At 32.5% G+C, this 70,457-nt stretch overlaps 1 protein-coding gene across 1 annotated transcript; it reads right to left on the bottom strand.

The window, feature by feature from the left end:
* Positions 1 to 30,642: 30,642 nt before the first annotated feature.
* LOC134716794 (uncharacterized) lies at positions 30,643 to 56,559 on the bottom strand. The gene is made up of 8 exons (XM_063579801.1): positions 56,522 to 56,559; positions 53,557 to 53,628; positions 52,908 to 52,979; positions 49,082 to 49,236; positions 33,352 to 33,435; positions 32,690 to 32,773; positions 31,357 to 31,461; positions 30,643 to 30,731 (listed from the first exon to the last, which is right to left on the bottom strand). The coding sequence occupies exons 1-8, from the start codon at positions 56,557 to 56,559 to the stop codon at positions 30,643 to 30,645; spliced, it is 699 nt and encodes a 232-aa protein (XP_063435871.1).
* Between the last annotated feature and the right edge of the window lie 13,898 nt (positions 56,560 to 70,457).

Genomic DNA, 70,457 nt, shown 5'->3' with positions numbered 1-70,457 from the left:
AATTATAGGTATATTGATCCAATATCCACCCGTTTATAGTATGGATCACATTTCCGACCTTACATTGATTACGTGCTACGTGTACAATGTTTCGAGTTCTTTCGGAATTATATTCCAGGTAACTCTCTTCAGAGGTCGTCCGTTTTATTTTTATTTTTTATTTTTATTATTATTATTATTTTTATTTTTTATTTTTTATTTTTATTTTTATTTTTATTTTTAAATGTTTGTTTGTTTATTATTTTGTACATTTTATTTATTATTGTACCTTTTATTTATTATTGTTCGTTTTATCAACGTATGGATAACTGGTTTTGGTTATTGTTTAAGATACGTTTCAATATGCATTTTTCATTGTCAACGCACCTTCCTTTGGTTTTAGTATAACTGTCTAATTAATTTCTATTGGGAGACATTGATTTATTTCAAGTGTTTCTTAACGATTTCCCCAATGTTCCTGTTTCTTTTGAATGCTATTGTGGGTTTTTTATCAAAGAGATTTTTGAACTGTGGGTTGTCTTGAATTAAATGCCAATGTTTTCTTATAATGGTTTGTAAATTTTCCGCATTAGCGTGGTATTGTGTTATGAAAGATATATTATAGTTATCTGTGTTTTTGTTTATTCTTGTTTCTTTGTTTGTTAATTTGTTTAATCTTTCTGTATGGGAAATATTTCTTAATATTTTATTTACAAAAGCGATTTTGTAACCTCTTTGTATTAATTTTTCTGTAAATAAGTTTATTCTTTCATTAAAATTGTCAGGATCAGAGGTATTTCTAAGAATTCGTATTCCTTCACCTTTAATAAAGGATTTAAAACAACTTTTAGCGTGGTTAGAATTTTGGTGTAGATATTGGAATTTTTCAGTTGGTTTTGTGAAACATCTAATATCTAAGATATTTTCTTTTTGAAATCTCTGTCCTTTATACGTTTCTAAGTCTAGAAATTTCAAACTTTGTCTGTCAATTTCATAAGTAAATTGCAGTAGGTTGTGGTTTGTGTTTGCTATTTCGAAAAGAAGTTTAACTTCTTCCGTAGTACCTTGAAATAAAATATATCCATCATCCTTCATACGTTTATGAAATAATATTTTGTTTTTGTGTGGAAAGATGTTTAGAATTTTATTTATATGTTGGTATATAGCTATATAAAATAAAAATAAAACGGACGACCACTGAAGAGAGTTACCTGGAATATAATTCCGAAAGAACTCGAAACATTGTACACGTAGCACGTAATCAATGTAAGGTCGGAAATGTGATCCATACTATTAACGGGTGGATATTGGATCAATATACCTATAATTTAAAATTTAAGGCGAAAAGGCGAAAACGCGAAATCGCGAAAACGCGAAAAGGCGAAATCGCGAAATCGCGAAAACGCGAAAAGGCGAAATCGCGAAAACGCGAAAAGGCGAAATCGCGAAAAGGCGAAAACGCGAAATCGCGAAAACGCGAAAACGCGAAAACGCGAAATCGCGAAAACGCGAAAAGGCGAAAACGCGAAAAGGCGAAAACGCGAAATCGCGAAGTCGAAAACTCGAAAACGCGAAAACGCGAAGTCGGAAAGAAAAAATATTTCGCGTTTTCGCGTTTTCGACTTCGCGTTTTCGCGTTTTCGACTTCGCGTGTTCGCATTTTCGACTTCGCGTTTTCGCGTTTTCGACTTCGCGATTTCGCGTTTTCGCGTTTTCGCCTTATATAATATGATGGGCGAAAACGCGAAAACGCGAAAACGCGAAATGGCCTTAACCGGCCACCATAGGTACCCAACACCTTGACTAAAATTTATTTGGCTCGTTTAATTTTCATAACATTTTGACAAAATATTAACTTTGACCCTTTAACAAAAATATAAAAATTTCTAAAAAATTGAACCAACCAATTTATCAGAAAAATTACACTGGTTATATAGCAGTTTGACAAACACTTATTTTGATCAACGAGACGCTTAATTCTCCCTTAACAACACAACGTAATTAAAAGGTTTAGCTGATATTTCACGTGCTCTATGATTATATTTCGAAATGTAAATGAAAACAAAACGTGCATAGAGGACTTTGTTTAATGCATGCATGGGTTTTAATAATTTCCTTAAGGTTCATGTGGACCCTTTGAATAAAATGAATGCATTTTCACATCAAAATTTACTCCGAGTACAGATAAACCTGTGCATCTGGGAAAGTGTTTAGGCATAGCATGCCCTAGATGAATATAATCCAAATGCATTGTATGATTTAGAAAATTTATAACTTAACTAGATTATGCAGTGCACTTTTTCGTCCCTGTAGAAGATGATAAAATTAACCAACAGTTAAGGTTTGCTCGATATCGTCCACTCAGGTACACAATTTACATCACCAATTATTGGTAGGTATCAATTGTCCATCTATTGTTCATGTCAAACAAAACAGCTCACTTCAATAATTACCTGTAGGGAAGATCGCAAACCTCTTTCCCAACTTAGTTTATTTGGTACCTTCTGGAGAAATGAAAAAAAGTGCACAACAAAATACTGTAAAGTTTTTATTTTTCTAAAACATAAAACGTATTAAAACTTCATTTATCTAGCGCCTTAAAACTTTTCCAGATGCACAGGTTTGTCTGTACTCAGAGTTAATTTAAAAGTGAACATATGGCCATTTTAACCAAAGGGTCCACATGAACTTACAAAAAAATGTATGTTGATCCAATGCTAAACATATGGAAATATTTTAGAAAATCTACAGCCTTTCACCTTGTACTTTCATATTTGGCGGTTCGATGCTTGATAGAATGTGGATTATTGCCACATGCAGTGCTAGCAATGATTTCCTTAAAACAAATGTATAAAGTTAGATATTGGTTAAAACAAATTTAAATATGGACCAATTCATGTACAACTTTTAGCGTGCGCTCGACTTTGGTGACTCGGCAAAAGATGTTTTGGAATTTAAAGGAAGTGTAGGACTTTTTGTTAACAATAAACGCTAGCTGATCAACAAGACAAATGAGAGACAAAACTAAAAAGTAAAACAACAAAAAGACCGAACGCCAAGGAAAATTCAAAATGGGAAGTCTCTTGACAAATGACAAAATCAAAAACCTTAAACATATCAAAGGAATTGAAAACAACTGTCATATTCTTGACTTGGTACAGACATTTTTTTGTGAGTAGAAAATATGGCGGATTTAACCTGTTTTTGGAGCTAGCTAAACCCCTCAATTGTATGACAGTCTGATACAATTCTATTATATTGACATCAATATGTGAAGAAAAGAAGCAAACAAAATTGGTAAAAATGTCATTAATAGGGGACCAGCAAACAACAAATTGTAAAACAAAAACAAATATGTCAACAAATGAAACAAACGGCATATTTCAATTAACAGAAATTTCCCTTTCTTCGTACTAAGAAAAACCAAATTATTCATTTTGTAAAACAATTTTCTATTCGCCATTTAAACTTTATACAAAATTATTTTCATTAATCTGTGTATATTATTGAATATGGCAGAATTGTGTTCTAGAGTATTGTTTTTTAATTGTTTATTATCTCACAGCGGTAAACTAGTGTTGCCTTTATTTATTCACCCCTTATCGAAATGAGTTTGTATCTACATTGTATCATATATGAAATTTTGTAGTTCAGTGTATGTTCACTAGTGTCAATATGTCTTTTTATTGAGTTAAGCTATTGCAATAGATACTTATTAGTGTGTCTTTCGATGTTGTAATGTTACACTATTGTTTCAGATAAAGGTGAAGTGTAGTACCTATTAAAACGTTTAAACAAGCTGTAGTTATTGTAACTGTCAGGAATCTGGTATTCAGTAGTTTTTGTTTGTTAATGTGGTTCATAAGTGTTTCTCGTTTTTATATAAATTAGATAGTTGGTTTTCCTATTTGAATGGTTAACACATATCATTTTTAGGGACCTTTATAGTTTGCGATTCGGTATGAGCAAGCGCTCCGTTTTTAAGACCGTACTTTGACCTATCATGATTTACTTTTACAAATCGGGACTTGGATGGAGAGATGTCTCACTGGCACTCATACCACATCTCCTTATATCTATATAGACAAAGCACATACAAGACATTGATATTGAAACATAAGAATACAAAAAATGACAATAGCTCATAAATAGCACAACAACACAATGTATGAATGCACAAACAGTAAACGTTAATAATTTTCAAAGACAAAAAGAAATACACTTTAACACGTTATCAGGACGATAAATAATGTCAGTAGCTTTAATATAAATACAAAGACCATCATGTATCATTTATGAAATTAGTAAGGTTATGGTATATTTCCGATTACATTTTTTAAAGAAAAAGTATACCACTTTTCGAAAGTCATAAATCGTTTGAGAGAAAACAAATCCGGATTACGAAATGAAACTAGAGAAACAGACAGTTAAGAGGAAAACAACGTAACAACAGAAACACTAAAGCGCAACAAAAAAAAACCCAAAGACAATGGAACAAACAGAGAAACGAACTATAAAATAACAATTGCCATGTTCCTGACTTGGTACAGGACATTTTAAGAAAAAAGAAGTGTGGAACCTGGTTTTGTGGGTAGATAAACCTCCCGCATGTATGGGAATGTTAAATATAACACTGAAATGACATTACATGCCAGGACTACAACACAAATACATGGAAGAACATTCACAACAGAGATATACACAAATTAACACTACAATAGAACATTACGACATGCTAAATCTAATAGTTATAAAATTAACCGCCTTATAATTAATACGCCGGACGCGTTTTTCGTCCACACAAGACACACCAGTGACGTCACGCTCAGGTCAAAATAGAGAAAACAAAACAAAGCAGAATAGCAAAACCAAACCATTGTGCCAAATATGGCTAAGGTAGTCTGTCTTGGATAAGGAAATCCTTGGTTTTTAGAATAAATCATACTTTTGCATTACAGTAAATTTATAAAAATGACCATATAATAGATATACACATTCCACACGAAGGTATAGTTGTTATATTGTTACTTATAAGGTGGCGGAAATTGATAATTTCGAAATTAAAATCGTCTCGTTTGTCAAAGGATTTAGTACCTTCTAAGAAAAAAAGCCAAAAGAAATTAGAATCTTCCTTTTCAATGAAAAAACGAGGAAAAACATTACTTCACACAACTTAACACGAAAAAATCAAGATCAAGCAACACAAACTCCACCAAAAACATATGCTAAGCGCAGGTGCAAAATAACAGTTAGCAGGTGAAGCTTCAATAATAGTTATGTGATGTTACTTATGGTAACATCCGGAGATAATTTGCATTTGGCGATAAATCGTATTTGAAAATTTGACATCAAAGAAAAGACGACGGGAATGTGGCTACAAATTATGGAACATATCTGCGGTCCTTCACGTACGCTAAAAATTGCTTCGGGATCATGTTTTGTTGTGTTTAAAATTGTGCGTTCTCTGTTTAAATCCCGGTATTTGTGTAATATGCCGGTATTTCAATATGTCAAAGATAGGAATTAACTCTTTGATTACTTACAATTTCTGCAAATTTCTAGAATAACGAAAGGCGTTGTCAGATATAACAAATATACCAATTTCGGTCATTCTCCTATCAAAATATATGAAACATAAACATTTATAAAAAGTATATAAACTGTATTATAGATAAACGAAGTTGTTATTACATTCATCTTATAGTAGTGGTTGAATGCCGGGTCATTTGAATATTTATAATGTTCTGTCCTTCTATGAGTTTGCTTTGCAAATCCAAATTGAAATCAATATATTATTGATAAATGGGCAGGTTGGTGGTTTGCGGACACTTCAATGTAATAATAAAAAAAAACATCGTGAAAATGTTCTATTTTTGTTTTATTAATATTAAATCCGCATTAGACATAAACTAGTAACTGTCTAAACGAGAATATTGTTCATAGCAAGACTTACTGCTTATGTAATTTCATACGATATAAATGAGTTATTGAATGATAATATAAATTGATCAGCATTTAAAAATTGTATTTGCTCAATTAGTGACCATTGTATTGTTTTCGTTTACATGTGTTTAATTAAACCTTCAGGTTTTATTATACTCTGTCAATTTCCTGTATGCTGGATCTAGTACCCTTTCTATCGTTTTGTCGTATAGGCATCATTTAAAAAAAAACACCATGTAAATAAGGATTGTAAACACATGAAGTGGTAGTTTGTAGCATGTACATTAAACATTGTCACTATTGATAGTTATAGAACGTTGATGAGTATGACAGCATCTGAGCTGAACAATATATATATACCATGTAAATATGAAACGTAATGATCAAACACTACTAAATAAACAATTTGTGTTTCAAATGTCTTGATAGGGTTAATGAAATACAATGATCCATATTAAACCATGTCAATGCATTTAAATAATCCATGTTTTGTTCGTTCAAAATAGTATTCAAGGCAGCAGATAGAAAGAAAACTGAGAAATGATATAATTTGGGTAAATGTTAGCACTGTTGATGGATATATTCGTTAAAAAGATATACGTCATCAAGTTTTTGTTTTGATAATATGGATAAAAAATAAGGTAATAAACAGCTGCGCCATGAGCGCATGATACGCCCGACGTCTTGCGTGGAATTTTCATGCAATAATCAGAAATAGTTTCTAAGAAAGTTTTAAGCAATAACCATATATTGTTTTTGAGACACGGAGGGACATGTGAAACCCCCCACTTTTTTTTTTTTTTTTTTTACAAAATACTAAATATCACTAAGATAAAATTTTGAATTATCACCAAAAAGTATACACTACAGATCTTTACATTAATACAACATAGAAGTGTGTACAGTTTTAAGCAATAATAAAATTGTTTTTGAGATACGACACAACATGTAAAAAAAACCTCCCCCTTTTTTACAAAATACTCCATTACTCAAAAATGAAATTTTTAATCATCACCAAAAAGTATACAGATCTTTAGATTAATATAACAAAGACATGTGTAAAGTTTTAAGCAATAATCATAAATCGTTTTTGAGATATGGCGCGACATGTAAAAAAAAACTCCCCCTTTTTTACAAAATGCTCAATAACTCAAAAACGAAATTTTGAATCATCACCAAAAAGTATACAGATATAAAGATTAATATAACTAAGAAGTGTGTAAAGTTTTAAGCCATTATGAAGAATCGTTTTTGAGATACGATGCGACATGTGAAAAAAACACACCCCTGTTTTAGTTACAAAGTGCCGTAACTCAAAAAGTTTAAATCTTATTTTCACCAAAAAGTATGCAGATCATTTGACCATCATAAGAAACAACTATAATAAGTTTCATGAAATTTGGATAAGTCGTTCTCAAGTTACGGTGCGACATGTTTACGCCGGACAGACAGACGGACGGACAGACAGACGGACAGACAGACGGACGGACAGACGGACGGACACCGGACATTTGTATACCATAATACGTCCCGTCAAAATTTCGACGGGCGTATAAAAAGTAAACAGTGCTGAATGACAAGTGATGGGGTCATGGTAGGAATGACTGCGAAACGCTAAAGAATGCTGCATTATCCTATTTTTTATGGTTGCAAAAGTTGGGGCTACATTTGTACTTTAATGAATGATATATGAAAATTTCTAATTTCTATGAATTTTAAAATAGGTACGAGATTAATTAAAGGCGAAGGTTTAAATTGTAGTTGTTTGGAGATTTTTTTACTGAATTTACTCCTTGAATCCACCACTGGCGTTCCAGGAGCAGTGCTTATACCTCTTATATTGAAGGGAAGTAACTCTTGCTTATTTCAAATTCAACAAACCGGCCACCCCTGAAAACCGGCCGAATCCCGTGGTCCGACGGGCGGCCGGTTTTGAGAAGTTTCACTGTATTAACCTTATGACACACTATGGCAAACTACACACCAGTGTAGAAATATGAAATGAAAACCATTTGTACATACCTTATCACAAACAACTTTATTGTGAAATCTTTGTAAAAGTGTAATGTCTATAGACTATGATTCAAGCTGCGGAGCAATACAACTTTCTATAAAAATGAGATAAACCAATGCTTGAACGACTGCCATCCAGCGATCATTGATGGAAAATTAGTCATTCCGTCAGAGCCGTAATCATAATTCCAAAAATTGATTACCAGGTAACAGTACGACTTATAATCATTCGCTTCTTAGTCGTACGTGTAACAAATTTAAAAAAATGTAACTCACAATACAGTCAGATTTCCTAAGTTTGAAAAATATGTATCTTCAATCTTCGTTAGACTTCTGTAGCCTGTACTGTACACGTTTCTATAATAAACGGGTAACCAAAATTGAAAAAATATCTTTATGATAAATAATTAAAACTGATAAACTATTTCATACATTAGCAATAAATGACATTTACCTTTTGTATAGCTGTCTATTACTTAAGAATATGTGGAGCTCTAGTGTTCTTTTAGTCATTTGTTATGTTGAGGCGTTATTGTTTGAAGTAAAACATCACATCTTATATATTTCGTAGTTTTGTTTTATCAATAACATCGACCCTATTGTAGTTCAATTGGTCAGTTCTAAGACTAGAACTATTTTAGACATTGTTGCTGACAGTTCTACGGTTAGAACTGATTTAGTCAGTTCTGTTGACAGATCTATGGTTAGAACTGATTTGGTCAGTTATGCTGAGAGTTCTACGACTAAAACAGATTTGTACAGTTCTATATTAGAACTGATCCTGACAGTTAAAACTATAACTGATTCTGACAGTTCTACTTAGAACAGTTCTAATGTAGAAATTTTCTAGGTAGAACTGTTTAAGGACAGTTTAGAATAGTTCTATGACAGATTATTCTGACAGTTCTTATGAGAGGTTAGAAGTGATCAAAACTGTAAGGCAACTCAACAGTATTTCCTTTTTTAAGAGTGAAATGGATTGAACATACGAGTGCCAGCGAGTACACGCTTGAATCTGTCGAACTATTGTTAATATTGAAAGACCTATAAAATATCCCTTCGGTTTGAAACTTATAATTTTGATTAAAATGGGAATATATTGTATGACTAAGTTATAACAGTAAATTGAGAGATTTAGAGAGTTTACCATTAACACGAGGAAACATAGTAAATATAAACTTCGCCTCGGTTGACATGTTTTAGTTCGAGATTACAATCTTGTCTACTGTCCGCTCAGCTATGTACTATTTTTACATTTTGCACATTGGTGTCAATATAATGCGTTAAGCCAATTACGGAATTGATATTAAGTTGTGTTGAACGATAACATTTTTTTACATGTGCATCCGTGCCATATTCTTTAACTATTCTTCGTCTTTTTATTGATCTGTTAATCATTTTATTATAAATCATGCCGGTATTTTTCTCGTTGAATATGTACGCATTTTGTCATTTTGGGGCCTTTTATAGCTGACTTAACGTAAAGGGTTACATTCTTAGTTCGTTAAATTGAGACCATGCAGTGTCTTTCTATATCATATCACAAACAAATGTAACAATGAAGCAAAAAAGGCAAACATCAAATTTAACAACCCCAATCATTGCTTATTATTCGAGTGTACTTATCTTTGAAAAATCCACCCATAAAAGATTGAAAGATTTTAAGTACTGAAACTGAATCCTTACCCTAAAAAGTAAAATAAAAAAAAATTACTCCGAGGAAAATAAAATTCAAAATTGAAAATCCCTGATCAAATTACAAAATCAAAAGCTCAAACATATCAAACGAATGGATAACAACCGTCGTATACACATTTATAATGTCTAAAACATTTAATCTCAGATTAAATCTGAACATAAAAAGGGTACATCTATTAGAAAAATACAAAAAATGTGAAAAGAAAATATTTTCAAATGTTTGCTTCAGACATTATCTGTTTATAATTACAAAGCGTTTGCCAAAGTTTCATAAAGCTCTACGAAGGATTGCAACAAACTTTAACCCAATACTGTACTCACTAATCAACTGTACAAAAAAATAGTTTAGTTTTCGCTAAACGGAAATTCCAAATAAATATATAAAAAAATGCTTTGGACACAGCCATTTAGGTCATAAACAAGCTTTTATCTAAATTTCTGAAAATTCAATGTTTTAACAAAATTATGTAGTTGGCGTTGATTTTTCATTGCCATTCAGTGTCTCTGTTGTTCCGATTTTTCCCTCTTTTTTTTTTTTTTTTTACCAAGAATTGTTTTCTCTGGATCGATTCATGAGTTTTGAACAGCGGTAAACTTCTGTTTCCTTTATTTATTGATGTATGTGGTATGAGTGCCAATAAAACAACTCTACATCGATGCAATAAGTCAATTAATCAGTAAAATATGGAATAATCATTTGAAAAAAAATCTGCTCTAGATACTGCATTTTAGTCAAAAACAAGTGTCTGTCAATATTTCATAAATTCAATGTAGGTTTGCCATTGTTTGATTTCTAAATACAACAACATATTTAACAGAAATGTTGACGCCACCGATACCGTAATTGAATTAAATTAATTTTGTTTTACATTTGCGAATGGACAGATGAAGCGATTAAATGTTATATTATTTGTATTTTCCATTCCAATAATTATATGATCTTCTAAAGAAAAGAGTCTTATCTACAGTTTTTGAATTGAATTTAGGACAAATCGTAAAATTTTCAGCACCCAGTAACGATATAACACAGAAGGTAAACTTTCCTGCTGGATCGTTTTATTTTAGTGTGATTTTATCAGGTATATATAAAAAATGTGAACAGACAGACATCTATTCTGGTTGGCTATTTAAGGTGCTAGAACCGACTACTAGTATACAAAATCACACAGTATAAGTAAGTTAAAAAATATCTGACAAGCCTTACATTATTTTGTTTTAAAAAGTTTAATTAAACCTAAAAATGGTTTATTCCAAAATATAGAATGCTTAAAGACACATTTTAATACACATACCAATGCATATTTCAAAAATATACATACATGAAATTTATGTATAAAAATCATTGTTATTTTGCATTGATAATAAGATTTAGAAGAGTAAATTCTTTCTTATATGTCCGTGTTTGTTTTTAGAGCAGTCCGCGATTTTTCGAGTGCGTCCATTTTTCATCGAGTGAGAAACAAAATTTCCAAGACAAACATGTAACCTGTCAATAGAATATTTTTTTATGCGAGAACACCCATATCGTATCGATCTGAATGGTAAGGTAATTTTCAACCGATTTTGATTTCTTTTTATGTTGTTACACCACTGTCCCAGGTAAGGGGAGAGTTGAGCGCACACAAATCTGATTTATTGTGGCCAGTCACATTATTCATGTGCCTGTCCCAAATCACAATTTTGTAGTCAGGTGGTTGTCTTTGGATAATGTCTGTTACATGTTTTCGTAAATTGTTTTGTAATAAATACATTCTGTTAGTTTTCTCAATTGAATTGTTTCATTTTTTTATGCCGGGGCATATACACATATGGCTTATACGATATGGATTTATTTCATTGTCGGTCGCCGATAATTGCGAAATTCCACTTTGTTTGAACTTTGTCGGATAATTGTTTCATTGTTAGTCCTAATACATTACCGTATTCTTATATTGAGTACCCTTGTGAAGTATTGGTAAAACCCGAACTCATTTATTTATTGGCGACAAAGATATATATGATGAAAAAAAATATAAAAATCTGAGAGTTTTTTAATTAGACTCACAGGAAATAGGTATCATTTGGTAGCCCTAGGTTTAGCGGAATACTATGTAAATCTGGAAACTCGCAAAACACCTCATTACCATTGGTAGTCGATTGACACGAACATTGCACTGGACAGCCATTCGAAATGTCTGTGGTAATGACAACCACCCATAAGATCAAAATCAATTTACGTACATACAACTGCAATAAAAAAATTACATAAAAATACAATTTCCTTCTAAATGATGGGAGGTATCATGGACATAACTGTGCAAATCGTGATACAAGCATGAAATTTGCTATATGGGTGGACTAAATATAAATAAAAAAAAAATCAGCTGTTCGCTATAAAAAAAAATTCCTTTTTTCGAGAAGGCCTACATGTACGCTCATTTTGCAAATGGCGTCATATCCAATCGGTTACATTTCATAAATCTTTTGAAAGCTGTGTTTTAAGTATAATCCAATTTAAGATTTGGTAAAACTTAAATAAAAGTTTCTAAAGTACAAGAAAACATACAGAAAAAGTGACTTCTAGTCCCAAAATGGCGGAAAAACGTAGAAAATGTCATTTTTTTCATTTCTATGATCTTAACAAGAGATAACACTGATTTTGTTACGCTAAAATGCATAATATAGTTTGTTTAGAAAGACAGGTTACTTATCTTTTAATTATCTGACAGCTATCAATACACAAACATGTACACAGAAAGCTAGAACAGAAGCATTTACAGTAACCAACCCAGCTGAATTTCTTACATCTGCATTTCAAAAACTCAGACAAAAGGATAAGCGGCCACCAAAGAAGTTCATTTTTGTTTCTAAATGTCATTGTTTTTTTTCTTTAACCCAACTCCTGTGTTCATGACTCGGTACATGAACCTGTCGAATGCATAATTTCGGACGAGCTCATACATGTTCACCTTGATATGCTTCTATTTTGATGTGCTCTAGACGTTTAAAATCGTTTGCAAGGAAGCAGCGGCCTTATGATGATATTCCGCCTACCACAGGTACTGATAATTATTTTGTGGTGGGCGGAATAACATCAGAAGGCCGCTGCTTCCTTGCACTGACACGATCTTAATCATGTCTCCTTAACAACCTTAACAGGTGATGTTTTCGTCCATGTTTTAAACAAATACTTCAATGATGTCCATGTCTGTGTCTTCATACAAAATCGGGCAAAAACATCCGTTGCATCTGAGAATACTGCCAATGGCTGCCCAGCTGACATCCTTACTTTCTAATGAAATACCGACACAGTGTCACACCCATTAATTGCATGCAAGATAGGAAAAGCTGCTACACGAGGACCAAACGCATTTGATATGACATGTACAGAAAGCCATCGGAAGCCTTTATTCCTTCAAAAAGCTATCCACAATTTGTCCACACCTAATATTGGAGTAATGCAATTCCTCATACTACTACATCTATATCAAAACTACTTAAAATTACTTTTTACAACTATTTTCAGCAGCATGCTTATCATGGACAATCATTCGTGAATCTGCTTTTTTTTATGGTTACACGGGGATAGCTTGGAAGTATTAGTATTGAAACTGCGAAAAATATTTTTACCTTGAGTAGCTTAAGCATTTTCTTTAGTCTCTAAAGAAGCAATTCTGTCGGCATGAAACTTGAACAATTTCGGGTTTTATTTGTCATCTTCATAGAGAAAACTACTACAAACCAATGGCGTTCTACCAGAACCGACAACTTTCTGTCTAGCACCAGTACTTTGAGTTTTGTTTTCGTCCCAGCCTTTAAATAATTAATTAAGTAAACATCAAATAGATGTCTACTCTTGGATACTTATCGGAGGAAGATTTTATGGTAGGCAGTATGATATCATTTGCATAATCAATAATATGTCTGTTCCAAGTGGTGGCAATAAATTAACCATTGCTGCCCCACCAACGATAAGTACGTCATAATTTGGATCAGTTGATGGCTAATAGCAGCATGTTTCAAGTATACCCATGTGCTGCGATTCAATACCACATCCGGACACAAAGACTGATGAGCAGTTTGGTTTATGACTAAAGAAGAAATGAAATGTATAGAAAAGAGATCGCAATCAGTGGTTATGTTCTCTAGCTTCGTTTTTTTTCACAATGAAGTTTCCATTTTCAGTTTACGGCTTTTATATGGTAACGTTCTTTTTCATCTGGTTAAGAACAATACATTCTCTTTCGTTTCGTATTTGATTCAAAAGATCGTACTGTTTGGAACTAATATCTTGGAGTTGATATATATCTTACCTACTTCTGAATCAACAATTTCCCTAAAAGAGTACAATTTCTATAAATCTGACGACTCTTCTAGAAATGGATTTCGAAACTCGTTCATCCCTTTAAAAAACCTTTAAAGTTTTTCGAAGAAATCCTATATGTATTCGGAGAGTCTTCATGACGTCGTTCATCTGGTGTAGAATTGGTCAACCACTAAATCTTTCAAATTTATCTACCAGTCTACTGACCTCTGTTTCAGCTATCATCTATTATCTTAAACGCATGGTACCAACATCGCCGTTCACGACTTATTATTCTGTGTGTGTGCCTGATCAATTGTAATATAAGAAATCAACTTGCTGGTCTAACGTACAGTAAAATATTACCATTTGCAAATTTCATTGCCACATGTGGGTGATGTTCATGAAGGGAAGCCATATCTTGGAGATGGATCGGTAACCATCGAGCATAGTTCACACGATCAAGATCAAAATTGGTATCATGCTTGATATGGACTGTTTCTAAAGTACGATACCATGACTGACTCGTGGAAAGAGCGTACCAACGAAGGCATATGAACTTCTAAATTCATAATTGAACGCCAAAAAAAAAAAGAAACTGTGGTCGATATGACTCTTTGTCCTTATACCCTTTGATCACATACTTGAACGTCACAGAGTCATGAACTTTATTTTTTTGTGTATACGCTTTCATAACGGCTGGCTTTATCAATTCAAGCAAAACATAGGCAGTTATCTGATACGCGTGTCTATTCCTAATTTGAACATACATGAAAAGCATATGTCACTGGTGTTGCAATATCGGCTTCAGTGAGGGCACATGTCCATCCACTATCACGCAATATATCACTCAGAAAATTAAAACAAGCCATTTTAATTTAAATTCAACCAAACATGACGATAAACTTATGGTCTTCGTACAAATCTTGCCATTCTAACTGAAATTGATAAGCCAATACCAAAGGGTGTATCTGTAGCTATAATTGATGTTTGCCCAATATTATGAAAGTTAACCACTTTTATCACCTTATCCATCGAATGCTTGATCATTGCAACTGAGAGGGTATGTTTTCAAACAGTGGCATCAAAGAAGAAACACTTTATATTCGAACAGAAGAGCCTAGATGAGTAGAGGAATGAATGACGATCAAGATATGTTTCAGAAATTCAAATCCGCATCTGTTAATTGAACTACGATTTCCATGATTGAGCTCTTTTAGTGCGTGTAATTTGTTCCTTATTTATAAATAGATTGCGCATGTGCGAAATTGTTAAACTCAAGTGTTTCATAACTTTAAAAAATGTCATCAAACAAATTCATAACATCATTAAAAATTCAAAAGCGCTAAGCATGTAATAGATAGTTCAAATGTTTTTTGTTGAATTTGGTAACATTTACACGCATGCGCAAACCCAGAACATGTCAAATATTCATTTCTTGTATATACGTCACATATAAAGAAGGTATCCACCAAACCTAATAACATTATTTACTCGAAGAAGGTTAGAGAAAACGTTTATCAGAAAAAGAAGTATTTCAATCTGGAACTGACAACAGTCATTTTAGAAAAGGTGGTGGCCATCTTGAAAAAATGAAAAAAAATCCCTTGATTTTGCTTGCTACTATTTTCCACTAAAAGTATGTGTGTTGCATTAGATACTTCAAATTAAAAATAATTGTAAATTATTGAATGGTTAAGTTTTACTTTGAGACAAGAGTACTCTAACTTTCTTGTCATAGAAAATTCAAAATTTTGTATGAATGTTTTACTTATTAATAAATTTCTTCACATACCTCTATATTCGCCGATATTGTTCCGTATTATGCGTACGCAGTGACGTTAACCCCGTGATAAAAGAATGTCAACAAACGAGCAAATATAGAAAATATATCTAATAATAGTACGGGAGCACATGTTTTTGTTTTGTTAAAACACGTGTGTTTGCCTATTGTTTACATCAAAACGTTTTTTTTAGAATACCTGTTAAGTTTACAATGTATTCCATTAGACAATATTTTGTCGCATGGCGACTTAAAAACAGGTATTCAAGGTATCGTATGAGTTTGGCTCGTGATTATCGTGCTTGTTGTTTGATATAAATTAAATGGAATTTATATTGTTATTTTTCGAAATTCTGCCTTACACTGGTTAGCATACACCGTACTACTGTCTTACCTGTATTAAACCCAACCCACCCAACCCCACTATCGCCATGTATATGTTTGTATTGATGGCTGACAGTGATCGATTCATATTAAATGAAAAAAAAACACGTGCATAGGAATTATTTTAATGTATATGCATGCTTTGGTTACATAACTCTCTCCATAGCTGTAAATTGTGTCGAATGTTTGATAACCTTAGCTATATTTGGCAAAACTTTAAAAAAAAATGTCCTCAAAGCTCTCCAACTTCGTACTTTATTTGGCCTTTTTAACTTTTCTATTTTCAAGCAACATTTATAAGTCGTTTGAAGACGAAACGTGCGTCTGACGTAAATTCAAAATTTAATCCTGGTATCTATGATGAGTTTATTTGGGTTATGGTTGACAGTCTCCTGAATGACACAAATATCTAAAAAACCGCACAGTTCCATCACTGTTATATGTGGTCTTATATCTATAATACTAAAATTACGAAGTCAAATTTTTCAGCCGTCATCACGTAAAAACGACGAATCAAAGAATTCAACTTTAAATATCACTAATATAGTACAAAAGTGTAGATTGAAAATTACACCACTCCAGGCCCTTTTGTTTTCCACGTAATTAATATTGCCAATAATTAAGAAGTTCCGGGTCGAGTCCGATACCGATACCAATAGTATATTCACCTGTTACCTATTACCTAATCTGTACGTTCCGCATCTGACAGGCGCACCATTCAGGGTTAATATGCTATATACACGGGTCATAATCACAGGGTTGACACTACTAAATTGTCAAATAGCTACCTATTGTAGTATTTTAATCAGTAAGACTTTCTAAGATAACAAGACTAAAAATGAGGAACAGTTTTCAATTTGTTAGTGGACATACATGACATAAAACAGCGAAACAAAGGATTCATCTTTATTTATAACTAATATAGGACAATGTTGTTGATTAAAAAATACTCCATTCCAGGACCTTTTGTTTTCCAAATAATTAATATTACCAATAATTGATAAGTTCCAGTTCGACGGGTTCAAACAGAAAGATTTGAAATCAGTGAAAAACTGTGTATCTTATAATCGGCATGACTTTATCAGATGAAAATACTAATACTAAAATAAGGCTTGCGCATAAATATATACCTTAATTCAGTCACGGACCTGCGATATCACGGGTGTGTTCTAGTGACTTGTAAATTTTCCAAAACAAAATTTCAACAAAATGCGAAAATGTTAACATTAGGGATAAACTTTCACAATTGATTGCTTGCAACTAAGACGAATTATATCAATACCATAAACCAATTTTGAATAACAAAATACTTCGAAAATATAAATGGAATAGGATCGCTTGCTCAATTATCCTGCCTGGTTGTAACATTCTTCTGACTCATCAAAGCAATAGAAATCATGGTAGATTATTGAACAAAATATACGGGTTTAATTATTTTGTATGCATTGCCATTTTGCTCTACAAACAGATAATGTCATCCTGCAAGAAGATATTGAAACTTTAATTCAGCAGTTAATTGGTGTATACTATTCGTTAGCTTTTCTCATATTCCACTTTCGGAACCTATTGAAGCCTTGGTTTAAAGGTAGCTGGGGACATGGAAAGAAGATACTAATCGATCTAAATCTTTAAAGAAATGTGTAAATTTCGAGATTAATATTTAGGTATGTATATCAAACTTCTCATATTAATATAAAACAATTTGTTTTATAATATTTATTGCTTGGTTTTTTTTGTAGATTTTTTTTGGGGGGGGGGGGGGGGGTTGGAATAATTTTGTTTGATTATTCCTTTTATCAACTTTTGCCACACGAGGGAATGTTACTCATATATTAAAAAGGAAAAAAACTCAGATAACGTAATTTTTATAATAGAATGTGTTTCGAATTCATTTTAAATATTAAAAAGCAATAAAACGAATGATGTGACCTCTTTTTTTCTTGAAATGTTTTATTAGAATTATCCCGTAATATTTTATCGTTAAACTCTACAGTTTAACGGAAAAAAGATAATACGAACAGCGCTATTAGTTGTTTTCTTCATCTCAAAGCCACAGCGGGTCATTCAACACGGAGCAATACAAAAACTCTCGCCTCAATGACAGATTGAGAACGCTCTATATTACCTGCTCAAATCCACAGTGAGGCAAAAAACTCACACCTCACTTTAAGTTTTAGACGGCCCTAGTACTGATTATTCTATACAAAATCTGGCAATTTTGCATGACATATAGTGTAAAACAAATCCCGCTGAACCATTCTATTTTTATATGTTTGTAAAAGCAGTATACAAACTACATTTTGACAAATTATTCAAAATTCTTTAGTTTTAAATTTAGACACCCTTATACCCAAGTGCATATCATTGTCTGAAACGATACTAATTCCGTCAAATGTTAAGACTTCACTGTGTCTAAACCACACCGGCAAAATTTGTTCGGACTCGATGGTATCTAACATCCGGCACAATGACGGAACATTAATAGACAGAAGAAAGCTAGGTTTCTCATTATTTTCTTATTTTTTTTATGATGTCGAAGAACATATAAACAGATAAAACTATTTTCTATTGTGATATGCAATATTTCCTACAACCGTTCTATATTGACGAAGGAATAAGTAAAAATGCATGTCAAAATGACGAATTGAGTGAACCTTGACTCCAAATTGTTTAATTTCTCGTTAAATTGTTCACATTGTACGGAATGACATGTACGGGAAGATAGATACTGACACAGAGATTGCAAAACTAGTCATTATGAGCATCTCAATACTTGTATTTCTGTGTATGGAACGAAAGAAATGGGTCATGTCAAATCAAAATACACCGGTTTCGTCATTGTTGTTTATTTCCAATCACCCGGTCTCGTCTATCAACCCGGTTTTTAAAAAAACAAATTTGAAACCAACAATTTATGAAAAGCAACGTTAACACGGATCTGAACATTGTCTTTCGAAAGAATTTAAATCTATGTTTATTATAAAGTAAACTTGGCCCGTGTTTACATTTATTTACATACTAGGTAATTATAGTACTACACATTTTCCTAATGAAAGGCGTATCCGTTATTTCACTGACCTCCAAACTAATTTTAAATGGTATATAAATACTCAATAGCAAACACTGATATCTAATTGCTTTTTTAACATTAACATTATGATATTTTTTATATAGGTTTTGAGACACATCGCAATATGTGACCCCCCTTATTTTTACCCCAAAAAACCCACTAAATAACGCTTAATAAACAAAATTTAAAACATCACCAAAAAATATGCAGAAGATTTATATTACTAAGAAGTGTGTAAAGTTTGATGCAATAATGATAAATCGTTTTGAGATATGGCGCAACATGTTAACAAAAAACACACTCCTGTTTTACTTACAAAGTCCTGTAACTCCAAAAAATTTGATTTTCACTGAAAAGGATTACAGATCGTTTGACCATTTCAAGAAATAACTTTGGTAAGTTTCATGAAAACTAGATAAGCTGTTCTCAAGTTACGGTGCGACATGTTTACGCTGGACAGAAGGATTGACGAATAGATAGACGGACGGATGGAAGGAAGGACAGACGGACGGACGGACGGATGTATACATTAATACGTCCTGCCAAAATTGTGACGGGCGTGTAAAAACGCAATGGAATGAAAAAAAACCCTCTAAATTAAAGGTCAATAAGTTTTATTAGGATATCGGCCAAGTCGATTTATTTGTATATCTTCTATTTTTGCTATATGACTTTCATATATATGTTTGAAAAAAAATAGATAGAAATTGATAAAAAGAGTCTATGTCTACGGATGTTTTTAATTAATTGACATCATGCACTTGCATGCCCTCCCCTTTGTTTATTTCTTGGTTGACAAGCGGGGTCACAGTAAACTTTTTAAAACTTGATACCCTAATTATAATTAAAAAAGACATTATGATTTTAAATAAAATTTGTCAAATGCTGCCTAGTAATTTTAGATGTGAACATTTATGTAACAAATTGTATTGAAAGATAATGAACGACGGTCGACAGGTGCCAAGTGATGAAAAAAACAAACTTTTCCTGTTGGGTCAAATGAGCTAAAAACAATCAAGAATTCCAAACAAAATAACACCGTTCTTGAATTAAAAAAAAAGTGTAATAACTGAAAATTTCAAATCGGACAACATCACTGGCGTTATTTTTCCAATAAAAAAAAATAAGACATATTATTTATATTTAAGTGTACGCACTGACTGCCAATGATTGCCAATGAGACAACTATCCACAAAAGACCAAAATGACACAAACATTAACAACTATAGGTCACCGTACGGCCTTCAACAATGAGCAAACTGTCACTACCGCATAGTCAACTATAAAAGGCCCCGATAAGACAATGTAAAACAATTCAAACGAGATTACTAACGGCCTTATTTATTTAAAAAAATGAACAAAAAACAAATATGTAACACATAAACAAACGACAACCACTAAATTACAGGCTCCTGACTTGGGACAGGCACATACGTAAATAATGTGGCGGGGTTAAACATACGTGTATATACATTTGTCTTATCATCAACGTTTATCCTTAAGAAAATTTATTTTTAACGATCATAGAAAAGATTACATACATAGAATGGTAAGATTACTTATAAAGGTGCCTATCCTATTGTATAAGAAAATCACATATTAATTAAGTGTTTCGATATTTTAAGACCGTAAAGTTTAACTCTAATTTCAAGTTTAAACATATTTTCCATAATTCATATAGAAATCGCATATTTGAGAGCTTTAACCTCTATTTTCGTTATAACCTTCATGTCTATCTATTCTGCTGTTAAAAAAATTTGAATGCAAAGTAAAATTAAAATTATTTGTGTTCCGTATGAGAGTAGGAATTCTAGTGTTTGCTTATTATTTATTTGAATCTGAGATTAATCATATAAATAATAAGTCGTTGTCCTATGAAAGAACTTGTTTTCCAACGACCCGGTCACAAAACTCCTTTTTAACACTGAAGTCAAATTATCAATTATAATGCAATGCGATTATGATTTTTTTTTTATTTGACCAAACCGGTTATTCATTGTGAAATATATGACCAAACCGGGTGGTAAACATTGACGAAACCGGCCAGTTCCATTTTGATATGACCCATTTCTTTCGTTCCATACACAGAAATACAAGTATTGAGATGTTCATAAAAACAAGTTTTACAATCTCTTGTGTCAGTATCTATCTTCCCGTACCTTTCTTTTCGTACAATGTGAACAATTAAACGAGAAATTAAACAATTTCGAGGCAAGGTTCACTCAATTCGTCATTTTGACATGCATTTTTACGTATTTCTTCGTTAATATAGAACAGTTTTAGAAATTATTGCATATCACAATAGAAAATAGTTGTATATGTATGTAAAAATCATAAAAAAATAAGAAAATAAGGAGAAACCTAGCTTTCTTCTGTCTATTTATGTTCCGTCATTGTGCCGGATGTTAGATACCATCGAGTCCGAACAAATTTTGCCGGTGTGGTTAAGACACAGTGGACTTGCATAGGGAGGTTTATACTTATATTTTAGCTTAAGTTGTTAAGCTTATCTTTAGATTTATAGCCCAGTAAATTACATTCTCATATCTTTACTTTTTTTTATCGTATCGACTATCAGAATGTTTAAAAAAAAACTGTCGAACGTTCTTTTAAATTGTCATAGCATTTCGTTCTTGGAAATACAGAATATACAGGTGGATTTTGTCCAAACATGAACAGCATCAATGGTAACTTGACTTTTTGACTTGTGAACCTGCGACAAGTGTTAGATCTGCTCTCACTGATTTAAGAACACAAACAAATTAACCAAATATCAGGCAGCTCTGCTTCCGAATTTAACTTCAAAACCTATCCCGCAAACAATTTACTTCCTTCCACCCCGACATCTATGATTGAACCAAATTTGTTTTATAATAAATTTTTGGTGTCATTGATTATCGATATAATTAATTAAGTACCACTAAAAAATTGCTCTGGAAATAAAACTATGGCCTGAAATGTCTTTAGAATTGTTAAATTTATATTTCTATAGAGATAAAAATTATAACATTCCTTTTAAATATTATAGTATATTAATTTAATATATGACTCAAGTTTATGAGCAAAATCACCAACCTTTACTATTTCAATTCTTTTTAAAGGAAGAGTTTTAAAAAACGACATTTTGAAGATTGAACAATATTTATACAAAAATAATTATCCTTAAACAAATTGTGTTCTTTGAAACTTATGATGAATAATAATTGATAAATAAAAAGTAAACCTTTGTTTTATTAATCGAACTAATCAATTTGATTCATGTGCTTCATTGTACAATGTAAGAGTATTTGATATAATAGTTTATACTTACATGCATGTTACTCATACGGTCAATGAATTGTCATCCCTTAGGAAATAAATATCTACAACACAGGGAAGTATTTATCAAAAAGATTATGTTTCCTTGGGAATGTTTATAACACGGTCTGTTTCAGACAGTATAGATGTCGTTAGATGCTTTTGTAACTTTAAAAGTATAAACGTGTCATTACAAATTTAAATACTTCATTGAATAAAAAGGTGAATAACAATAATATTATATTCTGTATTGTCAATAACTGAATTAAATAAAAGGGGAATCCAGAATTACTCACAGTTATGTTTTCTCGCATGGTGAAAGCATGATTGTATTAGAGGAAGTTCATTTGAAAAATAACTGTTATTCCAAAATATGTACACAATATTGTCAAAATTATTGACAGTGACGAAGAAGATTTGTGCAGCCTGAATATCTGTCAACACGATTTATAAAAACATCTCATATTAGTAACATTGCGCAAGTATATAAACTTATAGATATTTTCATATATATATATATGTATAACAAATCTAAAGGAGTATCACATGACCAAAGAAACTTGATTTTATTCTTGAACAAATGTTAAATAACGGATAACTATCCTTCATCAGTAAGATGTCAAACGAATCTTTTCCTGACATTTGGTAGTCAAACTGAATTAATAATCTTGGTCGTTATAAAAATTATCACTGGTAATAAATTGATGAGGAAATCCCTCAAAACTGTATGAGTCCTGTACGGAGTTACAGGAAACGAGTAATGGTCGGAAAATGAGTGATCCATTAACAACATATTTATTTTTGGACGTATACTTCTAAGCAAGTTATCCTATGGGAACGAACTGTTAGCATCGCCTTGCCGACCTCTTCTTATCAACAAATGAGTCGAATTTCCTTCAGACACTTGAATTGTCAAAAACAAGTTAATCACAGAAGCCCGATCATTTAATTTCATACTCAGGTGTATTCTAATTTCATATTCAGATATATTTAAATTTCATATTCAGATATGTTTAAATTTCATATTCATATATATTGATTCTGTTTTTTTAACAATCCAAACTTTTCTGATGGGGTTTCATTAATATATCCTCCAGAACTCGAAATAAAAGAAACAATAGGCACAGCTTCTTCAGTCTCATTTATAGACTTATACCTCGAATTTCACATAAGTGGTAATCTCAGTTCCAGAATATATGATAAGCAATACCATTTTGATTTTGAAATCATAAATGTTCCCGACATAAACAGCAATAAACAGACTTCACCTGCATATGGGATATACGTTTCCCAACTCATTCGATATTCAAGAGTTTCAGTTGCTACTCAGACTTTACAAAACGTCACCAGTGTCTGAGCAGAAAGTTGAAAAGGTTAGGTCATAGGTCATACGTTAAAACAAAAATGCTACATAGAAAAAAATAATTCATGTTCATATCATGTATGAACTAATGTGAAATTAATCGAAAAAAGAGGATAGTCTTGTCACGAAGAATAAAAAGTAACGCAATCCTGAAGTCAAAATATTTTTTTTCTACTTTCTGTTAGCTATTTTTAATAGGCCGCACCACTTCCATTAAACATGATATCCGTCCACTTTCCTGGATTAATATCCCCAAAACATGCAAGATTTTTTTTAGAGTCTATATATATTCAGCATAAACCTATAATCAAACAGAAAAAAAATAGTTCAGAAAAAAATCAGGAAAAAATGCACTATTTTGTTTCCCTCCATGTTAAAAAGTAATTACGGTTAGACTTGTGTTAATGAAGTATACTTGTGCGTATATTATTATATTCTTTGTGAGTATGTTATAAAGAATACGGATTTTCCATTATTGCCTCGTTCATCGTTCTGAGGAAAGGCTGAATGGTTGATTGATGATATTTTGTATAATGCCACTATCAGCACGCTTTGCTTTATACATGCTGTTTGATTCTATTGATCAAGGAAGTGGTATAAACGTACACCTTTGGCAGGATGAATTCGTAATGCTGAATACTAGTAATTAGAAATAGGAGTCAAATGAACATTACCGATTCGGAAATGTGAACATCAGTAAAATTGAGAATGGAAATGGGGAATGTGTCAAAGAGACAACAACCCGACCAAATAAAAAAACAACAGCAGAAGATCTACCAATGTAGCGAGAAATTCCCGCACCCGGAGGCGTCCTTTAGCTGGCCCCTAAACAAATATGTACTAGTTCAGTGATAATGAACGCCATACTAATTTCCAATTTGTACACAAGAAACTAAAATTAAAATTATACAAGACTAACAAAGGCCAGAGGCTCCTGACTTAGGACAGGCGCAAAAATGCGGCGGGGTTAAACATGTTTGTGAGATCTCAACCCTCCCCGTATACCTCTAACTAATGTAGAAAAGTAAACGAATAACAATACGCACATTAAAATTCAGTGCAAGAGAAGTTCGAGTCTGATGTCAGAAGATGTAACCAAAGAAAATAAACCAAAATGACAATAATACATAAATAACAACAGACTACTAGCAGTTAACTGACATGTCAGCTCCAGACTTCAATTAAACTGACTGAAAGATTATGATTTCATCATATGAACATCAGGCACACTCCTTCCCGTTAGGGGTTTAGTATCATACCATCATAACATATATGAGAAGAACATAACCCGTGTCATGCCAACAACTGTTTTTAGAATAAATGTGTTTAGTTCCGATGCAAAGACCTTATCAGTGACTCAATATTAACGTCAAAATATGCAATCTTTAATGACTTGACAACAGTATCGTAATGTTGTTGTTGTTTAGTGATCGCTTTAGATGAGTTCCTTTAAACCCAAGACTACCGAGGTCATGATCTATAGAAACACCTTTTATTTCGTTCAGATCAGTTTTTTTTGTTATCCTCTGCCACCATATTTCTCCTTTGTTCACTGATTATTAGTAACCAGTATCATGACATAACTAGTGTGTCGTTGACCCCTTCCTACGACATTTATGTCGTAAGATATCACAGGATAATTTATTATCGAAAAAATTATGCATGTTTTATTGTTAGTGTTTTAAAGCTACTGTTTAGCGCCAAGTTGGGCTATTTCGCAGCGGTCAGTTTTTTTTAAGGCTGGAGGAAGTCTAAGTGCCTCGGGAAAAACGACCGACCGCCAATAGGAAAACTGACAATTCTAGCCAACAAAGAATAGAGTGCACCGGCACGAGCGGAGGTCGAACTCACAACCCAAATGAACTACTGAGACTACTTGGCCACAGATGCCCTTTGTGTGCGCGTTTGAGAAAGGTTGCAATCGAACATTTTTCTCTCCACTAACACGGATTCCCTTGTGAGCGTGTCTAGATGAGGATGCCATCAGACATATCTGAAGAAGACACGTCTCAGGAAGATAACTCTGACCCAACAGATGATAAGGATCATATTAAGGATTATGTACCCTTGTGTTGCTTCAATGCTAAACATATGGCAATTTTATAGAAAATCCACAGCCTTTATCCTTGTTCTATCATACTTGGCAATTTGATGACCGATAGATATAGGATTATTGCATGCAGTGCTAGCATTGATTGCCTTAAAATACTTATTAATACAGTTATTGGTTAGACACAAATAAAAATATGGACCAAATCAAGTACACCTTTTAGGGTGCCCTTGACTTTAGTGACTCAGCACGAGGTATTTTGGAATTTACAGATTGTTTAGAACTTTTTGCAAAAAAGTAAACACTAGCACATCATAGAAAAGCAAGTGAGTAATCTATGTTTCAAATTTAAAAAAAAAATCTGTATTAAAGGCTGTGGATTTTCTATAAAAATCTTGATTTATTTGCCACAAAGTACTCTTATTCTATTAAATGCAATGCAACAGTAAATAATAATGCTTTACATCAAGTTTCCCCCTAGTATATGTTCAAAATGGCCTGTCTCTGTTATTCATTATATCTGTAGTTTTGATACAATTGATGTTTGAAAAATTCGTACAAAAATGGCTACAGAAGGGTACATAAACCTTAAAGCAGTCTATCGGAGCTGCGGACTGGTTCACCATTTGGGTTTACAAAGTAAAATAACAAAAATAACTAATTCCAAGTTAAATTCAAAACGGACAGTCCCACATAAAATTGCAAATATAAAAAAAAATCACAGCCCTTTAAGAAAATATTGTCTTTTACTCGACCAATCTGGTGTGTTTTCGATTAGTCAAATTAACGATTGAGAGTACTCTATGGAAATTTTAATTCGAATTGTCATTTGATCAGTTACACATTTTAAAAAAAGAAATGATATATCGGTAAATAGTTTTAAATCGGAAATAGTTTTAAACGATTTATAAAGATTTATATGCTTTTATTTTAATACAGGACTACTACACTATATTTATTGGCCATCCTCTGACTCCTAAAATATCTTGTCCGATGTGGGAGGATGTATTTGCCTCATTATACAACGCTATAAAATGTTCGATGCAAATCAAAGGTATCAACATCTTTATTTTCACATTTATCACGGGGTATTGTACTTTCTACTCATTCAACTCATAAAAGCATACTTGCAATAATCTTGAAAGAAATTAATTATGATAACTTAGGTCAAAAGTATAAATATCCGATATGATTTTTTTTATAGTTGTTATTGACTTTAAACTAGCTTTCAGTAACAATGACTAAACTTATTTCAGTGCTTTGTGTGTATTAGTCTTTGTTCATCGCAACTATCTTATAGATTTAGTCAATTGCAACTGATTTTTACAGTTTGTTCTTGGGTTGTGATGAGACACCACTCTCGCATTAATGGGGAATAGTAGAGCGATCAAACACATGTTATACCCCTCTACATTTTTTATGGTTCAGTGGTTATCGTAGATTCATGTCTGGCATATTTTTTTTTTTATCGTAAATTGTTTTGTTTCAATGTAGGCCGTTTGTTTTTCTCGTTCGAATATTGTTTCACATTTTTAATACGGGGCCTTTTAAAGCTGAAATTATGGTAAAAGTTTTTCTTATTATTGATTTTAATCTGATTGCCTATATGCCTTACCTCCACTTTATGTGAACTCATGTGGAAGGTTGTCACATCTGCAATCATACCACATCTCTTTAATCTTATTTAAATACTAGTAGTGGAAGTTTTTAAAATAAATTCAGTGACTTTGAGCAGTTGAATTTAAAGCAGTTAACTGTCTTACATTTCTGATATTAATCTTAATAAATCACTTTTTTTTGTTAGTTATCTTCTTGGTAATTTATGATTTGGACGTTCGACCACAATGGACTCATTCTATGCAGCACTTGGACTTTTCAATGATCATAAAGCTTTACGAGCAGACAATAATGCTGAGATGAAAAACAGAGTATTTTACCAAGCAAAGACAACAACATTTGGTGCTCATATTGCATTTATTCTCTACAACTGTAGTGGTTAAGGTCAAGAACACTACATGTTGAAAATGTTTGTTAATGGGAAGCCAATGGTTATTCCAAAATGCGGAAGTGATACGTGTCAATATTTAGATGTGAAAAGTAAATACGCAGACTTCATTAAACATTGTCAGTGGAAACATATATGCAGCGTTACCAAACCAGTTGTCGGATAACAATTTGCCATCTGGAATTTATATAAATTATTCTTATTTTGAAATATTGTTTTAATATTGTGTGGTAAATTAACCCGATTAAAATATTGTTAAGTCTTTTCATATGATTATTTTGAAAGAAAGAAATGCAGTCGCTACCTATATCTGGATTATACTTTGTACAATGATACACATAATACACATACCCCCAAAAAGGAAAAAAATGACTATGGAATAACTTATTTTGATTCCAAGAGAAATTGCAAAAAAAACCCAAATGAAAATGTGAATGCTAATATATGGCCATATTGTAAGAAAAGAAATCAACCAGCTGAAATAAAACCTACATAACTGAAAGAAACACAAATAACTCCCTAGGAAAGTTTTTGATGACCAAGTTCAAATAGCTGTTCTTGTAACCAAAAATTAAATGCAATAACATAAAGGAAAACAAGTCACCATTGGATGACAGAAAGCCTTAAACGGAACATTTAAAAACAAAATAGTGAAATCACAAAAAATATCGAACTCCGGAAAAATAATTTAATGATGAGTCTTATGTAGACGAAACGCGCGTCTGGCGTATAAAATTATAATCCTGGTACTTTTGATAACTATTAAAACGGAAAGTCCATAATCAAATGGCAAATTCAAAAGCTAAAACACATCAATCGAATAAATAACAACTGTCATATTCCGGACTAACAACAGGCATTTTCTTCTGTAAAGCGAAAGAGGCACACTTTGATTACAGAAAGAAAACAAAACTGTTAACCAAAGTAAAAAATGAAAATAAATTGAACTGAACCAAAATAAAAATTAATGGTGGCTTCTGAAATAACTAAAGACAAAACATTTGATATGACTAAATATCCTTAAACGAACTAGTAAATAATCCATGCTCTTATAATTTACGTACACAGTTTGAATAACTGTTCTAATCTTAAAAGGCTTTGTCCTTTCACCATAACAATTGTTTAGATGTATTTCCAAAATTGCAGTATGAAAATATCTCTAAAACACCGACCAACTTAGTAATAGTAATTAGCTCAGACTAAGATATATGGTAAACCCTACTATATATGAGAATTACGGAAATGTATCCCATTGTCAATCAAAAACATGCATCACAAACTCTTACAATTTTATCACGACTATGGACTTTCTATACTAAAGACTGTCCCTGGCACGACTGATGAGATGACAATCCAATACCGCAGAAAACGCACCACAATGTAACTAATAGTAGTTATTTCCATTGAACACTACCGTCACCATAATTTTTTAAATCTTTCATCGGAACAAGTGGCTTGATAAATGAGTAGGAACTAATTTTATTGATGGTGCATATAGTATATCAATAAAACCTAAATCTTAGCTGCAACAACATATCAATTACAAAAATATTGCAGGACACGTGTCTGCGAAAAAGCAGTATGTAGAAAAAAAAATCAAAATTTTTGACGATATTTACGCGTATCTACAGTATATTCAATTTACTGTAAAGCTGATAATATAAACGTCACTTCTTAATTTTTCGATGTTCATATGCAGTTCCAAATACTTTGTACGCGTTTTCCAGATGGAGGTAGGTGGTTCTCTCAGGGCAATACGACTTCATCCTCCATTGAAATATGACTGCCTCGAAATAGCGCAATAGTGTTAAAAGTGGCATTTAGCATCAATCAATCCTACTAGTTTCATGCTGAATTTCATAATAATCCATGAGATAGATTATCTACGTGCCTGTTATATTAAGGATACAGTATCAAAACAACAATCAGTTAAATAAAATAAAATAAAATATATAGGGTAACTATCATAAAAAAAAACTACATGTAGCAGAAAACATTTTATCAGATACCAAGACTAAATAACATGGGATTTTTACTGAATGATAATAGCATTAAATTAACGTAAACTCCATATATTTTTTTCGAATTGGTGCTTAGCGGGCTGATATGAAAATTTTATCACATGCTTCGACTGTTATCACATGCCTTTATATCCGTAACGTTATTTCAAACATAATTTAGAAAGTTCAAATAGTTGACTTTTCCTAACAGTGTTTATTATGTTTATTGTTATTTTTTCTTCTTCTTGTATTCGTCAATATTAAAATGTTTTTCTTCACTCATGAGGCCAATGATAGAAAGATTCCATATCGAATGTACTAAATTTAGGGTCTGACGTCCGTGAACTTTTCACTCTTTCAACCTCTAATTTGGAACCACATAAAGGATCAATATACGAATCTGCTATTTTTCTCGGTTGTTGAGGCATATGATAAAAATATCATAACATGTCATTTTTCATATCGTATATATTATCAGCCCTCGGTCAATATCAACGCTCGAGCCATGCGGCTCTTGGGCAAATATTGAACCTTGGACTGATTCATGAATTTCTTTGTCGTGATTATGAACTTAAAGGCAAATCTATTCCTTGAAAAACGTGTTAGTTGAGGTTTATTTCGGTAAATATATATACATTGAGCTAGCAAATTTAATTATATTTTATTACTTAACTTTCATAATGTTAATCTACAAGTGATAACTTTAAAGTGAGTTAAATTGGTACTGTAAATGTAAATGATACAATTATACATGGACCGGGATTGTTTATGATCCTCAAATCATTTCTTGAGGAATATCATACTCGCTGAATAAACGGTTTGGTGTTATAGTATGATCGAAACCAATGGTTCCTTCTTGTTTGTCTACAAAGCAAACAAAAAAATATGTTATAAACATCTCGGTACACAAAATTAATGAACTACGGTGACCAATAGTTATTAACATCTGAGTCATGTGATCTCTTGTGGAGAGTTGTCTCATTGGCAATCATACCACATCTTCTTTTTTTGTATACATATCTGAATGCATACTATCAAGTCATGGACTTTGGATTTACTTTCGTTGTCTGTGTTAGTAGAAAAAGGTACCAATCAAAAACTAGGAGAATCGATGAAAGATGTGTTTTTAAAAGTTATTTCCTTGCTGCACTATTCTATGGCCTGTAATTATTTGCATCTTTTGATTTTATGAATTTATTGTCTCGTCTGTAATAATACAACATTCCCTTATTTCTGTATATGGAACCTTTTATATGGTTATAATTAATAATTCAGCACTTTAATTAATGGCATCTAAATAGTTTGTCAATGCTACTCGATGTTTGAATCAATATTTCACTATTTTAATGTTCGCTCACTTGTAAAGTTTGTGATTTTTGCATCTTCTACCTTTTGGTTTTACTGCTCCAAATGTATTTATACATTCCAGGTTTTTCGAAGATTTGTTTTGTCTATGTATAAAGTCTTTTAAAAGATAATCTTTACTTACTTTTACATCTAGCCTTTATCACAATATATATAATAATTGTGATAAATGCCATAACCGAAACAGTGCAGCCTATAATCCCTAACAGAATTGGGATTGTTATAACGCCTGAAAAAAATTTTATAACACGATTCAATATCCAATTTTTAAATCAAAGAACTTAAATGAGAAAAAAAAATTATGATTGGGTAGCTAAAGACCTTCATAGCTTCTATCCAATAATAGGTGTCTTCTTCCTTCGACAAAAGTTTCTCAATACATATGTTATTTAACCGAAATTTCACACGCAAAAGACAAATACAACTTAATCACTGGCCATCTAATAATGAAATAGATTTACCAATGTTCATTTCTACGATCAGACAAATCTGAAACAAAAGTTCAAAACAAAGTGAACTTGTATGAATATCTGAAAAAATTAAATTATGCAAAAAGATAGACAAACAATGTTCTTTCGCCTTATATAAAGTTATAATTTAGTTTATATTTTCATCAAAATCTAAAGCAACTCTTCTTCTTAAACTGTCATAAAATATTTGATATTTCGTTGAGCTAATTTCCCTTTTCATACGACATAGAAATGCAAAAGGGACAACTGAGCAGACAAACAGATAGACAGGTAGGCAGGCAGACAGTGTTTTGTATGTCAATATTGATAATTTACATTACAATAACAAGCTAAAAAGTTAAGATTTTAATCAATTCAAGAAAAGTTATACACAAGTTTTTTTATATAATGGCGATAAATTTAATCTGAAAAAAAAGAAAAACAAAAACAAAGAAGCTGTCAGATTGACAACAACACATATTGTCTTGCATGGAAATGATATTTGCAATTTGTGACCAGAAAAGTCTATATCTCAACAACAATAGAAGATAAAATAATTGTGAAAATCGAGCTAGACCATCATTTCGTCACAGAAAACAACAGATCATAAGTTGGAGAGATTTCGTCTAAGCGATTTCAAGTCATTGCACGGACACTGCATTGAAGTCGCTCATCCTTCTGCTCGCCCAGCCAACCTCCTGTCTGCTCGCCCACCACCCCAACGTACATTACAAATCTTTTAAAATAACTGATATGTTTCTTTTGAATCTATTCAAGACATTTAAAAAACCCCGTAATATGATTTAATGACATTTCAAATTATATTTTGATGCCTGACTATATAATCGATAATATGTTGTGTATTAGGACAAGGAAAGGAATACAACTGCTTGCAACTGCACTAACATACAGATTTCGAATAATCATTATTTCCCTTGAAAGTTTTCCCATCGACAAATCCTTCATTTTCTGATTTTATAGTTCCGTTAATACATTTATCAAACTAACCTTGATTATTAACTGTATGTTTTGACGACCTTGCGTCAGTGGTCTGTTCAATGTTCACAATTCCAGTTGTCGCAGAAGTCATCTCTGTGAAAATAATACCAAATTAAAACAAAAAAAATGAAATTCGAAAATATACATAAATGAGGAACAATTTGTTGTTATCATCTGTTTCAAATTATACTGATGAATCACTGAAAGACTGTTGGTTAGTGTTAAGTAAAAGCTACCTCTAATAAACCTACATGTAGTTCCAAGGGTTGCAAGTAATAAAGTTGAGTCAGGAGTTGGTTGATTGTTTTTGAAAATCTGTTTTCACTGTCGTAATAACAATTTCCCGTCCATCTTTTCATAGAATGTGACATAACAGAATGCAATTTGTTATTAAATTTGTTCTCACATTAGCAACAAAATAGGGCAATATGTTGCACAGGATCTTGTTTCCTTTCCGGAGCATGTGAGATAACCCCCTTTATAGTGGTTGGTTTCGTGTTGCATTCTTTTTACGATGTAGTTGCTAATTTTAGTCTTCAACTTACGCGTTTTGATACTATCCGATTCTTTCGGTTTTAGCATTATAATAAATATGGGATATCTTATTCTTAGAATAATGCAATCATCCACAAAATTATTTACATATCTGACGGAACTTCTATCTTACTTACTTATTTCCTTGGTAATTTTCAAAAGTAGGATTGTGGAGGTTGTCGGTTCATTATCTAAGATTTCTGTTGTTGCAGGAGTCGTCTCTGTAATACAAAACACCATAATGAGATTAACAGTATAACCGGTCAAGGTCACTATATTTGTGACGTCAGAGTTTTTAGCATGCTTATACTTTGCAACAAGAGGCTCTCAAGAGCCTGAATCGCTCACCTTATTTTTTTTGGGTTAAATCTCTCATCAATGATTATTTTGGCTTTTCAATTTATTTAAATGTTCTTTGAATCGTCCTCTTTTCTTCAAAAGCAAAAAAAAAATCATTTTCTCCTATGTTCTATTTTAGCCATAGGAGCTAGGAGCTATGTTTCTTGACATACAAGGAAATAAAATATAAAATTTATACTAGATACTCTGAAACTCATTTAGCCTAAGTTTGGCTGAAATTGATACAGCAGTTTCAAAGGAGTAGATTTTTTAAAGTAAATCAACATGATGAACAAATTGTGAAAAAAGTCTTTAAAGGGCAATAACTCCTTAAGGGGTCAATTGACAATTTTGGTCAATTGACTTATTTCTAGATCTTACTTAACATTTTTGCTATAAACAGTTTATCTGTATCTATAATAATATTCAAGATAATAACCAAACACTGCAAAATTTCTTTAAAATCATAATTCAGGGGATTTATACCTGAAAAACCAGTTGCCCAATTAGGCTGAAAATTTCCGGAAAGGTAGACCTTGACCTAATAAATACTTTAAATTCTTGTCTTATTTGCTATAAATGCTGGAGTTTTTGAGATATAAGCCAAAAACTGCATTTTACCCTGTGTTCTATTTTAGCCATGATGGCCATGTTTTTTGACGAAACAGAAAATAAAACACAAACTTTATTTTATACACCCTACTGATCATCCAAATGAAGTTTTGTTGAATTTATTTGAGTAGTTTTAGAGTAGAAGAATTTTTAAAGTTAGCACATATGATGAACAAATTGTAAAAAATTGTCATTAAAGGACAATAACCCCTTAAGGGGTCAATTGACAATTTTGGTCATATAAAATTATTTGTAGATCTTACTTTGCTGATCATTTTTGCTGTTTACAGTTTATTTTTATCTATAATAATATTCAAGATAATGACCAAAAACTGCAAAATTTCCTTAAAATTACCAATTAAGTGGGTTGTTTGATTCATCTGAAAAATTCAGGGCTGATAGATCTTGACCTAATGAATATTTCATATTTGCTCTAAATGCTTTAGTTTTTGAGATATAAGCCAAAAACTGCATTTGACCCCTATGTTCTACTTTTAGTAACGGCGGTCATGTTTTTTGACGGATCAAAAATCGAAGCACGAACTTTGTGTAGGATAATCTAAGAAACAATCATGCTAAGTTTCATCCAAATCCATTCAGTAGTTTCAGAGGAGAAGATGTTTGAAAAATTGTTAACGACGACAGACGACGACAACGACAACGGACGCCAAGTGATGAGAAAAGCTCACATTTCCTTTTAGGAAAGGTGAGCTAAAAATGTGAACAAAATATACAGAGAATTGGACATCCGTCAATTGAATACAAACCATTATGGGCTCATTTCTACATTAACATGTGTCAATGTGAACTCTATATCAGAAAGCGAGTTTTTATTATTGTAAAACAAAATATAAAAACCTGACAATACTTTTCCAATTTGCAGTATAATGCATACACATATAAACTGTCGCAGAGGTTAAACTTTATTGTCTGCAGACCTCAGACTTCATCTTATAACCTTGAATGTGAACTAGCTTAATATTTTTATTTGTCATTTTATAATGGTTAAAAAAATATTTCAATTGTGCATCTTGTTCAAACTAAGCGTTAAAATGCTAGACCACGTTGACCCACCGGATTCATAAGATTAAATCATCTTGACGGTGGTTACGAAGCATCTGGTCAAAACCAATTTTATTTTGAACTAGTACATTTTACTTCATATTTTCACAATAAAGTACATCACATTTTGATGTTGATATAACTGTATAATAAAACTATTACAATGTTATTATATATATTACATTGTTTCGACTACGACCGCAAGCCAATCTTTATTATAAAGGACAGTTGATTATATAAAAGTGACCAACGCTCCCCCCCCCCCCCCCAAAAAAAAAAGAAATAATAAAAAATTATAAATAAATAGATAATGTTGCTTTGAAATTCCGAAGATTGTAAAAAGTTAAATCACAAAAATACTGAACTCAGAGGAAAATCAATTTGGAAAGTCCATAATCACATGGCAAAATCAAAAAACAAAACGCATCAAAAACGAATGGACAAGAACTGTCATATTCCTGACTTGGTACAGGCATTTTCAAATGTAGAAAATGGTGGATTAAACCTGGTTCTATAGCGCTAACCCTCTCACTTTAATAAAAGTCTCATCAAATTCCGTTACATTTACATGATGCGTTAAATAAACAGTCACAGAGTTATCTTGGTGTTATCAGGGATGTAAAATTCCGTATACATCTGATTACACCAAGATAACGAATTTATTTTTAATGAACAATTCCTTTACTCATTTTGAAACCAGGATGTAAAATTGTAAAAAAGGTAATGAAAAATTTCCAGCGTAACATTTTTTCACTGTCCATGTTGCTGCACATGGTCAAATTCTTCTTTACTTTATTTTTGGAAAAAAATCAAAATTTTTTTGTGTCCCTTTGAGTAAACAAAAAAAAAACAAAAAAATCTAAATATTGTTTTTAATTTTTTTTTTTTTTTTTTTTATTAATTCTTATTTTTTTTCTATTTTTTTTCTTCTATTTTTTGACAAAATTTGAACAAGGGTGGGGTGTTATTTACACCGTGGTAGACAACCAATCAGATCGCAATATTATTGCTGCATAAGAAATAATAAAAATGTACACCCCTGATTACACCAAGATAACTAATATTATTTCTTATTCATCAAAAATATTGCAATCTGATAGAATTTTCAACAACGGTGTAAAATTCTGTACAACCCGGATTACACCAAGATAACTAATATTATCTTGGTGTAATCACGGGTGTGCATAATTTTACACCGTTGTTGAAAATTCATACACCCTGAGGCGCAGTCGAATGAGTGTTTGAATTTTCAACCAAGGTGCATAATTCCATGCAACCTTGATTACACCAAGATAACGAAGTTATTTCTTATGAACAATTCCTTCACTCATTTTTAAAACATGATTTATTATTGAAAATGGTAAGGAAAATTTTGCAGTGCATCATTTTTTCAAAGTCGCTATTGCCTCGCAATGTCAAAGACTTTTTCTTTATTTTTGGGAAAATTCAGAAAAAATTGTTCTTTTGAAATTTTGGGGAATTTTTCGATTTTTTTTTTTTTTACATTTTCTGAATTTTGACTTTTTTTTCTAAATTTTGGCAAAATTTTATTTATCCTTGGGTGAACAAGAATGGAGTGTCAATTACACCAGGGTAATTAACTAATCAGATTGCAGTATTTTTGCTCCATGAGAAATTATTATGTTTATGACCAAGAAATGTTTTACTGCAATGAAATTTCGGATCAATTACCTTCAACTGTCTATTTCAAGGGAATATTTGTCGACCTATTTTGGAACTGGATGTGACGTACTATGAATTGGTTGTTTTAAACATTTAGAACTCCATTTTTTAAAGAATAAATAATGATTTCTCTAATAGTTTCAGTATTAAATGTGTTGACCAAAAAACACGAATTGTAGATTTAGTTTGGGAATTCGTATACACCCTCTTTTGAAGTCATTCCCCATAAAGAAATGCAAAAATATATGCAGATTTGTGATTTTAAAAGAATTGCAAATATTTATTAAATTCAAAGATAAGAGACAGTTACCAATTGTAAAATTCAAGGCAATTTTTTAAATGGTTATTAGTATACATGTTATAAGTTTGTAATGTATAAATGATAGCTAAATCAATGTTCATATTTTTCTGCTCATCAATTGGAACATTAGAATTGTTTGTCATCGTTTGTGAATCTTCAAAAGGATATAATTTTGCAATCGGTCTTGTAGTTTCTCCAGTGCTGGTCGTTATTTTTGCTGTTCTTACGAGTCAGTCGTTACCTCTGGCCTGTTCGGTTACGATCTCAATTTTCCAGTTTATACTCAGAGATCCGTTGAAAATTTGTACGATGTTTCCTGTATATATGAATTGTTTTTATTTTTTCCGAGTGTTCTGTGAAATTAACGTAACGACGTAAGGTATTCGGATTTTCATCTATTCCAGAAATGAAATGTTGAATCAACTGCGTTTGTCTATGTATACTTTTATTATACGATCTTAATATCTCATGCAAGTCGGGTCTATGTTATTATCGATTTCTGATTGTAGGTACCGTAATGTTGAAATGCGCCTTCAGTATAATAGATAAGACGGCGTTAAAGCTTCGCAATCTTTGACATCGAACGATGGACATGTTTGCGGTCTGTCGTTTAAGATAGTTTCTATTCAAGTAAAAATTGTTTGTAATGTTTCCATGTTTACTTTGGATCGTCTAAGCACTTTCTTCAAACTTGTCTTCGTCAGAGCAATCAAGTGCTCCCAAAATCCACTATACCACGGTGCACATTTCGATATGAATCTTCAGTCTAGACCGTGCGTTGATAAAGGATCTTTGACTATTTTCGATTAACATAGTCGTTTTATTTCCGCAGATCCTTCAATGAATGTAGATGCATTCTCAAATACTAAAATTTTAGACGAAGATTTACGGCTAACAAAGCGTCGAAATGCCTGAATAAATAAATGTTCGCTCAGGTTTGGAACTACTTCGAGGTGTTCTTCTCCTGTCGATGCGCATGCACATAAACAAATAAACGATGTCCTTAAAAGTTTTCTGAAATCGGTGCATTGCAAATCATTCCATTGCATCTCACAAGGATATCGTCATCTATGAAGAGTCCTTATTTTTGAATTCTTTGATATTATATTGCATTGTGTTTTTATTTCGTGGGTCCCTTTAACTTTTCATTTCGTCGGAATATGAAGATTCTTGGCAATCTAATATCTTTGAACGTTCCGCAGTATTAGTATCAATTTTCGTCAAAATTCTTTCAGATGTTAAGTATATCGACAGTAAGATATGAATCGCTGAACGTTAGCAGTTATTCGTATCAATTTCCTGAATTTTGAATGTCCATAATGTTATTAATACCAAGTACTTAATCAGTATGAACTTCGTTGTTTAGAAAGTCATCGTCAATATCGTTTTACTTGTAGGATTTAATTCTGTCCGTTTTGTCCAATTTGTTAACCAATTTGTTCCATTTTTCCAAATCATACTATTGATGTATTAATCGGCGTCAATTCGTCGAGTTAAGAGATCTGCTGTATTTTTTTTTCTGTTGGACAATATCTCCATTCATGTTAATTTGTAGATTTCGTTATTTCTCGCACTCTTTTCACAATAAATCATTTTAACGGGTTCGATGATTTTAACCAGCATTATTTTATTCAGCTAGCCGACTAGAAAACCACGTTTTTACATTCAATTTTCGATTGTGATGCTTGTCTAGTTTCAACAACTGCGGCTAACGTTCTAGTTGCGGAAATGTAAGGTTTTTCACAGGCTCTACTCTGCTTTTCGCCATCACTAATGTAGTTTCGGTTCCTTTGTTCTGTTCAGAAATGCAGTCGATCTATACGCAAAACGTGTAGTTCAAGTTGTTCCGCAGTAGAATGACTGGAGAAATAATGAAATATTTGTGTCACTTTCTTTATGTCGTTTGGTACATTAATCCAAGTAGCCTTAATGTTTTCCGGGGGTTGTTCATCCCAAACAAGTTTACTTTTCCATAAATCCTGTATGAGAGTCTTTGTTCGTATTGTTACCGGGCTGAGTATTCCAATTTGATCGTATACTTTCAAAAAATGTTTCAGGCTCTCCCTTTTGTAATAGTCCATCAGCTGGTAGGGCAAAAATTCAGTTCCGTGTTACACCCCAGGGTACCGCAATTTTTTTGTATAAATATAAAGAGTAATATCTGAAGAATATTTTAAGAGGTGTTAGACTTTTGAAAAAGTGTCCAAAAGGGGTTAAAAGGGGACTTATTTCAGGGTATATCAAAAATTTTGTTTTGCACATTATTACAGAAAAATGTAAAAATAACCAAGTATTCAGTACTAAACTTCTTATTAAATGGAACACATCATATCTTATTATAACGCAGGCTAATTTTTAATTAATTCTTAAATCGTAGAGGACTAAGAAAAAAAGGGGGGGGTCAATTTCCAAAAGTCATGATTTTGAATGAAAAGAAGCATACGTACTAATTTTCTTGATAAAATGGTATATTTTTTCACATTGAAACATACAGCATAAAGTATACAAAGGCTGTTGGAAAAAAATTAAAGGTAAAAGAACCAATAACATAGAATCAACGACAAACACAAACATAAGCAACCAGAAATGCACGATTCTGTCACAAATTAATACATCGCATTCATGAAATAACTCACATATTAAAACACACAAAACTGTCAGGGTTTCTAGATTTCTATTTTTTTTTTAAATTTAACAACCCCATCACCACATTTTAAGGTCACACAGAAGGTCAATCCATAGAATCATCATCAGTTAGGTCACCTGCATCTACCGAATTATCATTATCATCTTTTCCATCATCTGTGTCGTCATCGTTAGCAATATCAACGATTTGATAATGCTTATATCTACAAGCTTTCGAGCTTTAACATACAGCTATCTGTTTCAGATAAACCTTGTTGAACACATGAACATCTTTTTTGGCACAACCAGCTTTACATGAACAGCACATCAGAATTACCAAAGCATCTAACGCTAGTGGTTGGTCTAGGAAATTGATACTGATCAAAGCTCTCTAAACAATCCAATCATAGTTGTTTGGCAACAGACCAGTGTTGTGTTTAAGAGCAGATTTCCAAATCTTCGTCGGAAAGTTGGCTTGTTTAATGTGCTTTTGCATTTCAAAACGTTCTGATCTTTATTTATCGATATTTTTAATTTCGTAGCCATATATAGAACACGAAAACCTCTCAAGTGTTTTGACAACTCCTCGCCAACCTCTTCCAAGGTTTCACCAATATGGAATAGACCTTCTGAAAACTCCACATAACGTGTCAAAAAGCCGAATGTTTTGCTTTTTTTCTTTACCAGACAAAACACTTACTGAATCAAAACCTGTATTGGTGTGAAATAATGGCAGTTTTCTACAAACATTCTCACCAAACTTGCACACATTGATTGCACATTTAATAATCTGCATTTCGGGGATGCATCTGTCAGACTTACAATGTTAGAATTGATATGCAACTGTGAAAATAGTAAGCCAATACTTCCACAACAGTGTCAGAAGGTTTTTTAACAACGGAGTCGTAACCTTTGTCAGCTGCATGTTTTTTTGCATTTTATTGAGAAACATTTTTTATCGGCTTCTTGCTTTTTGATTATAAGCTAAAACCATTCTACGCTATTTCAATTTTCAACATATATTTTGTGGCACATACTTCCATGTGATACAAATAAATCAATACATTTAAGTGTAAATCTATAGGATTGTTTACTCTTTTCAAAACAAAAGAATTCAACAAAAGCAACTTTGTTGCCCCCAACTAACATACATTTCTTCCACTCCCAAGAACACGAGTGTGATGGTTTAGAACTTATAGTAATGATTTGCCCTCCCAAGGACCTGCCATTCTAATTTCGTTATGAATATTGTGCGATACTATATTTGTTATTCTTATCAGCCATTTTAAAACTGCTTGCCTTTTATTTCCTTTTTAAAAAATCTAAGCAATGATTTTCTTTTGAGTGTTTTGAAGATATCGGTTGACTTTTGAATAAGCCGTTCCGTAATGAAAATTTCTGCAGCAAATTTTCCCTTTTCATACGCGTTAAGTAGGTCGCACATTAATTCCGAAGAAGCAACAGAACCCAAAAACAAGTCATATAACTGCTCAGATGTTATAATGAAATTGGCCAGCTTTGCAGTGTCTGAAACAATTTCAAAACACCAGTTTCGTCTCGCTTCATTCAATTTTTTTAGTTCTTTTTAAGCGGATGTTTCAGGGTTAACCATTCCTACCAAGTCTCGACATTTTAATGATATCGAAGCTCTTTCATGAGCATTTCGCAACCAACGTGTATCATAATCTTTATTTAAAATGAAACTAACAAAGCCATTTTTTGTTTGTATCTCTAAGAAACCTAAGAAAGTAAACAGTATTACCAAACCCCACAACTGACTATTTGACGTTCGTTCAAAGCGATGTTTGTCGATTGAATGACTTAAAAATCTTAAGTCAATCACTTCATAGCTAAAACACAAAACGTTATCAAGCACACCTTTATTGAGTTCGATAGAGTGCACCTTTTCTGAACGCAAAAAAATCACCTTAATTTGTATTTTTTCATAAATATTTCGTTACCCATTCACTTTATAAAATAATTTGTCTCACAAAAAGATCATAAATCGACAATTAAATGTTTGTTTTCAGTTGCGAATTGATAATGCTTATGTGTGAATACATTGTACATGTTGTATACTGAATCAAAGACGGTAATTTGATGATTTCCGGTATTTCACGAGTATTTGCACTTACATATATTTCATTAAATAATTCATATTTTAGACGTTATATAGATACTCCAAATTATTTAAACATTGCATAATGATTAATTCTCAAGTTTAATTAACTTAAACGGGTAATTGTATAACGAATTCTTTATGAAAGGAGAAAACATGCCTTAATTTGAACCCAAAAAAATCGGATTGTGTGAAATGTAAAAAACATTTTTTTTTAAACAAAAAATCTTTCGAGTTACATTTTATATGATTAGTTTTGTATCTGTTTTAGTTGTTTAAACCTATACTTTATTTTTTTTCAGTCGCATTTTATTAAAAAAATTAATTAAAAATTACTAAGTCGTGATTGCTAAATGAGGGGACCATTGGAAGGGACGTTTTTAATCCTCTTTTGGACACTTTTTGTTTAGTCTAACACCTTGTATTTTATCAATAAGATAATGAAGTTGAATTCTATCAAAAAAAATCGCGGTACCCTGGGGTGTAACACAAACTCCTTAACTAGCGCGCTTTTGAGAACTAGCTGATGGACTAATTGATTCTAAATTCCCTAAACTCTCCAGATTGTATTCTTGATTGGATTTCACGGCGGTCGGACCGTTTCCTCGTACAATATGTTCTTCTACAATGTCCAAGTAGTGATCTCCGCCTGTTAGCAACGATATTTGAAGGAATATTGCTGTGTCATAAGTTAGCAATATCCTTAAACTCTACTTTCCGCTATATAGATGACGTTCTTTCACTAAACAATTCAAAATTTGGTGACTATGTGGATCGCATCTATCCCATCGAATTGGAGATAAAGGATACTACAGATGCAGTTAAGTCGGCTTCATATCTTGACTTACATCTAGAAATTGACAATGAGGGTCGGTTGAAGACAAAACTTTACGACAAAAGAGATGATTTCAGCTTTCCAATTGTGAACTTTCCATTTCTGAGTAGCAACATTCCAGCAGCACCTGCATACGGGGTACATATCTCCCAATTGATACGATATTCCCGTGCTTGCATTTCCTATCATGATTTTCTTCATAGAGGGTTACTGCTCACAAGGAGGACGCCTCCGGGTGCGGGAATTTCTCGCTACATTGAAGACCTGTTGGTGACCTTCTGCTGTTGTTTTTTATTTGGTCGGGTTGTTGTCTCTTTGACACATTCCCCATTTCCATTCTCAATTTTATTAAACCAAGAGTTCCAAATGGTGAAGTTGAAATCATCCCTTCGTAAATTTCACGGACGCCATCACGAGTTGGTTGACCGTTATGGAATAACCGTTTCACAAATGATATCGGATATGTTCCTTACGTGGTAACTACAATCCCCTTCCCTTTCATGAATTTGACCTACCGAATTAGACTATTTACCGGATTTGTAATCACATAAGCAACACGACGGGTGCCGCATGTGGAGCAGGATCTGCTTACCCTTCCGGAGCACCTGAGATCACCCCTAGTTTTTGGTGGGGTTCGTGTTGTTTATTCTTTAGTTTTCTATGTTGTGTCATGTGTACTATTGTTTTTCTGTTTGTCTTTTTCATTTTTAGTCATGGCGTTGTCAGTTTGTTTTAGATTTACGAGTTTGACTGTCCCTTTGGTATCTTTCGTCCCTCTTTTATGCACTAACTTTAAACCACACAAATAAACGTTTTGTGTATCAATATTACGTATGTTATTTTGTAGAGGCATCGCGATTATCGGCACTTTCAGTACTTTAATTGGTAATACGTGTCATGTTTCATTTTTCAGATAGATTGTTGGTGTCTTTTCTAAGTGTCTCGCGTTTTCTCTTCACCTCAAAATGCCGATAAATGTATTACTGTGGAGTCATAAACATTCGTTGGATACCAATTTTCGTGGATGTCGTCAGTATAGGGGAACCACGAATTTAAATATTCAACGAATTACAAATTTTTTAAGCAATGTATACGAACTTTGTTAAACCACGAAAGTAAATATCCTAAAATATGCATTTTTATCCAAATCACGAAAATTGGTATCCAGGAAAATAAATGAATTCACAGAATCTCTGTTCCCTCTAGCTTTAAATTGAGTTAATTCGGTAAGTTCTGCGTCATAAACGATCTTAAGCTCCTTACAAATATATAGTGCTGATTCGAGTCTACTTGAAAGGAGGGACGAAAGATACCAAAGGGACAGATATGAAGGTTTTCAAAAGAAAACTTGATCACGATTCTGTCGATTGAGAATACAAAATAGTAGCATCTTGTTCCGTATCTTGAATGTCATTTACGAGTTGCACGTTTGTCGAATTTAAAGTTGGCGGGCTTGACGGGTTGCTGCTCTGATTATCTTTTGCGCGAAAACTTGTATGCGCTGAGTTACTACCCCCGTTTCTATGGATAATACCTCCTTCACTGGTAATATGTTGTTTAGTGGACGTGCATTAAACAAGCTTGTTTTGTGTTTCTTAATTTGCATTCATTTATTCTGTGTTTACAAAGGCAATTAAAACATAACTGATCACGTTATACTATGATCATACGGGATTCTGTGTCGGTTATTTTACTCGATGGGTAGGTGCGTGTATTTCATGTCAGAAACAGCAAGGTCTAGTTTCAAAATTTTTGCAAAGAATGACGGTGTTGTTGGTAAATCGTGTGTGTACTGCATATCTTGTTCGACGTCCATAATATTGATCTACTCTAATATGCTTTTACGGAGGTCCCGTTACATCCAAGTTTGTGTTCTGTGTTCTCACACGAGATGTTTTCTGACTTCCCTGGGTGATTTGTTCAAAATAATGGAAACAAGTGAAGTGCCGTATGTTTCTTGTGTTTGACCCAAAGCTTTTAATCCCCTGACGTAACCATGTTCAAGAATATTAGACATTTCCGAGCGAGATCACCCAAGTTTTTTTTTTTTTTTTTTTTTTTATAAGAACTCTGATAGTTTTAAATTCCTCACCGAGATATAATTTATTATGACACATGGTATCTCGTATTTATATTTTAGTTAAGTCTTCATAAATTTGGTAAATTGACATAACCTCGGTTTTGAAAGTATCTGTGTTATTCTATTGTTATTTTTTTCTATCGAAATATATCATGGTCATGCACGGTATATCAAGTTCATAACAAAAACGTCATTTTGATATATTTTTCTGCATCAAACCTCTTTAAATTCGATAGAACTTTCAATAAAAATTACAACTTTTTATTTTTGAAAGATGAAAGTGGGCAAAGCAGAAACTTTTATAAAGTCAACCTTTCTTTTATCTCGTACATACGACATCTGTCGAATGGAGGTTTGAAGTGTGCATTTCAAAATGCATTTGCCAATAGAACACATTGATTTAAAAAAGAAATTTCTTGGTAATTATGTTGTGTCATCCTTTTTCAAACGTATCTCCTATGGAAAAATTAACTACGACGAAAAATGGAATTTTAATAAATTTGTTGAAAGTCAAAGGTATAATAACCACAATAGAAACACAGGGGAAAAAGAAAAAAATATGTATGATATTTTAAAAATGGCCAATGACAACAGTAAACGCTGACTTAAATTTTTGTTTTTGACGATCATATTTGTAAAGCCTTCTTAAATTTTACTTGCTATGATTTTTTTTTAATACATTTAAGGTCAAAAAGATATACTACAAATTATAACAGGGTATAAGTGTTTCCCGTTTAAACAATGGTTATTATTTATAAATACGATTTGTCAATGACATATCACGTGTTCTGATTAATGTAAAAAATTAAATGTCCTTCATTCTTGAGTATGCTTATTTTTTATCGTAAAATCTTTGTAAGCCTAATAGTTGGCGAAGGATTTTTAATAATGCATATATGCATTTATGATTTGACCTTGAGGACCGAATCTTTTTTAAAACAAATTAATGGCTTCATCGTAGTGTACATTTGAAAGTGTAAAACCTTCTATTGATGCTTCATGTGTTAGCTATGCTTCCAAGTAATTATTTTATGCGCAGTTTTAAGTGATAGGTTAAGATATACGTCCGGCTCATATGAGTCTCAGAAGGTTTGCCATTCAAAACTGTTGACTGAGCAAGTTGGAAGCGAAAGTTTTTGTAGGCGGTGACTCTGATCGCTGGCTGACAAAAATGTGCTTTTAATTTGGGACTGGCTTGGACAGACGGATTATTAAACGACTGTGCGTTGTGTGGGTTGCCAATGTTGTGCGTTTGAACAAACGGTATAGTTTCTAGATTTAATGTGTGAGTTGTAGTATGTAATTTGATATGACGGGACTGACGCGGTTGGAACTTACATACGTGTCGAATCTTCGTTTCACTGATTATTAATCTGAATCAATAATCTCATTTTCCTCATTTTCCGGTTCTGTAAACTTTAAAATTTGTCCCAAAACAATGTTTGCTTACGCACAAGTTTCAGAGCGTTACAATGACTTCTTCTTCATCGAAATTCGAATTCTCTGTTGCTTCATTTAATCCTCGGGATAATCCTGTCTTACAGCTTTTATTCCCCGATCTGACTGCTCTCAATTTTTCAAGATCCCTGATCACGGCACAATACATATAGATGATAGTTAAGGCAGTGATATACAACATCTGTTAAGCCAATACATTTAATATACAAGTACGTATTTCCACACACGGCGACGTCACTGACAATAAAATATGGACCATGGACAAGAACAATAGTTCGGACGTTATGTTACCGTGTAAAAGTAACAACTTTTGCGGCACATCAAAGATAAGAGCCAGTTACTCAATGTAGAGTTCAATGCATTTTTTAAAATAGTTATAAGTAAACATGTTTATTACTTTGTCATCTATTTTTACAGTGTCTCATAAGTCAATTTGTTTGGCTGGGTCTTGATTGTTTTAAATATTGTACATATTTAATTGTATGTTGGTCAGCTTCTGTTAGCCAATTCGTGTCACTTCAATAAAATTACTAGTTATACTGTATCACAGAAGTAAAATTAACCTGAATACATTGACCTCTTACCTTTTCGAATTTAAAACCCGTCAGACGATTCCACAGAAAAGACCTTGAAAAACTCTAAACTTTCACGTGAACGAAGATTTTGCAAGTATTTTGTGGTGATAAGTTTATCAACGAAGTCATATAAAAACAAAAGACGTCAAAATTGAAACTAGTTCCAGGTCCAAATATAGAAAATGTTAACCGTCTTTTAAAAACAAGACGACTCCTCGTAAACCCGAAGTTCTGTTTTGTGGACATATTCTGCTGGTGTTGCTCCGACTTTTGAAACAATGTTGTATTCACAATCGGTGTGGACTAAATAGACTGTACCCTAAATTAGCCTATACATACATTAAATGTACCTCGCGGTTAGCTTGTACATTTTTTGTTAACCTTCCATTTTTCGCAGCAGAAATAACTTACTTTGATCAACGATATTGTTAATTGTTGTTAGTGTAACTAGTTTAGTCGTCTCTAAGTTTTTCGTAGTTATCGGCAAACTTTTACTCTCAGTTGTGGTTTCTGAAATATATGATTGATCTATATGAGATAGATAGATAGTTTATTATCATAAAACCATACAAGTTTGAAGGTTACGGAGAAGTTGAAAAAATAATATAAATAATAACGGGGACTTTCTTTACAAGAAAGTCCCCGGTTAAAAAATAAAAATTCTTATAAATGCATTAAATTTCACATTTCAGATGAAATGACATAACAAAGAATATATATAGGTTCGAATCCCGGCGAGGGAAGAACCAAAAATTTGCGAAAGCAAATTTACAGATCTAACATTGTTGGGTTGATGTTAAGACGAGTTGTATATACATTATGTACACAGCCATGTATCACCATCATTGATGGCGATCCGATGGATACATCTGTTGTAGGGTTGTCACTGACTCAGACGTACTTATGTATATATATATATATATATATATAACTCGTCTAAACATCAACCCAACTATGTAAGATCTGTAAATTTGCTTTCGCAAATTTTTGGTTCTTCCCTCGCCGGGATTCGAACCCATGCTACTGTGATATCGTGACACCAAATAGCCTGCACTGCAGCCGTCCCGCTAGACCGCACGACCACCTGGGCTCTCAAAAAAGAGCTTTTGGTGGGCATGTGTTACCTTTCCACGTCAGTTTTAATCTAGCGGCGTACTACATTACATGATATATAAGGCATGAAGATGTTATTGTTACAGATCAGCTAAATTATCTATAGTAAAGGATCATACAAATTAATGTAAGATACAGTCACAGAAAATAATACTTATGCAGTCAAATATCAAAGTTAAAATTGCATAAAGAAATAAATTATGGTTGTTGAAAAGGAGTGTACTATTAATACATCGTTTAAATAAATGAGCGTGTTGACAATTTATTTTTGCATTAAATAAAAAATACAGACACGTACTGATTTTGTGTCTAAGATTGATCCCTTGTTATTTTTCTTTTCACAGAACATATTTTTCATGTCTATATACAGGAGATAAGAACACAAAAAAAACGAATTCTAGTAAAGATTTCACTTTTTTTTTTACTGTTTATAGATGCTATATTCCTAATATTTGATGTTGAAACAGTTGCTGTCATTCTCTCCAAAGAGAAAAATGAAAACAAAGAAGATCAAAGACAAATACTATGGGAAAGCGCATAAATTGTTGGCAATATCATTTCCCCTTAAAAAGAAAACAGAAACAACAAAGAAAACTAAAGACATAGAAACAATAACCACACAAAAACAAAACAACAAACGGTGACCTCAGGTGCTCCGGAAGTTTCAACAGATTCAGTGTCATCCGTTAGATACAACTCTATTTTAAAGTATTTTGCCCAGTCGAAATTTCTATATATCTAACGATCTTTTTAACAACATAATAAAATATTTACTTCCAATATTGGCTTGTTACAATATCCTCCAGGAGTCTAAGCAATATTGAGATAAATGACGATATCTTTTTTTGTTATATTTTATGCCATGGCCTAGCTAGCATAATTTCCATTTAATTTATAATTGATCATCTAAAGATTGATGTACTTATGTTTATAATAGATTGTCGTAGAAACTGTTTCGATTAAATCGACATAGCGGAGGCCATATTATGACATTAGCTTAACTGTATGAGCAAATTTCAACCTGTATTGTCTTTTTCAAGAGAAATGTGTAACTATAATTCTAACCTTTACACTCCTCAACATTTGGAATATCTTTGATCATTTGTCCATTTAAGTTAGAACAAACAGCACCATGTGCATTTGTTTGTGTTTGCTGCAATAACCAAAGATAAAACGAATGGATTCTGCAATCACAGATTAAACCGTTTGAATCTAGGGACCTGAAAAAATAACCCATAATAATTTAAAATTGTAAAAAAAAAAAAACATTTTTTTTTCAAATTTCATTTCTTATCAACCGGTAAGTAATATTCTATCGAAAAAACTTTTATTCGTAATTAAGGTGGCTCGCGGGTACAAAAATGTCAGCAAAAAATAAAACCTTTATTTTTTCATTACAAATTATATTTTTTACACCATTAATTATTACTTTATGATATGGTACAAAAATCAACCCAAAAAATCAATTCGGTTTGGCCTCAGATGGCATTTAAAATGTTTATATCATTGAAAAAGCTACAATTTATCTCCCTTTGGTGCAAAATGCCTTTTTGACTCATCGGTGACCTATATTTTTTATTATTGTTTTCAAATAAGCTGTACATAAACTAAATAATTGTAAAATTTAAGCGATTTCTGTAATTAATTTTTTTTTTTATTTCGATATTATCTCTATTTCTTCTATTAGTTCAACAGAAAAAAAGGACATTAACAAAAATGAACGCTTCTTCTGGAGGCAGATTTGAGCTTATATGAACGGTGACCCCAATTTTTTATTTCATTTTTCTTTTGAATATATGATAAAGTTCATTTATAAAAAGATACGTGTATAGCGAAATCCTATATTAAAAAAAAAAGATTTATACCCAGGAGCCCCCTGAAACAAAACAATAAGACCAAAAATTTTTGGCGGAATGAATTGCACGAAAACTCCAGAGTTTTATGGGGGTTCGTTTGAACTCTGAAGTAAACACTGTCATAGTGTTTAACTGAAAAAATATTACATACGATATTTCACCAAGTCACAAAAAATTGTGAGATATCAGTTGTAAGATAATTATCTTGCATACTTGACAAAGGTATTTAGGTTTCAGCCCAGGTTTAAGAGAGAGTAAAGAATCATACTTACTCCAACATTGTTAAGTTGACCTTCTTAGCAACTTATAATAATTCAGACGACTGGTATTTCCTAATCATATAAAATCTAATGGAGAAGGTTCCGAAATTTCAAAAAAAATATTTCCTAATACATTCAACCAAAATAAATGTTATATGCCAACATTGTCCTGATACCTTTGATAACTACATATATAACCTTGTTATCAGTAAAAAGATATCATACTCTGAACCTTTGGCCCATAACTCGTTTGCTATCAATAGACACTCTCCTTAAAAGAGATAACACCTTTGTGGTAATTTTATTATCTATTACTTGACAGTTTTGCCGGTATGAAAAAGTTCAGGAAGATATTTTGAATTTTAAAAAATTTACTCACAAGAGAAGTAGATCCCGAAGATCCCCAAAGGCATTGCTTTCGATGTACAAAATACTATTTCTCGCCAAAGTTCTAAAACAGAAAATAGTCAATGATAAGTTATATGAAGATAGTATAGTATAATTTAGGAAACAATACAATGACTTAATAAAGACAAACGATTATAATTGTCAAGTGCAACCCATAAATTGTTCCCTTTGTTAAACGTTACTTAACGTCCGGACAGACGTTACAAAACAACTTATCGAAATCATTTTTTTTGGACCAGTAGTCCACAGCTTCAAAAATAGAGTACATTACCTTTGGATGTTAATGTAACTATGTCCTAAAACTATAACAATGTAATTGTATAAATGTCAATGTTTCAGCTACAATTGCACGCCATATCTTTATTATAAAGGACAGTTGATTGGATACAAGTGATCGAATGTCACCCCTTTATTAAAACTGAGGTCGTATGAACTGACTTCAGATAGCATCCAGTATTCGCTTTGATAAAAAAAAACCCGTTGTTGAATTTAAGGTTTAAATTTAGGAAGTCGTGTACATCACCCCTTTTATATTTAATTCTACATTGAAGATTTACATAAAAATTCAGCTGGTTTTGATATTTTTTTAAAGAATATTTAACAAAATAAAACTATCATACAGTATAAAAAAGAAGATTGCCAATGAGACAACTATCCACAAAAGATCGAAATGACACAAACATTAACAACTATAGGTAACCGTACGGCCTTCAACAATAAGCAAAGCTCATACCGCATAGTCAGCTATAAAAGGCCCCGATAAGACAATGTAAAACAATTCAAACGAGAAAACTAATGGCCTTATTTATGTAAAAAAAAAATGAACGCAAAAAAAATATGTAACATATAAACAAACGTCAACCACCGAATTTACAGGCTCCTGACTTGGGACAGGCACATACATAAATAATGTGGCAGGGTCAAACATGTTAGCGGGATCCCAACCCTCCCCCTAACCTGGGACAGTGGTATAACAGTACAACATATAATTTTTTTTTTTTTTATAAAAATCAGTTGAAAAATGCTCAATTCATCAGATAGACAAAAAATACAAGTGGACGTGGCCGGGTACTGATACATCCCGACACAAAAAGACACAAGAAACAGATCTGAAAGTACTCGTAGTTATCTGACAGCTAGTTCAAAGCCACTAACAACTAATAAAAAAATATTTTTTGTCAATTTTTTCTACAACAGTGTTGCTGAAGCATATTTTCCCCGAATCCTGAGTAGTTAACCATATATTTCCGAATTTAAATACGTGTAAATCCCGAATTCACACGACGTTTGAAAAGCTTTTTGTCTATGAGTTTAGTTTAATTTTCATAAATTAAAATCAAACAAAACGTTTTATACAAATTCATCTTCAGATGAGTAAATTCAGGTATCTAGCTGGCCTGGATAGTGATAGAAAATAGCCATTGAAACGCATAAAATATCTAACTTCATCGGTTACGCATGGACTGTCTTACTTTACATCCCTAAATAGGATGCTGATTCGGCACATCAGAAATAAGATTGATTAACCCATTTTACTTTCAATTATGCATATAACGCATGGAAACGACTTACCAAATACATATTGTTAACAAACTCGAACGAAAAACATTGAAGGTGTTTTGTTTTCCTTCATTGAAAGTAAGTTAGAAAAAGGTATTTCACTATCAAACTTCATTGAAAATGGACAATCTTAAAACTTAAAATAATGACATCGACACCATTTTGTCATAATAACTATTTAACATCAAACTATAATAGTGAAAGAGTAATTTTCGAATCAGAATTAAGATTGATCTTGAGACTGATCTTTAACTTCTTCTTTATTTAAACACCTCTTCTTAGTACGACTCAATAATTCTTGTTACAAGTCTTTCCTTTTTAATGACATAATAACTGCTGTGTTGCAACTAAGATACATTTGTAGACAAAACATGCGTCTGGCGTAAAAAAAATCAATCCTGGTGTCTATTGTGAGTTTATATACAACCACTGGGTCTATGCAACTGCTGGTGGGGTTTTTATTCCCAAAGGGTATCACCAGCCCAGAAGTAAACACTTTTGTGTTGACATGAACTATCATTGACATGATCATATTAAAAAACAACTGTTTACAATACTTTGAATTTGTTGAAATATTAAAGCTTTTCTACCTTTGACATAAATTGCATTAGCTGTATTTAGCAAAGCTTTAGGCATTTTTGTTCCTGCATGCTCTTCAACTTCGTACTTTATTTGACCTTTTTATGTAAATTTGTTCATTAAGCACATATCATAAGTGAATAAACTTACTCACTCATTGGTTCAGTGTACGTTTATGTATCTTTTAACACATATCAATCTTGATACTATAGCATATAAATTACTTACAGGATATTAAGTTTAGTCATATTCACAAAAGTTTCACTCTTAATTGTCTGCAATGAATTGTCGTCTAAATGTCTGTAAATATTAAATATCTTAATATTACTTATCTGTATTGGGTTGGTATTAACTTTTAGAACATGTGTTTGCGATTTTGTCTTTGACTTATGGTAGTATCTGTTTTTTTCCCTATGCGGGATCTTTCATTGATCATATGGATCTTCTTTCATCGATTGAAATGTTTAATTAACTATGAAAAGATATATAGTTACATAGTACTTTATTTAACATATAGCTATATAATTATACAAATATTTGTACAAATAATAATTTGTGTTACCTGTTACTTGCTTTATTCAGAACATAGTAAATAAAACTCATTTCATCTGTAGGTGTTGAATAGATTGTCGTAATATGTGTTAATTTTTGCATCATACTTAAAGGAGAAGTAGGGCGAAAGATACCAGAGGGACACTCATACTTATCAGTGAGCACTATTTTCAGTTTACAATTTAGATATATTTTTATGTTATAGATAATGTATATTTTAAGGTTTTTCTTGTCGTAGAACACACCGAGGGGTGTCAGGATTGATCAAATGAAAGACCGACCGGAGGGAGTTATTTTTTGACGGTATATATGTAAGTTTACTTACATTATCTCAACACCAGTTAGGTATCTGAAAGCATTGCTTTGCATTTCCAGAATTTTATTGTTCTTGAGATTCCTGAAAAAAAACCCATACATCTTTGACTTCATTGTATAGAACGATTATGCTTACTGTTGAAACTAGAAAAACATCATTGATCAGTTTCATTCATTTTATGTGATATTAGTTTTGTGTTGTATTTAAAAAAAGAGGCGGTGTTAAAGACACCACAGATCAAACACATGGGTGAAAACAACGGAGTTCAATTGGGTGAAGATTTACTAATTGATTACTCGTCGGATTTACCGCGTGGTACTCAAGAACTCGCTCGGTAAAACATTAACACAATGGAAAAACACAAAATTATATCCATTTCATATCTGTGGGTCGTTGCATTATCATTGTAAAACCCCACAAGAACATCACCTAGGACTAGATAATAATCCAAGCAATTCTATACCATAATTAATCAAAGATCATTTAATACATCTACTTATTATGATTGTAAAATGGTAATAATCTAATCAAGTAATTACTTGATATCTTAAGCAAAATATTACTCAAACAACAGTTTTGGGAACCATAAAAACACATTTAACGAAGTACAAAGGGGTGATGAGTAGTACTTACTGATGCTATTAATCATTTTCTGAGGGCCAATACAGGGTGCAATGAATTTGTTCTTATTTAAAAATTGTGTCTTGGAAAATGTTCTGGGAGGTAGTGATTTCTCAAATGTATTAGGTAACTAACAGTCCTGCTGATGAAAATATGTGTGTGACGCTACAGAGGTGGGGAATGACAAAGATAAGCTAAAGGTATAAGCCTTGAAAAATTACTTTTGTTCATATATCCTACATGTATCTCAAACTCTGTTCAAATGACAGTAAAAAGCAAAAATTCGAATCGTATTTTGATTTTAATTTATTTTGATCAATGTATAATTTCTCAGACGGCACTCCCGTTGAAAATAGATTTTATTTCAATTGAATTTAAGAAAGCAAGAACATTCTAACAGGAAACCGATTAGTCGAGTATCATTTTGGTTATCGATACTTGGTATAATTAGTTATCAAAGGTACCATGATTATAATTCAGTACGCCAGACGCGCGTTTCGTCTACATAAGACTCATCAGTGACCATCTTATCAAAATATTTAAAAAGCCAAACAAGTACAAAGTTGAATAGCATTGAGGATCCAAGATTCCAAAAAAAAAAATGTGCCAAATACGGCTAAGGTAATCTATGCCTGGGAAAAGAAAATCCTTAGTTTTTTAAAAATAATCAAACTTAACCGAGCGAAACTCGATTAATTGAGTATTCATTGACATCCCTAGTGTTAAACACTATTGGTCACTTCTTTCGACTTTAAGCTAGGTTCACACTGCCAATCAGATTAACTCGATGATCCCGATAGGTCAAATTTCTACAACCAAGCGACAGCAAATTCTGTATCGGGCATGTTTTCGACTTCTACTCGACTGCTATCCGACTGTACATGAACCATTTACAACTCCTTGATGACTCTATCACGATCCCAACCGGACCACTAATTGAATACATATTCGATAATTCGGACCAATTCACGGTCACAGCACGATACTTTAGGTGGACCCTACTCGATTCAAGCCTGAGCCCGGCCAGAGCAGATCGACTTGAGCATATTAGGGGCTATTGATAGGCGGGTATGTTCAATTTCAGAATAAAAACGTCTGATTTTTTTAATCATCTGCCGTAGTAGAGGGACCATTATGTGTCCGTCTGAAAGTACGTAAAGTCGTTTGGAACCAAAAAGCAGGTTCAACTTTCCTTTCGAAATCCTGAGATCATCCCAGGTTTTATTGGGTTTCGTGTTGCTAAATTTTTAGTTTTCTATGTTGTGTTATGTAGACTGATGTTTGTCTTCTCGTCGGCTTTTGTTATTCTCTAAGGCTGTGTCTGTTTGTTTTCAACCTTTGAGTTTGAATATTCCTTTGGTATCTTTGATCTTTCTTTTAAAATTTTGCACCTTCTTGAAAAAGTACAGACGCGTACTGTACATAGAGTAATTTGTGCATATTAAAAAATAAATAGTGACAATATATTTTTGAAGAAGCAAAGTTCTGAGAGTTAATCAGAGCCGAACACATTTTTAGAGAATCGCGTAGCAGTCATGTATACTTGTGTATGGCGGAGTAGAGATCGAAGAGTGGTCTAATGTGGTCGCATCGAAATAATCGAGTAATGATCTGTAAACTATTTGTATTTCGACTAAACTCGATCTCTACACGATCATTTCCCAATCATTTCGACCGTTACTCGACAAATTCTCGATCTCTTCTCGAGTGACTGGCTTCTCGATCCTTACTCGAATGTTTTTGACACGTCAAAAACTCTTGGGTAGAAAGTCAGATCGATGACGACCAAGGTAGACCGCCCCTATCATACTTGTCGATTGAGTCAGAACATTCTTCTGATCGCTTTATTTGTCTTGATCGAGATTGATCGAGTTGGTCTTCTTTGCAGTGTGAACCTAGCTTAAGTAATGAACAAAACCCTATTCCGTACAGTAAACTATGGCAGAATGAAACATGTCAAAAATGAAAATCAACTCAACAGAGAAAAATAACGTCCTGATTTATAATGAAAACTATGAACGAAAACAAATATGGCAGACAGCAACCGACGGCAACCACTGGATCTGACCTCTTGACATTGAACAACAACATAAAGTGTGTAACCTGTGTATTTTGTACACGTTACAGTTTTTTCGTAGTGATTTCACAGTACTATGTCTTATTAAAAGATAGCGCTTACCAAAAGGATTAGTAAAAATCTTATGCTTCATTGAAGTCTCATTCAGGAATAAAGCTTCATAAAAGATTTTTGGGAGACAAACGTCATTTAAGCTAACAACTCAGATGACCAATCAGAACACATATTTCTCAAACTTTGTGTTGCCATATTAGTCATATAAAATGTAATATATACCTCCCACTATCTACAAAATGAAAGTTTTCCGCAGTCATCTGGACGTGGTCAAGGTATTAAAACGTTTGAATAGCTATTGTTCTCCATAATTTCAACTATGAGAAATTCATAAATCATTAAAATTTAAAGGTCCCAGTGAATAACCTACATATAGAACATCAGCAATTGTATTATTTCAATGGCACAATAGAAAAATATTAAATACCTTGGCTAAGTGATGTTGAAAACTTCATTTGGTACATAATAATAAAAGCATGAACCTCTTGGAATAGATGTTGTGAAATGGAAAGACATATTCCCCATTTTATTATTTTCAGTTACTATTATCCCATAAAGAAATTACAATTATCAAACAAGAAAAATGCCATTGAATTACGACTATCATCCCGAATTTTTCGACGGCTATTTTCTAACTACTTAGAAAATTAAAGTGCACCGTTTAGAATCAAATATGATGTAATGGTATAAAGTAAAACCTTGCAGCTGAGTAACTCGTCACAACAACAGGATACATTTGAGAACTAGAGGCTCTAGAGAGCCTGTGTCGCTCACCTTGGTCTATGTGAATATCAAACAAAGGAAGCAGATGTATTCATGACAAAATTGCGTTTTGGTGATGGTGATGTGTTTGTACATCTTACTTTACTGAAGATTCTTGCTGCTTACAATTATCTCTATCTATAATGAACTTGGCCCAGTAGTTTCAGTGGAAAATGTTAGTAAAAACTTAAAATTTCATGAAAATTGTTAAAAATTGACTATATAGGACAATAACTCCACAGGGGGTCAATTGCAATTTTGGTCATGTTGACTTATTTGTAAATCTAATTTTGCCGTTTACAGTATATCTCTATCTATAATAATATTCAAGATATTAACAAAAAAAACCAAAACAGCAAAATTTCCTTAAAATTACCAATTCAGGGGCATCAACCTAACAACGGGTTGTCCGATGCATTTAAAAACGTCAGGGTAGATGTTGGCCTGATAAACATTTTTTTAGCATGTCAGATTTGCTCTAAATGCGTATGTTTTAGAGTTATAAGCCAAAAACTGCATTTAAATGTTCTATTTTTAGCCATGGCGGCCATCTTGGATTGATGGCCAGATCACTGGATGCATTTTTTAAACTAAATACCCCAAAGATGATTGTGGCCAAGTTTGGTTGAATTTTGCCCAGTTGTTTCAGAGGAGAAGATTTTTGTAAAAGTTAACGACAACGGACGACGGACAACGGACAACGGACACCGGACGCAAAACCTCACCTGGCCGGAAAAAATGACTGAAAATATTTTACCTATTTCTGCCGTCGCCAGTTTGGTTTCGTCGTAATTCCAGTTATGATTATCAGTTTAACACCAGTGTTTATATGATCTCAAGATTAATTGAAAGAAATTATGTTTGACGTTCAGGATTTTATGAATTGAAAAACGAAACATAACATTATTCATTTTACATAAACGTTTAAAAAAGTCTTAAACATTAAAGCGTTGTAAGATATACCAATAGAGTTTAGCTCATATAGCTTTTTTTTTTATATACTAGTATATTTCGATTGTAAAAAATGTTTAAACAGGATAACAATAACCAAAGTTCACATCCATCTGTTTTATTGTTAGGTTTTAAACTACACGTAGTAAAACAGCTGTACAAAGATAATAAATTGTACTGTGAATGTTTTTGTCCGGTATAATTCATCCTCTTTTGTCATACAGGTCAAAGGAAAAAGCATAAACATATTAAATCAAAACCAACGAGGGATTTTCATCTTGAATAAACAAATTTTAACGATGCCATTTAGACAAATTAATAACGACGACATTTTGACAAGGCTTACTCAGAAAGATCAATATTGTCGAGAATTTGTCTAGATATTTTCAAACAAAATAAACCAAATATAACAATTTCGTGATATTGAAGTTAAATGTAAGACAAAAAATTATAAATTCAGATTTTTAAGATCTTGTAGAGTAGTTTACTGATGTTAAATTCACAATAAACGATCCATAAGACAAAAGAAGGAAGTGAATACAAAACATCACGGAAATATTGTCATATATGACACAATCAGTAAAATGGTTTATTAGACATATGATATAGTTTTGAAAATGCCAAATTTTTACAGGATGATATAAAAAAGATAAATACGGTTTCACATCTTACTAAAGCACTCAAAATTGACTGTTGTTGTTTGTGTTATAGACGTATAAAGTAAAATCACAAAAAAATACTGAACTCCGAGGAAAATACAAAAAGGAAAATGGCAAACTCAAATATTCAAACACATCAAATGAATGGATAACAACTGTCATATTTCTATCTTAGAGCAGGTATTTTCTTATGCAGAAAATTGTGGATTGAACCTGGTTTTATAGCTAGCTAAACCTTTCGCTTGTATTGCAGTCGAATCAAATTTCATTATAGTGACAACGATGCGTGAACAAAACAAACAGACACAATAAGTAACAAGAATGTGTTGATATTACACGGATGCCCCACTCATACCCTCATTTTCTATGTTTAGTGGACCATGAAATTGGGAAAAAAATTGGCATTAAAATTAAAAAGATGATATCATCGGGAACATGTATACAAAGTATCAATAGATATAGAAAGATGTGGTGTGAGTGCCAATGAGACAACTCTCCATCCAAATAACAATTTAAAAAAAGTAAACCATTATAGGTCAATGTACGGCCTTTAACAAGGAGCCGTGGCTCACACCGAACAACAAGCTATAAAGGGCTCCAAAATAACTAGTGTAAAACCATTCAAACGGAAAAAAACAACGAGAAACACGTATGAATTTCATAAACAAACGACAACTACTGTACATCAGATTCCTGACTTAGGACAGGTGCAAACATTTGCAGCGGGATTAAACGATTTAAGGGATCCAAAATTTCTTCCTTTTTCTGAAACAATAGCATAACATCACAACATAGAAAACCACACGATAAAATATCAATTGGCAGGCTTAACTTAATAAAAAAAAACGTAAGTTAATACACTCTGAAGTTGATTGGACTTCAATTTTTATCCAAAACTATCTTGACCAGAAACTTTAACCTGAAACTTGTACTATCATTTTCTATGTTCAGTGGACCATGCAATTGGGTTTAAACTCTAATTTGGCATCAAATTAGACAGATCATATCATAGGAAACATGTGTACTAATTTTCAAGTTGATGGGACTTCAACTTCATCAAAAACTACCTTGTCACAATGTTTAACCTTAAGTGGGACGAACGGACGGACGAACATACGGTACAATAGACGGACGGACGTAAAGACAAGAAATCATAATGCCCCTCTACTCTCGTAGGTGGGGCATACAAATGTCAAAAATAGGAAAACAACAGTCAGATTTTCTTATCCCAGGCATAGATTACCTTAGCCGTATTTTGACACAACTTTTTGGGAATTTTGGATCTTCAACTTTGTATGTATTTGGCTTTATAAATATTTTGATATGAGCGTCGCTGATGAGTCTTGTGTAGACGAAACGCGCGTCTGGCGTACTAAATTATAATCCTGGTACCTTTGATAACTATCAATGCTGTGTTATCATCTTAATCACTATAAAAACTAACAAATTTAACATAGAAGCACAAAAAGGCATACATCAAATTTAACAACCTCAAACATATCCTTTTATTCAACACACAATATACAATTATTATATATACTTACAATGTCAGAGGTCCTGTTATATTGAAGAACGTATTTGCTTCTATGGTTTCTATACTACACCCCTGTAGATCACTATAATAACCATTGGAAATTTATATTCAAAATTTAAGTGAAAATGCTTTAGGGTTAAGGTGCAATACAATTTATCTTTGTTACAAATAAAGAAATAATACAGGGCAGGAATAAAATTTGATCCTAACATTTCATTGCATAAAAGAAATAACCCAACTACTGGAAGTTAGCCAAACTTATATTTATTTACCTGTGTACAGGCTTCATTAACCATGTAACCTATTTTTTTCAAAATGTTCTATAGAAACCCCTTAATAAAAATAATAATAAAAAAATAATGGTGTTTTAAAATACCCAATATATGTTTATACAAATGTTTTACTGCAATGAAATGTAGGATTAAATACAACTGTCAAATTCAAGGGAATATTTTTTTCGATCTATCCTTTTCGTATGCAACCGGATGTGACGTACTATGATTCGGTGGTATTACACCATAACGAATTTACCATTAATTCTGCTTATTCTGAAAGATGAGCTCCTCACAGTAATAAAGAGAACATTTGTTGTGTATGTTTATTCACATAAATAATTTATTAAATCGAAAACAAATATTATTTGACTGTGGTGTTACCTTAGAAAAGTTAAACGTTATTGAAATAGATTTGAATCAAGTCCAAACAATGACTTGTTGTTTCAGTTTTGATTTTTAAAATAATATTTAAGTCAGTACTGTACAGAAAACCGTTTACCAAATATTATGTCAAACGACACATCGATTTAGAACGATAGATATATTGTTAACGTACATACTTACATTAATGTTACATCCGTGAGATTTTGGAAGATGAAGGCGGTCAGATGTTTCAATTTGCTATTTGAGAAAATGTTCCTGATGAAAAGAAAACATAGTGTTACATTTTTTAGACATAAAGATGAAAAAATTTGTAACTACAAACTAATGATAAAAACATATTCATATTGAGCATGCTTGTTTTTCCTATGTTTAGTGGATATCATAATGTTTTAGTAAATGAGTTAATATATATTGATATACTTGGTCTGCGTTTGGCTTTGCGACATTTGATAATCAAAAAGAAAGAAATTTATCATTAATATACAAGCTAAAATCAGATGTTTAGTTTACTTCAATAATTGTGATATTCAAATACATTTATACGTGGACGGCGTTTTACTTCATTTGATAGTATGGAAAACCATATGGGAGCCCACGACTTCGTGCAAGTTTTGTGAATGTTTTTCCCTTGATTATGTAAATGTCTAAATGAAAATATGTATGCGGATTTTGTTTATGTAATTATATTGATAATGATGCGTGAACAAAAAAAGCAAATATCACAAGTAAAGAACCACTAATTCAGGCCCGGTCGGAAAGAACATACAAGAAAGAAGCACATAGTTTCAAAAGATACAGCTATGATTAGGAACTATTTTGTTTAAAGTTTAAACAAAATAGTACCTAATCATAATAGTTTGTTCAGTATAAATTATTGTGTATTTGATATACCTTCAGAACAGTTAAATTTTATAATATTATCAGCTTTTTAGACTGGAGCCGAAATATATCATTTATTTTATTTTTGTGTCAATTATATAGCTTTTATTTTACATTTGATATGACATTCCGGAGTATGCACTTAATGATTTTTGTGGAAGAAGATTTTGTCTTACACGGAGGATATCATTCCAATGATTTAACTTATTGATATTGATGTCACCACTTTCAAAAATCTAAGGGCACCATCACAATACAGTTGACCGTTATGAAATATCCAAACTCACATTCTTTAGTTTGAAGTTAACTTTTTCCCAGTTTCAAATTGCCATTTCTTAGTACCACAGTTTACATTGCTGACACAGAGAAATGTTATTCACATTAAGATGATTTTTTTTATTGGTTGATAGGAGGGAGAAAATTTACATCATCCCATGGCTGAGCGGGAGACAATTATTTTATTATCACCCTCTCGTATGGACCAATCAAAAATCAATAATTTAATTAATAGAATTAAAAACAAATAAATAATTACATTGCGCAAGTTCTAATTTAAAGTTTCTATGGACATGACGTCATTGTAAATTACTTTTAATTTAAAATTCAACTGTATAGGACAATAATGATAGGACATTCGGTATAATATATTAAATAACAAATAGTTGAGGGATGATAGAGTAGATAAGTACTCCTCGAAAAAAACTTGCCAACCTTGGCTTCGCTTGCGAATGTTTTCTCGGGATAACACTCTGCCCTATCACCCTCTCAGCTATGTGTTATTTAAATAATTTAAGAAACAATCATGCTTTTTAAAATAAATAAAAATAAAAATATTCATAATTTACATAAATTAATAGGTACTCTCGTACAGTTAATCGCAATTAAAAAAAAAAAATGAGAGATCATTTGCCAAAAATATTGACATAAAAGTGGTACTCACAGTGTCCTTATTTTTTGTAGCCCATTAAATGTTCCAGGTGTCATTGATGAAATGTGCATACTGTTTATAAATCTGTTAAAAAAAGAAAAGTATAAAAAAAAGTTGATAAAAGTGTTATTGGAAACAAAACTTTACCAAAAAGAGATGACTTCTGCTTCCAAATTGTTAACTGTCCTTATCTAGGTAGTAACATTCCAGCAGCGCCTGCATATGGATTATATATCGCCAAATTCATACAATGTTCCCGGGCTTGTATTTCCTATCATGATTTTCTTGATAGAGGGTTGCTGCTCACAAGAAAGCTATTAAACCATTCTTTTTAACATGGTGTTATACTTTCCTATTGGAAACTCAGCCAACTTTTATACATCACGTGATCTTTGTGTGCAGAAGACACGCGACACGCAGGTCACGGTTCCCAGATAATTTGGAAATGTTCATGTCGAACTGGATAAAGTGGTTTCCGTGAAAGATTATCGACATTTTTGTAGCTGCTGTGAAACAAATACAGATAGGTGCAAAAACGGCATACACGGCAGGGCAGTCTTAAAAAGGAAACTTTATCGTAACGTTACTCGGTTTGACGTTGAATTGAATAAGAACGATCTCTATCCGACGCGCGGCTCAAAAAATTAGATAGAGAATTCCTGTCGGAAATTGGTGAAATAATTTTAAAGCCAATTACGATGTGCCAATGTTTATACAAATGCGATACCAAGTATAATAGACTGATCAAAAGTGTTCAATCAATTAAAACCGACATAATCTCAAACTTTGATATGATAGCGAACATACAATTTTTTTTTTAGAAATATAATATAACACAAACAATTGGCAAAAATCGCCATCAAAGGGCAAAAATTCAGATAAGGGGCGGACGGACGATTTTGACCAAGCAGATTTATTTTTAGATCTTGTCTTGTTGATCATTTTTGCATTTAAAAGATTCTTTCAAAATAATAGGGCAAAATGAAACAAACAGGTACTATTTGTCATTTAAATGCAATGACTCCCATAAGAAGTAGTCTAGCAGTGATGATGTACAATGTATTAGGACAATTGAAAGAACAGAACTTAACATTCTGAGTACTCTCAGATTTGTACTTAGTGTCTTGTTTTGTTGGGATTCAAATGTGTCCTGCCACGTCCACTCTGTGTATCATTTATATTTTTGACTGACTGGTGAGTCCCAGGTTAGGGGATAGGTTGGGATCCCGCTACCATGTTTAACCCCGCCATATTCTGTGTGTATGTTTCTGTGCCATTTCAGGAGCCTGTAATTCAGGGGTGGTTGTTTGATTATGTGTTACATATTTGTTTTCCAATAATTTCTGATACATAAATCAGGCCGTTAGTATTGTCGTTTGAACTGTTTTACATATTTCGGAGCCTTTTATTAGATGACCCCTATGTTATATTTTAGCTAAATCAGCCATCTTTGTTATCAGGCAGGGCACATTTTGAATAAGGACGTTCCGTCGGCAAAACCCTTATTGATATTGTTATACTGGATATTTAAATTTAAGAGCAACCCACCTATCATAACCCTAAAACTTTTATATGAAAAAGATGTTTTATATTTTAGTCCCTTCTCTTTGGCAAATTTTATGCCAAGACACCGATAGATTTCCAGACAATGTTATACAAACACCTACGTTTAAATTATGTATCTATACTGTGTCATGTGTCTGTTCGTTCAGTGCATGTTTACTTGTAACTGTTATATACCTTTGTGATCGAGTTGAGTGTGTCTTTGCATGTTGTAATTTTACACTACTGAAAGTTGGCGCATATTAAAACCTTTACACCCGCCGACTATCTTACGCCAGGAGCCTGTTATTGAGTGATGGTTGTTGATTGTTGCTGGTTATCATTTTTGCTTTTTCGTTTAAATAGATTACACCCTTTATTTTTCTGTTATAATTATTTAACACTTGTCGTTTTTAGGGTCATGTTATAGCTTCTGTTCGGTGTGAGCCAAGGCTCCGTATTGAAGTATATTGACCTACCATTGTTAACTTTTTATACATTGTGACTTGGCTTTAGGGTTGTCTCATTAGCACTCAAACTACATCTTCTCATCCATAAGTACCTTTGGCTTATCTCTTTATCCTACATATAGTAGCAGCAAAGATGACAAATGCATTTATCGGAATTGTGAGACATAAATGCTCTTCAGCTTCATACTTGGCATTTTTTTTAATCATAGCGTAACTGATGAGTCTTTTTTTTTTAAATGAGACGAGTATCACTGGTGAGTTGTTTGTTGACAGAACGCGCGCCTGGCGTTCACAATTATAGATAAATTGTATATTTCATACGAGACTTATAACGTCTGCATTAAACAACTTAATAAATTAAACGATTACTAAATATTTCTTTTACCTTTTAGCTCTTATTCATTAAGAAGTAAGATACTTACAAATCCTCAATATTATTCAAACTAATGAATGTATCATCTTCTATGCTTGCTATCAAGTTTCTATCAATTCTTCTAAGAAAAACGGAAAAGGGAATAAAGGTTAATGGATTACAAAATAACCAATCACATATGAAAGATATATAAGTCTTCCGAAGAAAAACAGACTTTTTATTTACTTTTTCCGTGTTGTGAAGAGTGGGCAATACTGACTGGCATCCATACTTTTTATACATCCGTTTACGGGACGTAGTATGGTATACCGTCGTCGTCTGTCCGTCTCTCTGTTTGTCGTCGACATGTCGGACAATAACAAAAAAACACGTTAACCAATTTGCGTGAAACTTTGGTAAATTGTTAATATCTCTTGAATCGATCTTTGTTTTTGTTTTTAATTTTAGATTTTAAGTTGCCGAGTTTTGTTTTTTCTTTCATTAAAAAAACGAGACTTCAATTAAACTGCCTGGAAGATTATGATTTCATCATATGAACATCAGGCACAATCCTTCCCGTTAGGGGTTTAGTATCATACCATCATAACATATATGAGAAGAACATAACTTGTGTCATGCCAACAACTGGTTTTTGAATAAATGTGTTTAGTTCCGATGCAAAGACCCTATAAGTGAATCAATATTAACGCCAAAATATGCAATATTTAATGACCCGACAACAGTATCGTAACTATATCCCTTCTTAAGAAGTCTATTCAAAGGTTTTGTTAGTTTTTGAGGTGAACATTGATGTATTTTATTTCGTTTGAAATAGGGTTTTTCCCGTTTGCTATTTGTAGTTATTATTTATAGATGGGAACAAGTATAACTAGTTCGGATACTGGCTTTGTAACAGTACGTACTATTTATAAGTTTGATGTTAGGTGCAGGAGGCACGAGGAAAGTTTTGGCGGTATTTAAAAGTGGGGTTTAAAGGTACTATATAAAGTTTGGGATTTAAATGTATTAGTATTGAAAGTGCTACCAGTTAAGTCGGATTGAAGTTGGTCACATAGGTATATGTGCAGTTGCTGCTATGTTTATTGTACGTACATGCGTTGGAGGCATTAGCCGGGGGAAAAGAAACGATGCGAAAGAGAAACTTGTTTATATGAAAGAACATAACGGAGTTGAGTATAAGTTTGGCTTTATTCACATTCTGAAATCATGTCTGGAGATCATATTATTAAGTTAAAAGCGAATATAGATTTGTGTTCTTTTGAAACCCGTTTTACAGGTTTATGATTTTATTTTTAAATACTACAGAATTTGGTTAAATAATTCCATTCAATACTGAACCATGTGAACCATGTTGAGTTCATTAATATGATGAACAAATCAGCTTTCAAGCATGCAACTTTTATTTAAAAGTTGATAGATGAAATGCTCACTAAATATTACAGTGTCCACCTTTCGTAGTAAATCCGATTACTGTTTCAGTACAAAGTTCAGGTAAAGAATTCGTAAGACTTGTACTAAATTTGAGACATGTAAACAACATATGTTTAAACAATAATATAGTATTAGAGGTAGTATAATCAGGATACCTAGGAAGGAAAATAGTTGCGCAGTCGCGCTTAGTAAAATATTTGGTTTCGATGACTGGGGTGTTTCAAAAAATATTTTCAAAATATACTAGTATATATATTTTAAATGCTTTATGGGGTCCATCCATTTACTTATGATACTTTTGCAGATGGCAGAAATAAGAGATTATCTGTATTCTTTTAAATTTTTGTTACTCCAGGTACATCAGGTGTAGACGCATTTTCATATGATTGGTCAAAATTTATAATTGGATAGTTCCTCATGTTAATTTAATTTCTCGGACAATTAATCATACGCAGATGTGCAAAGCCAAAGTTGTTTTAGTAGTAACAAAAATGGAAGTCCATTTTTTAGCATATGATTGTAGATCGTTTTACTGACACTTACAAAAAATTTGTAAAGGATTTTAGAGAATATAAAAATCCAAAAAACTTTTTTGTAGCTGGATCACATGACAACAGTAATTTTGCAAAACAGCCTATTAACAGTCACGTGTTGGTCCTGTCAGTTGATTTAAGTTAATGTTTATTTCATATGAAATGTATTAATCTTCTCGCAGCGAGACGATTTTGTCGCGAACAGTGATACGAGTTACAGATGAGTTTGAAATGGTATGTATGAAATTTAATTCATTAGATCACTGGGAGCGATGTGATTAGTTGCACAGCGTAGTGCACCATGGAATGTTGTCGCTGGGAGCGATGTGATTGGTTGCACAGTGTAGTGCACCATGGAATGTTGTCGCTGGGAGCGTTGTGATTGGTTGCACAGTGCACCATGGGATGTTGTCTAGTTAAATTAATATATAGAAAACAAAAGATTAAATATGAAGGCATTAACTTTTGCACATAATTCAATATATGTATACAATTGATTTGAAGATGAGACTTATTATCATCCTCAATTTTATAGGTTTTTTTCATGAAATACCACAGTTATACTTTTATTTTATCAGCAGGTCGCATTTACTATAAAACTGTCAGAGTTTTAGTACCAGATTGGAGACCTTATGTATGCGATGATTATTTCCCGGATGCCACAAATATGCAGGTGTAGGTATAAAAAGTAGCCCGTTTTATGTGAGATACATCGGAAAGTACCAGAAGTTCAACTTGGAGATATTTTAAAACGGTAAGCAGTAATATTTTACAGTCCGTACACATGGTACATAACATATTGAGTGGAAAACTTGTTTAATTTACACCGATAATCAAAATGTAACAAATATAATAAGAAAATAAGTACAAAGTCGGAGCTTCCGACATAGCTGTAGACTTTGTTTATTGTTGTTGTAGATATAATAGATATAATAGATATGAGAATTATATATATATATATTATATATGTTTAGATTTTTATGAATGTAACATAAAGGATCACCCAGTGTGATATGAAGTTGATGAGATGCATATATGTTTAGACTTTCATGAGCTATGTTGCATTGTGTAACATAAAGAATCACACAGTGTGATAAGAAGTTGATGTATGTATCTATATGAAATGTCAATATGTATAGAATTTCACGAGCTATGTTGCATTGTGTAACATAAAGAATCACCCAGTATGATTAGAAATTGATGTATATATATATGAAATATGTATATATCTATAGAGTTTAATGTTTATCTGATTAAGATACATGTACATGTATGTATGAAGTTTTGATTGTTTTCTTCTATTTACAGAATCAATGAAAACAGTTTGAGAAATTATCCAACGATTCAAGATTTGCAAAGATTTGTCTGCATTACCATCTTTTGTGTCCGGTTCAATATGTCGTAGTTGACGTTCCGATTGTCGACTTGAAATCGATATTGATCCAGTTTAGTGATTGAAGATTTATCTTCAATTAGCAATATCTCAAAAGACTTTTATATCGGCATCTTATTCTGAACTGTTTCATATACTGCGAGCGACTAATCCTATATCTGTGTTTGTCTTGTTTATAGCCTATTGAATTTAGAGATTAAATGCTTTAAATTCGGACGAGCCGATTAGATATCATTTTCTTGAAATGTATCAACACTTTTTTTTCAGAAACATACACATATATTGTTTTACTTACAGCGTTTGCAGGTTCGTCAAATTAGAAAACAACCTTGAGGGTATACCTTGTAATTTGTTACTAGTCAATTGTCTACAAAACATAAACGTGTTCTTAATAAACATATATACATTCCATTTATTGGAATTATTTCGAGTTCAAATTTTTTTCACAATTTATTTTTTGTTGGAAGGTCACTTTTAATTAAGGTTAGTGCTGTTGAAATGCTTGGGCTAAGAGTTTCAATTTTTCAATTTTCAATACGAATACGTTTGTTTACCTTTTTCAGTCAAGTTTTAAATCAACATACTCAGGTCTTTAACAACAAATTCAAAACTGAAATTGAAATAGACATAGCTTTATAGCGACAACGAATTTGTAAAATCCTTTATGATTACATGCACCAGGAGTTGTGCATGACTTTCAATGAAACAACTATGCGTTATTACGTAAAGACAAAATTAAGATGTATAACATCTCACTGTGCAACCTCTATGATGGCAAAATCTCATGCTTTTTTGGTACAAAAATGTAGGTAAAAAAAATACGTCACATAAACCTGATTTTAAACAGGGTCGAAAGATACCAGAGGGAGAGTCATACTCATAGATCGAAAATAAACTTGCAACCCCATGGGTAAAAATTAAAAAGAAAAAGTGAAAAGAAATAGTTCACATGACACAACATAGACAACTAAAGACTAAATAGTTATCAAAGGTACCAGAATTATGATTATATACGCCAGAAGCTAAGCAACACGAAACCCACCAAAAACTGGGGGTGATCTCAGAAGCCCCGGATTGGTAAGAAGATCCTGCTCCACATGTGTTGCTCATGTTATTAATGTTATTCTGATTCATACAAAAAATTCTCTGAAACCGATATTATCAAGATGCTTGATTTCTTGATTGACAACATATTTGTTACGTTCGGAGGACGTGTTTTTCAACAGACTGTCGGCATCCTAATGGAAACAAACTGTGCCTCTCTACTTGCTGACTTGTTTCTTTATTATTATGAGGCTGACTTCATGCAGGAACTTCTTAGGAAGAAAGATAAGAAGTTAGCAATATCCTTTAACTCTACTTTCCGCTATATAGATGACGTTCTTTCACTAAACAATTCAAAATTTGGTGACTATGTGGATCGCATCTATCCCATCGAATTGGAGATAAAGGATACTACAGATACAGTTAAGTCGGCTTCATATCTTGACTTACATCTAGAAATTGACAATGAGGGTCGGTTGAAGACAAAACTTTACGACAAAAGAGCTGATTTCAGCTTTCCAAATGTGAACTTTCCATTTCTAAGTAGCAACATTCCAGCAGCACCTGCATACGGGGTATATATCTCCCAATTGAAACGATATTCCCGTGCTTGCATTTCCTATCATGATTTTATTGATAGAGGGTTACTGCTCACAAGGAAGCTATTAAACCAAGAGTTTCAAATGGTGAAGTTGAAATCATCCCTTCGTAAATTTTACGGACGCCATAACGAGTTGGTTGACCGTTATGGAATAACCGTTTCACAAATGATATCGGATATGTTCCTTACGTCGTAACTACAACCCCCTTCCCTTTCATGAATTTGACCTACCGAATTAGACTATTTACCAGATTTGTAATCACAAAGCAACACGATGTGCCGCATGTGGAGCAGGATCTGAGTACCCTTCCGGAGCACGTGAGATCACCCCTAGTTTTTGGTGAGATTCGTGTTGTTTATTCTTTAGTTTTCTATGTTGTGTCATGTGTACTATTGTTT

Source organism: Mytilus trossulus, chromosome 4 (assembly GCF_036588685.1).
Source record: "Mytilus trossulus isolate FHL-02 chromosome 4, PNRI_Mtr1.1.1.hap1, whole genome shotgun sequence".
Taxonomy (NCBI): domain Eukaryota; kingdom Metazoa; phylum Mollusca; class Bivalvia; order Mytilida; family Mytilidae; genus Mytilus; species Mytilus trossulus.
This window is presented reverse-complemented; position numbering and strand designations above follow the sequence as displayed.

What these genes read in the sequence shown, in the direction of transcription:
- LOC134716794 (XM_063579801.1), bottom strand. Translation starts at nt 56,559, where the DNA reads ATGACTGCGGAAAACTTTCATTTTGTAGATAGTGGGAG. An exon ending in AAATGTTGAGGAGTGTAAAG is followed by an intron (nt 33,436 to 49,081) that starts GTTAGAATTATA and finishes TTTGTATTACAG; the next exon opens with AGACGACTCCTGCAACAACA. An exon ending in GATAAAGGCTAGATGTAAAA is followed by an intron (nt 30,732 to 31,356) that starts GTAAGTAAAGAT and finishes TTTGCTTTGTAG; the next exon opens with ACAAACAAGAAGGAACCATT.